Source organism: Pteropus medius, unplaced genomic scaffold, assembly GCF_902729225.1.
Source record: "Pteropus medius unplaced genomic scaffold, Ma_sr-lr_union100, whole genome shotgun sequence".
NCBI lineage: Eukaryota > Metazoa > Chordata > Mammalia > Chiroptera > Pteropodidae > Pteropus > Pteropus medius.
The window spans coordinates 24111313-24183401 of record NW_024346667.1 but is presented as its reverse complement, the minus strand read 5'-3'; positions in this window follow the sequence as shown (position 1 = coordinate 24183401).

Below are 72089 nucleotides of genomic sequence, written 5' to 3'. Positions count from 1 at the left end.
ATAATACAAAATATTTATGTCTAAGTACAGGAATCATAGTCCATTACACAGTTCCTTATAGTCTGGTTTAGCTTTGTAGGCAATGCATATTACATTATTTTAATCTTTCTAATGGGAATGCTATAAATTAATTGTGTGAGCCTTAATTTATTTCCATTTTATTTTAATCACTGGGCTATAAGATCCTTAATATAGCAACACACACATTTTAGACAGAAACTTTCTCTTCTTTCTGGTGTAATACTACATTTTTCTTTGCCATTACAAGTAAAATTTGAAGCTTTAATATATGAGTTTCTAGGTTCAATGAAACTATGTTTAAAGAAGGAGGAAGAGAAAGATCTGTAAATCTGATTCAGACATGGATTTAAAACACTCATTTTTAAGTTGGTTGATTCAGAAAGATTTTCTCTTAAACTATGCTTGAAATAAAACTATAATCCATAAAATCAATATAACGTATAATAGGGTCTGTATACTCTACCTCTTCAGTGGACTCAAAGAAAAATACTGTTAATAATTTTAAAATATAGGTAGTTTAATAAAACAGAAATGTTTGCATCGATTAGCAAAATATTTTATATTTTATTTTGAATATTGTTTTCTTGAGAAAAAGCAGATCAGAATAAATAGGTGTAAGTTAATTGATAATTGTCATAAAAATATTTGGATCAATCAAGAGTTTTAGAGACTGATTATTCCTATTTGATGTTATACTTAATTTTATTTAAGAATTTTCATTTAATTAAAAAAGATTTCATTGTTTCCATTGTAGATTATGATTTAATATTTGCTGAGTTACTAGGGAAATAAAGGTGTAATTAAAACATTTTTTTCTTAAGTAATTGGAGAACTAGGAAAAGTTTGGGTGATGAAGTAAAAAAAAGAAAGAAATACAATATTTGTACACGTGAAAAAATAATGTGAAATCAATTAGCTAACTCAAGGATAAAAATCAAAAGAGAAAACCTTTTTCTCAATTACTTATAACTCTCATTACATTCTGCTTTATTTATGAGTGACAATAATGAGAACCCTCTTGGGGGCAGGACGAAGTTCAGGGGACCCCTGGTAATGGAGGCTGGGCAGCTCAGGGACTAGGACGCCAGAAGACCAGAGGAGACTGGGCTGGACAGGGCCATGTTCCCATCTCAAGTCCACAGGCTTTCATCTACATTTCAAAAGCTAAAGAAACTGTGCTTCCAGTCTCGAAAAACCCACACAAGGCCACTAGAAAGTTTAGTAAATCAACTTTTGGCTAAAATTATATGCAATGTGTGTGGGAACATTAGCTTGAGTGCAGGTACTGATCTTTCATTTTACCAAGACAAAGAAAAGCATTAACACCTTGCTACAACATTGTGAGACATGAAGTCTGCAGTCAGACAATAAGAGAGTTCCTGGTGGAAAGGTGGGGCTACGAGGGGATGGAGGGGACTGGGGTGGCTGTAACACTGCAGGCCCAGAGAGACCAGGCTGGGCGGGGTGTGGAAGCCGCTGGGTTGGCAGTCTTCTGTGTGCCGTGCTCATTAGAGCTGTGCAAAAGTTCCACGCAGGGAGTTCAGTCCTTCAAGCTGAGGACTTGGCAGCCAGTAGGACCCATGTCTCTGATCCCAGAAAAGGCCTCAAACCACTATACTCAGCTGAACTTCCACATTCAGCACTGCCCAGAAGCTGTTTGCTCTCCCCCAACTGGAATAAGAAAGGGCCCTGGGTGGGCTGGTGGCCCACCTGCCTGGCAGAGACACAACTGCTTATTATTCAGGGAAAGTAAAGGTTTCGGTGTCTATTCGGCATAATCGTAACTGACAACTGCCACTTGTGGAAATGTGTTTTGCCAAGTCACCTGGCTGACGGTCATCATGGATGCTTTCCAAAGCAAGGTAGAGAGGACACTCCAGCCCTGTCTTGTGGAGTGACCGTGAGCTGTGCCCCTGTGTCAGGCTACCATGGAAATCTGAGCACAGAGCTTCAGAAGAGGGTGGTCTAGAGGGACCTGGTGCCCACTCAGCTTCCCTGGTGAGTCCTGGGCCTGTCCTCATGTACAGTGGACACTTGGAAGAGCTGCCACAAGGGTAACTATATCCTTGCACACTCAGAAAGTGTGGGACAAATACCAGTTCCGTGGCCTCCTTTCTCTTCCTTCCCTGACTCCCTGGAGGTCCTTGGGTCTCTGGGTCCCTGAGTCCTGGAAGCCAGCCCAGTTTAGGAAGGATCCCACCTCAGCTTCAGGAAGAGCTTGGGGGATGCCAGTGGGTAGGGGACGAAGAGTTGCAAGAGCAAGGCCGAGACCCGAGGTGGGTGCAGCCCAGGATGACTTGGGGTCTTGGGGCCCTGGGTTCCCATTCAGCAGCCCAGGGAGAGAGGGAGAGCTGTCTGAGAACAAAGAGACTTTTCCTAGGAACCAAAGCATTTTCCAGTAGTGCACAGGCGGCCCCCTTCCCCACAGCCACATTCCCTCCTGAAGCCCTCTGAGGGGCCAGAGCTGTGTCCCCTACCGGGGAGGGACCAAAGTGGGGACTGGACGGACACTTTAGAGTGTGGGTGACCTAGGAGTGAGGGCAGTGTAACCCTCCCGTGTGAGGCAAAATTATGGCCTTTCAGGTTCCCTGGGGCAGCAATTTCGCCCTTTCTGCTATGGTGGCCTTGTCCCCGAGTCACTGGTCTGAGGCTACATGGCTGGTAGAAATACAGGAGGTGACCCACCTTCTCAAACAGCCTAAGAGACAGCCGTGCTGAGCACTGAGTCATTTGGGGGTCCTTCTTCCTTTTTCTTGAAGGATAACACAAGTTTATAGTAGACTAGTGCCAATGTGCCATCCTATAGAATTCCAGAAGTCTAAGGGTCTGACTCTATTGTTTCTCTTTCTTTCCTTTTACTCCAAGCTGCAGTGTTTCCACTTGTACAATCCCATCTCTTTATCCAGTGCTAGTCCATAGGTGTTCTCTCCAGAACAATATCATTTTTTGTAATATGGATGGGCTGAGAGTTTCTCAAATTTTCAAGTTCCGGTTTCTTTTTGCTTAACAATTCCTACTTCAATCCATCTCTCTCCACTTGCATTTTACTGGAAGCACGGAGGAGAAACTAGGCCCCATTTCATCACTTTGCTTACAAATCTCAACTAAATATCCAGTTTCATCACTGCACGTTCTACCTTCCACTTAACACTAGAATTCAGTTCATTTAAGTTCTGTGCCACTTTGCATCAAAGATTTCCTTTTCTCCTGTTTCCAATAATCTGTTTCTCATTTCCTTCTCATACCTCATCAAAATGGCCTTTAATATTCATATTTCCACCAACATTCTGTTCTGGATTATCTATGTATTTTCTAAGAAGATGGAGGATTTCTCTACAGCTTTCTTCTTTCTGATAACAGAAACACCTTTTACACCCATATTCTACCAATAGTCCCTTTGCAGCAGTCCAGGCTTTTTTCCCCATGTATATCAAATCTCTGCCAGCCTCTACCCATCGCCCAGGTCCAAAGCTGCTTCCACATTTTTAGGAATTTGTTACAGCACAGTCCCACTTCTCTGTATCAAAATCTATGTTAGTCTAATCAGGCTGCAGTAACAAATCCCACAGACTGGGTGGCTTAAACTACAAATGTGTATTTTTCACAGTTCTGGAGGCTTGAAGTCCAAGATCGAGGTGCCATCAGGGTTGATTTCTAGCTTATAGATGCCCAGGACACCTCCCCATGTCCTTGTGTGGTGTTTCCTCTGTCCAAAAATGGTTATTTTAACACTGCTTTGAATGTGTTGATTTACCCTTTCAATATTCCAGTGTTGTTGATGCGAATGATGATGTTAGTCTAATTTTCTTTACTTTCTGGTTCAGGTGTTTTTGGGGTCCCAATATCTGTGAAGATTCACTTTTGATTTTTGGGTCTCTGTTATTTTACAACAATCTGTCTGTGTGCCTTTTTTTCATTGGTCCTATTCAGCAGTCAGTGGATCTCATTAATGTAAATATCTGTGCTCTTTCCAGTTTTTAGAAAATCTTATTAAAGTGCTTCATCAAATCTAAGGTGCTCCTGATTATAAGTCACAGTGTATTTTCTGTACTATTAAGAAAAACCGCTAAATCAACTAATACATACCCGTGATTGTAAAATGCATCCTAATCACAGAGATGATAAAATGTAAAAACAAATGTGAGTTCTAAAATCAATAAAAATTGTGTTACTTCACCACTGTTCTCTCTGTTCTCCCTTTCTGTGCCTTCAGTTACATGGACAACCAGCCTTTACTCTATCTCACATGTCCTAATTTTTCCCTGCCCCACCTTCTTTTCTTATGCTTATTGCTGTGAGAAGAACTTTGTATTATACTGTTAACAATATAGATTGTTGTGCTTTTTGTGCATTGACACTTTATTAGTGCTTTATATCTTATACTCACAACATTCCCATTGTTCCTCATGTGCAGTGTAAATTGTAGAAGAACTTAAATCTTAATTATGAAGAACAAAATTTAAAAATATTAGAAAAAGCATATAAAAGACTTTACTAATTCATCCTAGGTAAATGTCTTTAAAAGGTACTCAGCAGCAGAAATAATAAAGAAAAAGTGACAAGAGACATACAAATGCCCAACACATATATGAAAAGATGCTCAACATCACTAATCACCAGGCAAATGCAAATCTAAACTACAACGAGATATCACCTCACATATATTAAAATAGTTATAATCAAAAAGAAAAAGCAAGCAGATATTGGTAAGGAAATGAAGAATTTGGAAAACTCGTACACTATTAATAGGAATGTAAATTGGTTCAACTGCTATGGAAAATAGTATGGAGATTCTTCAAAAAATTAAAAATAAAACTACCATATGATCCAACAATCCTTCTTCTGGGTATAGATTCAGAAGAACTGAAATCAGGATCTCAAAGAGATTTCTGCACTACCATGTTCATTGCAGCATTATTCACAATAACCAACAAACGATCCAAACGTCCACCAGTAGATGGTAAATACATACTATGAAATATAATTTGGACTTAAAAAAAGAAAGAAATACTGCCATATGTGATGACATGGATAAAACTGGAAGACATTTTGCTAAATGAAATAAGCCAGATAAAGGACAAATACAGTATGATTCTACTTTTAGGAGGTATCTAAAATAGTCAAACTCATTGGCATAGAGAGTAGAATGTTGCTCAACCTGAGGTTGGGGGCAGGGAGAAATGGAGAGTTGCTTTTCAACAAGTATAACATTTAAGTTTTGCAAATGAGAAAAGTTTAGAGATCTGCCATACCCCATTGTGACTAAAGTTAACAATTCTGTAATGTGCACTTAAAAATTTGTCGGGAGGGTAGAGCTCGTGTTAAATGTTCTTACTACAACAACAACAATAATAAATGAGAGTTAATTAGTGGGGTGGAGTTGGGGGGAAGCCGGCCTCTTGTTTCATCTCTGAGCAGCAAGGAAAAGTTCTTTAATGAGTAAGCCATTTGGGGAAATGAGTGAGGTGGGAGTGTCTCAGACAGTATTGTCACTCAGCAAAATGTCCACAGCTATTAAAAAGTGCATTTTGTTTACATCCACAACATTACACATTTTTATATGATAAAAAAAAAAACAAAACTCTCAGAACACCATTTCTATAGTTTGTAAAATTTGTGTTCTTCACCATTTATCCCTGTGATGCATCTTATTATTATTGATTTGTAGGATTTCTTTTCTTACTTGTCAGAAAGAAAGAAAGAAAGAAAGAAAGAAAGAAAGAAAGAAAGAAAGAAAGAAAGAAAGAAAGCGGAAGAAAGAAGGAAGGAAAGAGAGAAGAAAGGAAGGAAGGAAGGAAGGAAGGAAGGAAGGAAGGAGGAAAGAAAGGTGACAAATGAATTTTTCTTAAAATTAAATAAACAAGCAACAAACAAAATATGTATGGCCAAAAGTATGAAAAACAATTAAAATGCAAGATCCAGTATGAAAATGATATGTTTAGACCTGGCAAATACAACAAAGAATTGATATTCAAAATATAGAAAAGATGTTTTTAAGTTAAAAATACCCACAAACCAGTAGAAAAGTAGTCAAATCATATTACTAAAAATTCGTATTTGTGGGCATTAAATATTTATAAAACTGCTCATCTAACTTGGCCTTCTAAGACATTAAAGTAAAAGCAATGCTGATTTAATTTTCACACCATAATGAAGGCACACACGCTGAAAAAAGTCTAACAATACCAAGTGTTGGACAGAATGTGGGAAAATGGAATCTCTTTTTTATTATTGGTGGTAGGGTTAATTGGTCAGAGCGACTTGGAAAATAATTTCCAATATCCATAAAATTGAAAACTGAACTAATTTTTACCTGCTGTCAGTTCTACTTCTAGGGAAAGAAAACCTACATTTGCACCAGGAGTATGCATATTATATCCATTCCAATATTCTATCTGTTATCTACTAATTATTATTTTTCTGGTTTCTTTTTATTTTTGAGACTTGACAATATTTGTTGTTGATATCTCTCATACTTTCCTACATGATTGCCCATCAGACACTGCTATTTAAGATTATTTCATTTTCCCCACATTAATAAATCATTCACAAGCAAACTTTAACGAGCTTTTAAAATATTTTTTATATATCACCAAATAAAAAACAATCTCTGCATTCATAATTCAATTTTGATTCAGTATAGCATTCATTCTCAAATTATAACCTAGATGACATGTAGTATCTCCTCCTCACTGGGTTTAACAGACATACCACAGATTTCAAAATGCATTTGCACAGCTTTACGAAGTAAATCTGGTATGTTTCACTTAGACTTACTCGCTCTACTTGTTATAAATAATACCAGCAAACTTCACAGTTACCATTGGCCTCTGCTAGAAAGTGATATCAATTAGAGAAGTTGCAATCTTTAATAACCTGTAAATAAAAGAATAAAAAATTTCATAGCTAACTCATCTGTAAACAAATGTTTTCCTTTCAAACCTTTTTTTTTTTTTCAGCTTGAGAAAATAAGTTTGTAGCTCATAATATCTTAAAAAATAGGCTGAAACTTGTCTCTAAGTCCATTCGCACTTTTAGATTTAAACAAACTGCAATAAAGTCATGTTCAATTACATAAGAATGAATATTTTCACTTATGGTTGTGCCTAATATTTCCTCAAGCTATTTCTGAAAGTGAGAAGTATAACTATGTCTGACAATTCTCTAATTCTTTAAATTATCATATTCTGATCATGATGATATCTCAGAAGTGGTTAAATTCATTAAGTATTTACCTTGTCTGGTTGGACCAATGATCTTTTTTTTTTTTTAATATTGGGGAGCATTTTATATAACATTAAACTATCCATTTATGATACTTGGCAAATTGCTTCTATAAAATGATCAGGACTTCAAATGTAAAATCCTAGATTACTTTTTTAATTGTTTGTACAATCATTGCTTCACTCAGGTTTTCTATTTGGTACAATTTTGATACCTTATAATTTCTTAGAAAATTCTTCATTTCACTTGTAATGCTCATATAAGTATACTAGCATAAATTAAAAAGAATTATATGTTATAAATTTTATATTTTCAGACTGGTTATAATCTTATTGATCTAGCTGTTTATAATATCTTCTCTTTTTTTTGAAATTTCATTTTTTTATGAATCTCAAAAAAATACTTTTTAATATTGAATACCTTATATATTTTAACGTGTTTCTTAGGACTTTAGGGTAAATATTTAACAATCTTCAGAAAGGGGGAAAATACTCCACTTTATCAACAAATAAAAAGAAGGCAAAGAAAACCAGCTCAATTCCAATGTGATTTCTACCATTTGATAATTTCTTGTCCCAACCATGGCAGTGGCTGTTTTCAGTCATTTCACATTTTGTTTTTACCCATCTTCTAATTTGATATTTCCCTTCAGACCTCTTGACATGTCTTTTGGGGCACTGGCTAGAAAGGTAGTATATGTTTCTTTGTGTGTATTTTTTGTTCTGTTTTGTTTTGTTTTGTTTTTTTAAAGAACATAACATTGGGTAATGGCGTTTACTGTGTGGGGTACTCTGCTACCTAGTCACCTGGGTGGGAGTGCTCCCTTTATCCTCCATATATAACAAGCTATACCCTAACTCACATAGTCATTCCTCCTCTGTGTGGTGCACGTACATAACTGATGTCAGGATTGAGAAAGATGGGGATGGAGAATATGCAGGCTCCTATTCTCCAGGAATCATACCGCATATGCTTTAGTATTCTTGATCTTGTGACCTCTTCTCTTTCTTGTATCCACATCTACCTATGAAAAGGACTATTGATGCCTCTGGCACATTCTGCTACTTATCAATCCAATATCCATTTGAGCCTTCTTCATTACTAATAGAAACTATAAAAACTTCAATTTAGTTGGGAGAGGCAATGTGTAAAGCTAAGCAAAGAAAATGAAAACTATATTTCATAGACTTTCTTTTGAAAGAGATTGCCATAGGACAAACTTTTAGTGAAAGAGCTGTACTAAAATGGGAAAGCCTGTTTAAAATAGAGTCAGCTGGCACAGGCTTCTCCCTTTCATTATTTACTTTACTTATTTGAACTGCCTATGACATGCTCCCGATTCCTAAAGGCAGAGGTACCTCCTGAGCCTGTAAGGAAAAGACTTGATACTAATAACAGTTGAAAAGAAAAATTTCAGAAGCCTATCACATAATTTCATTAACAAAATCATGAAATTATGAAATTCTTACCTTGGAAAAAATCATTTAAAAGCCTCATTTGTTTAAGCCATTATTGGTTCAAGTTTTCCTGAGTCATAATCAAACTGAACTACAAATTTTATAGTTTTATATATAATTTTTATTTTTTAAAAATGGTTTTATAGAGGTTGAATTGACACAAATTAAACTGCACATGTTTAAAATTGGCAATTTGATATTTAATGCATATTAAACCTTTCCTACAATTGAAATAATGAACATGCTTGTCATCTGCAAAAGTTTGCTAACATTTGTTATTTTCACCTGCTCATTCGGGATCCGCACCCCAGGGTGACCACTGATCTTTATGCCACTATATTTTAGCGCAGAATTTTAGAGAAATGCTTTCCAAAGACAATGTATAATGTTACATCTTCTGTACAGCATATCAGAGGTTGAATTACTCTAAATCCTAGCCAATACTTGGTATGGTGAACTTTTTAAACTTTAGACATTCTAATTAGAAAGTAATGGTATCATTATGGCTTTAATTTGTATTGTTCCAATTTATAATTATATTGAACATCTTTCTGTGTTCTTATTTGCCATCCTTATGTTTTTGCTGAAGTGTCAGTCTTTTGACACTTTTTTGCTCATTTTTAATTGAATTGTAAGTTCTTTATATATTTTGGATAAAAATTCTTTATCAGGTATGAAATTTTAGGATATTTTTTCCCAGTCCATGGCACATTTTATCATTATTTTTAACAATGTCTTTTTGAACAGTAACAGCTTTTAAGTTAGATAAATTTCATATTAGCATTTTTTATTTTATTAATCAGGAATTTGGTGCTATATCAAAACATTTTGCTTAAATCATGGTCACAAAGATTTTTTCCTATGTTTTCTTCTAGTAGTTTTATAGTTTGGTTTTAAATTTTGGTCTAGGATCCATTTAGATTTAAATTTTTGATGAGGTATGAGGCATGGATCAAAGTCTATTTTTCGGTATATAGAAATCTAATTTTTCCTGAACTGTTTATTGATAAGACTATCCTTTCTCCACTGAATTTCCTTTGCTCCACTGTCAAAGATGAGTTGACTATATTTGTATGAGTTTATTTCTGTACTCTCTGTTCTGTTGAATAGATCTAAGAGTTTTATTGGGATTGTGCAGGTAGATAAATCAGTTTGGAAAGAAGTTCCCGACATACTGCTGCACTGTGAATTCTAGTTCCCATAGCCTGTTTGGACTTTCAGCTCCAAATATCCTTAATTTAGAGAGCCTACAAGCATCTGTTTGGATTTCTCCTTCCTGCTCCATGGGCTGGAAACTTTCTCCTGATTGTAAGACAGGGCAATTCTAGGATTTATCTTCTTATTTTTTATCTATTAGTGACTATCATTCTTTGTTATCTAATGCCCATTATCTGGACAACATTTGCTTTATATATTTTGTCTATTTTGTTATGGTTGTTTTAAATGAGAAGATAAATTTGGTCACTGATAATCTATATTGATCATACACACTTTTCTTTCAAGCATTTATTAACTTGATTTTATTCCTCAATAATATGCCATCTGTTTTTTCTACTTTTGAAATTTCTTATTCACTAAGATCCATTTCTAGCTTTTCAAAAAAGCTATAATTATTTAAAAATATTTATGTCTATCAATTCTACACATTTAAGTAGGCAAGAGGAAGCTGGGCTAGGTGTTCAGCCCATCTTCTTGAAATAATAGATTTTTATGCATGATAAATAAGTCAAAGACAGAACTCAAATCTAGTCTTATAAGATTTCAAACCCCAATGTGTGAAAATTAAAAATATATTTTATAATGTTTTGCTTTTGTGACTTCATTGTAATTTATTTTTGATTTTGGATTTTAAAAAGTTCAGCAAAGTGAACAACAGTTTTTGTACATTGCAAAATAAAATGTTAGCAAAGGATAAGAATGAGAATATTTTTACTTTAGTTCCATATTGCTACTAATTATCTCTATCATATTGAGTAGTTTACTCAAGCTCTGAGGATCTGTTTCTGCTTATGAAAATGAAATGGTCATGACATTTTTATTCTGTACTATCAGTGATTTTCCAGTAGGCAGTAACAGAAAATTATTTTATGGGTGAGTTCTACCAGCTTTTGTGATCTTTAATTCTAAGACATTTTCCTTTACAGAGCTATAGAGTTGGTCTTTTAAATGAGAGTTGGGATATATTCAGAGTGTCTTCACACCAGGTTTATGTTTTTGTTCATTTTTTTTCCCCAGCTTATCTGATCCATCATGTTTCCTTTCAAGCTCTTGTTATTTAATTTTAATTTAATATAATTTTGTCCTAGAAGAATGAAATTCAAGCTATTACTTTTCCAAGGAGACACCTGAAGTCTTATTCTCATTGTGGTGTTAAGACCAATCTTTTGTTAAGGAGATTTCAAATATTGGTTGGAAAAAAATTGCTTTTGAATTAGAGTATCTTCTCAGAGGTCAGTATGACACTTTCCCATTATGATATGAATGTAGAATTCAGAGTTTCCATTATAGTGATGCACTGTTACATGATTTTATAGTTTCATAAATATTAAGATAATTTGGGATTCTATAATTCAATAGATAATTAGAAAATCTAGAGAGGCTCTAGGCGATATCTAAATAATACTTCATAAAACAGATGTGTTAAAAACAAGATAATAAATAGGGAGAATGAGCAAAAATGGAATCAACAAGAGGTAACCTATAAAAAGAGAGATTAGTAGTCAACACTCAGATCCTCACCAGAAAAACCTGGGTAAACAGAGAAAATCAGTGATTTTTCTTGGACTCTTTAAATAAATGAACTTGCAGGAAAAATGCCTCCTGAAAATATAGTGAAAAAGGCACATCTCAAGAAAAATACTCCAGATTGGCTTACTTGGAACTGAAGCTACTGGAGCCCTGCACAGGTAGAAACACAAACTGGTCTTTCTGATGATGATTGGAGGTTGCATACAGATTAATATGAGAATGAGAAACTTCTGGGGGCCTGTTTTGAGGAAGCCCCACACATTTTTGTGTTTCATCTGTAGCAACCCCATCAGGTTCTCATAGTGAAGATTTAAAAATGCTCCCACCTTGGCTCTGGCAGGTGGAAGGGACGGTAATAATTATGAAATCTACCAAGAGTTTTCTCCATAACAAAAGCCTGAATTTTAGGTGAAAGGATTTTTCCAAAGCTTTATGACATTTGGGAAAAAGGATTCTTCCAATTCCAACCCCTTTTAGCCTTCTTGTTACAGCTAAAGAAAAAAAGGAATCAACAGGGGTCAGGGCTGCAAGGAAATGAATGGGAATACTGTGGCCAGGGAAAAGAGTAGAGGTCAGTGGAAAAAACAAAACTATTTCACTGAAGAAATACTTGTGAAAGTCGTAGCTTTGTTTCATAGGGCCACATAAGGTGATATTTAATCAGGAAATTATAGAATGATTTTCTTCTACATATCTTTCACTACACTAACAGGATATCAGTATAGTAACAGCGGGTTACAGCTGAAAAAGCTCTAAAACAGAGACTCTTTCCAAGGAGTACTTAGAAAAGAACAAAACCAAGAGAAATGTCAAAGACAAGGACACTAGAGGAAACTGAAGCCTCTGTACCTAAAGCTATGGCGAAATCAACACAGCCCAACTCCTACCCAGATTATCATAAAACTTCACAAGAAAGGCCTATTTAACTCAGTTTCTATTACCAGTGTCAAAGAAAACCAGATCTAGACAGTAGTTAAAATGATAAAACCAGATTTTATCAAGATTATTGTGATAATGGGAAAGAGAGGTGAATACAGAAGTGAGCTCAATTTTGAACACAACAAGGAAAAGTGGAAATGTATTAGCAGGGCTCTAGTTGGTGGATGGAAAACTACTAAAAGGAAATATCAAGAATATGGGAGGGGGCAAGGTTCTGGCTAAACCTAACAGGATTCCTGCTGAAGGCAGACCAAGGTAATCATATATCACCTGAAGGATGGAGAAGAATGAAGAAGAATACAGTCAAATATTGAAGGTGGAACATTTTAGCTAAACTAATTTAACAGAATTATTGCAAAAATGGGGCAATGCAAGTCCAAAAGTGTAGGCCTCGTTGGGAAAAGGATTAAGAGGAGCTTGACTAAAGTTTGGTTAAGGAAAGACTTTTTATCACTAGATACATCATGCCCGGTTTTCAACAAATAATTACATGACATGCTAAAATACAAAACAAACAAACAACAAAAACAATAAAAATCATGGTTTGAGGAAACAAAAAAGGTGTAAGAACCAGACTCAGATATGGCAGAGATTTGGAATTACCAGACAGAATTTAAATTAACTAAGATTAATTTGATAAATGCTGTAATGAAAGAAACATAGACAACATGTAACAACAAATGGGAAAAAAAATAGGTACTCTAAGAAAGAATCAAAAGGAAATGTTCTAAATAAATAAATAAATAAATAAATAAATAAATAAACAGAATGCACTGTCAAACGAATGTTTTTCATGGGCTAAGCAACAGATTGCATGTAGAGAAATAAATTTCTCACTGAAGGAAGAATCAATGAACTTAAAAATAGGTCAATAGAAACTTTTCAACTGAAATTCAGAGATAAACAAATAAAAAAAGAACAGAATATTTAAGAACTGTGAGAAAATAGCAAAAGGTGTAACATATTGGAATTATAATGCCAGAAGGAGAAGAAATGTTTGAAATAATGACACACATCAAACCACAGATGTAGGAAGCTCAGAGAATATTAAGCAGAATAAATATGAAAACAAAACAGTAAAAAAAAAACATACCTAGGTATATACAAGCAACAAAAAAACAAATACAATGATCAAAAAACAAACAAAAAAAAATCCAGACAAAAAAGTAAATCATCTTAAATACAGAGGAATGAGGATAAGAATTACAATAGACTCATCAAAAGAAACTATGAAAACAGATTGGAGTATTTCATATGTTGAAAGAAGAAACCCATCAATCTAGAATGTTCTATCCAGCAAAAAATTATTCTACAATGTGAGGAGAAATAGTCTGTCTTTAACAGACAAAAACTGAGGTAATTCACCTCCAGCAGACCTGGCCCACAAGAAACGTTAATAGAAATTCTTCAGGCAGAAGAAAAATGATGTAAGTCAGAAAGTTGAGAAATAATAAGAAGAGCATTGGAAAAGAAATAAAGATTAAAATATTTTATTTTTCTTATTCTTATTTTATCTAAAATATAACTCTTTCGTTTAAAGCAATAATAGTACCACTACACTGAGTGATAGATAATATATAGATCAGTAAAACAAATAGCAGTAATGTCACATGAGATAGAAGGAAGGAATTGAGAATAATCTGGTAAAAAGAACTTGCACTACTCATGAGATATAGATGAAGATACATGTAGATTAGTTTAAAATGTTTATTGTTGACTCTGGAACATCAATGAAACAATTTCAAAGAAGTACATCTGAGATGCTAAGAGAGGACATAAAATGAAATCATAAAATATCAATTCAAATCAGAGCAGGGAGAAGAGACGGCAAATCACAGAAAACACAAACATGGCAGATGTTAGTCTATGTCAATGACTATTTTAAAATAAGTGTTCTAAATACACCAAATAAAAGAAGTTAAAGTAAATAAAAAACAAGATCCAGTTATATATTTTCTACAAGAAACACACTTTAAATATAAAGAACTAAGTTAAGTGTAATGGTGAAATATACACCATGCTAACAATAAAACAAAACTGAGTATCGCTATTAATTTCAGACAAATCATACTTCAGAAGACAAAAGATGATCAGGGATAAAAGGGGCATACATAATTATTAAGAGGTCAATTATTAAAAACAAAAACAAAAAAACAAAGCAACCCAGACATCTATGCATCACAACATAGCTTCAAAACATAGGAGGCAAACTTGATAAGAAAAATAGATAAATATACTGTCATAGTTGGGTACTTTCACATTTTGCTGTCATTAACAGATAAGATAGGCAGAAAATCACTAAATATAAGCATGACCATAATCAGCATTATTTAATTTATACTTATAAAAACTGTCAATACAATTAATAAAACTTTAATCAAACTAACAAGGAAAATGAATGAGAAGATACACATTTGCAAAATCAGAAGTAACAAACAAGTCATTAATGCTGATCTCATGAACATTAAAGGGGTAATAAAGAAGACTATGAAAGTCTATGGTGAAAGACAGCACTTTTCACTAAGATTGAAAAAAAAGACATAGATGTCCTTTCTCATCATTCTTATTAAACATAGTACTGAAAGTTCTACCTAATACAATCAGACAAAAATAAGTAAATGAAAGATATACAGGTTGTATAAAAAAAAAGATAGATTTCTTCTGGGTGCCATATTGTCTATGTGGAAAATCTCAAGGAATCTATAAGGAAAGCCCTGTCATTAATAAGTGAGTATAGCAAGGTTGCAAGATATAAGATCAATATGTAAAAGTCGACTGCCTTCCTATATACCACTGATAAAAATCTGGAATTTGAAATTACAAAAACAATACAATTTGCATAAAAAATTTAAGTATTTAGGTATAAACCTAACAAAACCTATGTAGGGTTGATATGTGGAAAACTATAAAAATCTGCTAAGAAAAATCAAATAAATAGATATCCCATAGTCATAAATTGGAATACTTAATATTGCTAAGATGCCAGTTGTTCTCATCTTGATTTCTAGATTAAACACAATTTCGACCACGTCTTAGCAAGCTATTTCGCAGATATGAACAAAATGATTAAAAAATGTACATGGAAAGATAGAGATCTAGGATAGTCAACACAATGCTGAAGGAGGACACATATCGCCAAATTTCAAGATTAAACCTAAAGCTACCATAACCAATACGGCATGGCATTGGCAAAATAACAGAAACATAGATCAAAGAAACATAATAGAAAACCCAGAAATAAACCACACAACTATAGTTAACTAATTTTTTAAAAATGTTCAGTGACAATTCAATAGAGAAAAAATAGCCTTTCAACATATGGTGCTTAAAAATTGGATATACATGTGCAAAAGAAATTAAATAGCATAGAGAAAACATTACAGTTTGCACAGAAATTAATCAAAAATAGATTATAGCTCCAAATGCAAAATACAAAACTATAAAATTTCTAGAATAAAAACAGAGGAGAAAAATTTATGTGACCTTGGTTTTGGTGACAAGTTTTCAGACACAACACTAACAGCACAGTCCATGAAAGAAATAATTTTAAGTCAGACTTTATTAAAAGTAAAAGTGTCTGCTCTGTAAAATATTTTGTTATGAAATGAAAAGACAAGCAATAGTCTGAGAGAAAATATTTGCAAAATTCAGATTGTAACAGACTCAGTTTGAAATGGGCAAATGATCTAAACATTCATCAAATGATATATACAGATGTCAAAGTATATAAAAAAAAATGCCCAACATCATTTGTCATTTGAGAAATGCATACTAAAACAACTATGAAAACTACCTACTAGAATGCTAAAATCAAACAAGTGGTAATATAAATTGATGGAGAGGATTTGAGCAACAAAAATTTCATTCATCCACTTGCATAGTGGGAATGCAAAATGGCATGACCACTTTTGAAGACAGATTGGTGATTTCTTATAAATTTATTCTTACCATATGTTGGAGCAATGACACTCTTAGATAAATACCCAACTACTTTGAAATCTTATATCTGCATAAGAAAGATGCCCACAAAAGTTTATAGCAGCTCTGCACATAATCACCAAAAACTGAAAGCAAGCACAATGCTCTTCCAATAAGTGAGTGGGTAAACAAAATATTACAATGGAATACTATTCAGTTAACAAAAGGATATTTTAGCAGAAGTTCATATGCAGTACTTACAGGGAGTTCCCCTAAATAGGAGATTCAGAGACTAGGAGATACAGGGAAAACTTGGAAAACTTGGTGTGTTGTGTATGGGAATTCTCTGTATTGTCTGCTCAGCTTGTCTGTAAATCTAAAACTATTGCAAAATTAAAAAGATTATAAAAAGAAACTGACACTATTATATATTTTACTTTCTGCTTTTATTTGTAACAGTTTAAACATATTCTAAGGTTATTACATATATTTGAAAGCTATTATTGTACAGAAGTATAATATTCTATTTGAAAACTATGATACAATTTCTTAAATTCATTTTCACACTTTAAAATATTTGTTCTAACTTTGATGGGAATATATGTAACAATCTAATGAATATTTGTAATCATACATTTTTGACCATAAGTTATACTATTTTATTTAACTAAATTTCTGGAGGTAGAAATGATCGAGTAAAATATTTAAATATATATATATATATATATATAAATATATATATATATTTAAATATATATATAAATATATATATATATAAAATAGTATATATTTGAATAGTATATATATGTACATGTTATTTTTAAAGAAAGTTTGGGCTTATTCTAATTTTTTCTAAGGTGAATATGAATTTCTGTCTAATCTGTACTGCAAAACACTATCATCTTTAAATGTTTACACACTTTATAGTTTATGTTATTAATTTTCAAACATTTGTATTGATAAATTATTTTCTATATTCATTAGCCATTTCTAGTCATATTACTACTTATTACATCTTTTAAATCTTTATCAGTTTCCCACTCTATTATTGCTATAAAAACTGCTATATTGCTTCTTTATAAGTTTTTCCAGTTTTTATTTTATTAATGTCGTTTTAATTTTCTTGAAGAGCTTTAATTTAAGTACAGTTTTTACAATGATTAATAGAATTAACCATAATCTCAACCAAAAAAAGGAAAAGCAAAAGTAATCTAATAAAAATTGATGTTAAATGATTGCAGTTTATTTAATTACATTCTATTCGGAAGCATTCTATTTGCCAAATTTACACCCTTTAATGAGTTTTCGAATCCATTATTATTTACAGAATAGCATAATGTTTTAAGTCAGATCTCATTCCCAGACTAAATTTTGTCAATAACTAACACATTCTATAATTTCGTTAGTCTTCTCTTTTCTCTTTTTAAAAAGGCCGTGTATTTCCAGTACCTGCCCCATAGGTTTATTGAAAGAATCAAATTAAAAAAAAAAAAAATTATCTCATATGGAAAGCACTCAATAAATGTTATTTGTGATACTGCTGCTGCTGTCAACAATGCAGAATTCTTAGTTTGGGGATAGGATAATTCCTATCCTATTTAATATTTTAGGCAGTTAGATCAGCAATAACATGGCAAGTTCTTTTCATATCCACAGACGAGTCTCAGCTTAGAGCAATAGCTAGCAATTTGGTGAGTGACAGAATACGAAATACATTTTTTTAAAGGCAGAACTTTAAATATTAATTGCTACAGAACAATAAAAACAATCTAACAATATAAATATCCTGCAAAATAATAAATTATAATTGTAAATAAATGAGAGTAGAGTGAAGAAGATTAGTAGTAAGAATTAGATGTGGTGTGCAAAAAACTTGAATATTGACTGTATCATGATTTCAAAATAATACAACAATATAAGGTGCTACTAAAACATGAAGCCAAAGCAATACTACTGACTAGATTTTTTTTTTAATTGTGTAAAATCTGTTTCAAAGAAGGTGGCATAGCTAAGGTGAGCATAGCACTTGTAAGATAGGTTATTGATTGTTAGGCTTCATAACAGCGAGAAACTGATAAAATGGAAGAAATTTGAGATACTCTGTGATCTCAGAAGCTTGTTGTATAAACTTTATAAAATTAACTATGTATTTTTGATATAAAAATAATAGGCCTGTAATATACACTAAATATTTTAAGGTACACAATATGGAGTTGCAATCATTGCTCTTTAAAGTGATTATAGTTGGGAAAGTTAAAATGAAAAAAAGAAAAAACAAACAAGAGGCAGTGTAGTTTTGTAACCAGTGTTAGGTAGCTAGTCAGATATGAATGAAAGGGGAGCAAAGGAATAGGAGGGGCCCAGCTCTGTAACCATAGAAACTTCCCTTGAAGACAGACCTTCCTTAAGCACCTCCCAGAAATATCTCTCTGTTAGGGTTATAAATTACCACAAATCCTAGATAACAAAGTCCATAAAAGCTGCTGACCTAAACCAACTACAAAGACATGCACAGAAAGTACTACCCAGAACTTCAACCTCATAATACCATCATTATAATCTCATGACTATGCCTAGAAGTTCATGAATCTAATTACAATGGACTGAAAGCTGGGTAAGCACATGAGTACTAGGTAAAGTTATATAGTAGCCAGGTGTCAATCAAGGTGACCTCATTTGCCAATCACCTAGGAATGTCTTTGGGACCACTCCATCACTGTCCTCAAATATAATGCACATCTCTTCCTCCCCCAACATTACAGCTCTCCATCTTGCCTGGAACCTGTACCCTCTCCTTAGGGGTATGTAACCTCATTTCCACTTGGCCAGCCGGTTTCAGGGTTGACCTGTGTTCTACTTCATAATGTACTCTTAATAAACAAATATTTCTCATATTCGCTGAGCTGAAATTCATTTCTTCAGCAGTGAAAAGAACCTAGAGGTGTGTGTTACGAGAACTCCGATCACTTCAACGGTAACACCAGGTCCCTGGGCCCCACAGTTTGGGTATAAATCTGGCTCATCTGTTTACTAACTATGCCATCAGTCTCATTAGGCTTTTAGCACTTGGAATTAAATAAACAAAATTAAATAAACAAAAAGCTCATTATAATTTTGAGAGGACTATATTTTCTAAATATCTGAAAGAAAATATAACTAACTATTTAAGACTTAAAACAAAACTTGTTCCCCAGACATTTATGTGCATGATGTGAGTTAAAAAAGTTACTCAGAACCTCCAAAATAGGTATTTCTCAAAGTCCATTCAGATAAAGCAAAAGCGGAAAATGAAAAAAGAATAACCTACAGGAGGGCAGTCTTGTTCTTTGGAGAACAAAAGAGCTTTTCCCAGGAGGGAGGCCTCAGTACTCACTCAATTATCTGCCCAAAGGCATCTCAGAACTGCTGTAGACTAGATGCTTTGTTTCCTCTTCTTCACTTATCTGAATAAAGGTATTTATTGTAATTATATTATCATCGTTCCACTTATGCCAGTTGAATACAGTATTCCCCCTTTATCCACAGGGGATAGGTTCTAAAAAGCCCAGTGAATGCCTGAAACTGTGGATAGTACCAGACCGTATATACACTATGTTTTCTTCCTATACTTACAAACCTATGGTAAAGTTTAATTTATAAATTAAGCATGGTAACATTAACAACGATAACTAAAAATAAGACAATTAGAACAATACTCTCCAGTAGTTTTTACACTTTTCAGTCTAAACCTATTTTAACTCTGTGTAACCACCCCTCACTTGCAGTAAATTATTCGGTGTCACTTGTGTCAGGGGATCCCGTGCTGAAGTCTTCACATAAGCTCAGTGCTTTCTGGTGCCTCATGGTGCCATCAATAGAACACATTTTGTTTATGTCTTCCACTAACAAATGAAATGCCTTTTCCAACTTAACATTTATCATGCACGGTGGCCTTAATTTTTGCAGTTTGAGGTGTGACAGTATTAGCACAAATTTCTTTTTCCTTCTTCACAATTTCATGGACAGAAGATTCACTCTTACCATAGATCTTAGCAACATCAGCATATATTATTTTTCCTTTTCTTATTAAGGGGAGAACTTTCACATTTTCACTTCAAAGAAGGACGATATGGCGTTTCTTTGGCATATCTGAATTTTCAGCATCACTACTCCTGTCTTTGGGGCCATTGTTAAGTAAATAAGACTGCTAAAGACTGCTAAACCAGGACAGTAATGTGATAACCTCAAGGACTATTAAGTGACTAAGGGGTGAGTAGTACATGCAGTATGGATATGGTGGGTGATTCATGTCCCCAGTGGGTAGAGTGGGACAAAGCAAGAGTTCATTATACTACTCAGAACAGCACACGGTTAAAACATATGAATGTTTTATTTCTGGAATTTTCCATTTAATATTTTCAATTACCCACAGTTGACTGGAAAAGTATATATGAGGAGGAAGGAAACCTATGATTTGACTTCAGAGGTTTCTAGATTAAGGGGAAACGATCTAGATCTGATGAAGAGATAACCGCATATCTCAGAGTTCCTGAACTTTAAATTTGATGCAATGATGCTGCTATTGTACTGACATTTTGGGGTTTTCCTTTAGAGATGAGGTGGCTATGTTTTGCCTATGCAGAGAACTAAATAGTGATAAAAGGTAGATTGTCATTTTAACTAGTGCATTCATCAAATATTTTCAACTCTGTTTTCTAGATACATAGATGTACTTCCTAGCTTCCTTAACCATAAGTGGTGCCCAAGATACAATACGTTGGTCAGAATGTTTAATTGCTGGTTTGAGATCATTCAGAGATCTCTGTTTCTCTGTCACCAGCAGCAAGCAATATTCAAAATGGAAGCTGCTTCATCACCCTAAAAGAATTCAGTGAGCAGACTCTCTTCAAATTGTGGCAGACACACGTTGTGTGCAAAAAGTTTTTGTTGTTTTAAGCTACTCTTTGAGATTTTGATATTCCTTTATACCACATCATAGCCTAGCCTAAGCTGACTGATACAGGCAAGATATAGATAGGTAGGTAACTAGATAGATTTAATATCTCTGTCTATATATGTGTATATTCACATATACATATATATATATCACATGCATAGCTATATATAGTTTGAAATAAATTGATCTATATGCCTATGCATATATATGTGTATATATATTTAAGATGGAGAAATTCTAGCATATTTTAGTTGGTCAGTATTATTTATTAGAGAAAAAAATAGAATTCTGTAGGCGAACACCAAAAAATGGGTAGAATTATGCTTTGGAGAGATGAAAAGGAAAGTGTAGACACTGGCTTTTATAGAATCTGGGCAGTTTATAATTAGCAGTATAAAACTGAAAGGAAAGAGAAAAGTGGCTTATTAGCAAGTAGGCAGCAATTATAGAGAACACATAATGGCCTTGATAAGAACAGTAAATATAGTGTTAAAAAAAGTTCAAAATCAAATTTGCTGGGTTTAAATTTTAGAGTTTGTAAAAACTGATTCTGTTTATAGATGTTGAAGTACTTGAAAGTGTCTCTCAAGTATTAGTATAGGTGACTGAAATTTGTAGCACTACGAATTTGGGTTAAAAACAAAGGGAAGGCAGGTCTGGAGTGGGTAAGATAAAGGATAAACAATGTGTATGTAAAACAATCAGCAGTATAAAGTACTGAGTCAAACAAAATAATCAAGGTTTTCTGAAGGTGAATTAAAATCATTAACACTATTTATTATTATCAAACACATAAATTTTCATAATACTCTCAATAGAATAAATAAATTTTCTTTTTATGTTTTACATTTTTAAAATTTATAATCATTGAACAAATAAACAAATGAGTAGGGAAATCTAAATATGTTAACTCTTTCACAGTCTAATTTTAATTAATTCACCTTTTATTCTAATCCTCAGGAAAATCACATAAGAAAAGAATTATATTTCTCATTTTAATGAAAAATAAAATAATACAGAGTTAGATACTTTGCCCAGTTCACTCAGTTAATAAAAAGCAGAAGTTAATTTCAAGCCCAAGTCTGAATAATTTTAGGTTCCATGGTTATTAGCAGGAACCTATGCTACCAAATGTCTTACAACTTTTTATTAAGCAAAGTCTCCACCAGCATTTAGCCCTCTATACCATGTTGATCATCGGTCACAGTATCAGCAAAATTCTGTATTGCTCTGAAAAGTGGCACATGCCTTACAGATTAAGATACTTCTCATCCAACCAGTCCAAGAGTAATGCTTCAAATCATGTTGACAACAGAGCTATTTTCTCCATAATATCTACAGTCTAAATCCAACTGTCCTTTTGGGAGCAGCTGCCTGTATTGATATTAAAGCCAATACTGTGTCGCAGACAGATTTGATAATGTTCATGAAGCTATCTTGACAACTGTCATAATGAATAACAACTGTATTAACATTTGGATAATAGGTTTTTAAGACATAATAGCACTGACCATTTGTGGTCTAGATGTTTATGCCTTCTTAATATATTCGTAATTGGCTGTTTAAAATAGGATTCTTATCTCATCTTATCACTACTAACGCACATGGCGTTTTAAATTGTAAAGTGTGAAGAAGCTTCTTACAATAAATCTCATTTGAGAATATGAAACCCACAACAAAACTCTGAGAAGATTTATGTAGATAAGCCGCGTTCCTATTTCCAGGGGACCAAACTGTTCATTGTACCATGCAGAATGTCTGCCTTTAAATCACCACTGTATGTGAACTACTAGACATACTAATTCTATAAGAAGAGTTTCCTTTTTGAGCTAAAATTACAACAAATGTATTTGTTGAAGTAAATCAAATCAATAATAAATTTAAAAGGAAACAAACAAACACACAAAAAAACAAAATAGCTATTTGAAGGAGCAGGTTAACTATGGGAACTTTCCAAACATTATTCTGTGACTACAGCTGCACTTTGCCAGTTTTAAAAGTAATGATCATATAATTATCTTCTTCATTCCTATATTAAACATGGCAAGTAAAACAGGTGAACATCCATATCTCAATTTATATTAACACTTAAGCTGACAGAAAATCCACAGGAGAAAATGAGTAAACTATGTGCAATTATCTCAATATTAAATAAAAACATATTTTTAAACATAAATGACAGGTTGCCCAAAGACTTATGTGCCTCTACTCTGTTAGTCTCGAGTACAAACATTAAATTATAAAAAGATAAGATTATATTTGTTGGTAAATACTGGTAAGCCTTGTTTCATTTGATGTTCACAAATTTAGAGAATAAGAAATGATTGGAATATTCTAAAGTATTTCTTTTGTACAGAAAAAGTCTTGAAATGTTCTCACAAAATGAAGCTATGTTATGATGCACAGCAAAAGACACTGGATCATATAAGCTTATATTTATTTAATATTATAATCATTATTGTTAAAATACTCTCCAGATTGTTATTCACTAAAGCCCTCAAATCTAGAATTAGCCTAACTGATTTTGAAAAGTGTGTCATTGTTATTGTTGTGGGTTTTGGGTTTTGGGTTTTGGGTGTAATACTTAATTTGATATATATTTTGAAATATAAAACACAACCAGTTAAGTACAAAAAAAAAAAAAAAAACACCCATAAGCATGCAGCTCAGTGAATTATCACAAAGGATATAGCTAGGTGAGCACCAACCAGATAAGAAATAAAATAGTACAGCCAACTAGAAGACTTTCAGTTTGTCATTCCCTTATAATGTCCTCATCCTTCGCTAAATATTAACACTACTTGATCTCCCAAAATATGGTTTTGTTTTTCATGGTTTTATATAAATCGAATTGTGCATTAATATGATTATATATACATTTAATTATACATAACTATATTCAGGTCTAGTTTCTTTGACATGTCACTACAATTTGTGACCCGTCCATTTTTATGCATGGAGCTATAGAGAATTCATTTTTGTTCCTGTATAATGCACAATGTCATGAAATATTGCATTTGTTTAACGATTTTTCGTTTGCTAGAAATGTTTTTTTTAGTTTTATTTTTTTTAAATAATGCTTTCAACAGTCTTATTTATTTTTGATGTACATTTGAATATAATTATTTTGATATAATCTTAGAATTGGAATTGCTAAATCAAGGATACACATTGCTTCAACTCTACTAGATACTGCCAACCAGAATTTAAAGATATGATACTATTTTATATTCCCAGTATCGGTGTAGGAAAGTTTACTTATTCCACCTGCTCTCCACTACTTGCTATTTTTAGAATGTTTAATCTTCACCCTTCCAATGGGTATAGAGTAGTATTTCATTATAATTTTAAATTGAAATTTCTGGATTAGAAATAGAGTTGCTCAGCTTTTTATATTTTTAGTGAAGTTATATATTATTCTCAGTGAAGCTCCTATTCAAATATTTTGCTCATCGTTTTCTAATGGCATGATTTTTGTTAAAAATTGTAGAGGTTCTATCAATAACCCGGATACTGGTTTAGTTTGTTTGTCTACTCTGTTATGCCTGTTGCAAATGTCTACTCCAGTTTGTTGCTTGTAGTTTGATTTTTCACTCTCTTAACTATTTCTCTTGATAAACCAAAGTTCCCAATTTCAGTTTAGCCTATTTTTCAATCATTTCTCTATATGTTTTTAATTTTTTTTTGCCAGGTGAAGAACATTCCTTATCTCAAGATCATGTATATATTCTCTCATGTTATCTTCTAGAAGCCTATGATTTTGTATTTTATACTTAGATCTACATTAATCTAGAATTTATTTTTATATATAGTATGAGAGAGCGGTCAAGTATAATTTTTAAAATATTGTTATGCAATTAGTGTTGGAAACATTTATTTAAGAAAACTATTTCCATGTAGCTATCCAACGCCACAAATTGATTTTCCATATGTGGGTAGGACAGTTTCTACCTTTTGTTCTATTAATCACTTTGTAAGGCAGGACACAGCTTTACAATGAGAAAGCACTGATTTAATAAATCAATCTTTTATAGGTCTTAATAAACAGTAGTGTAAATCTTTCTACATTATTTTTCTCTGCAAAAATGTCTTAGTTATAGTCGGCCCTCTGTCCATTTATGTTTTAGATCTGGCTTGTAAAAACACAATTAAGAATAAATAAATAAAAACTATTAGGATTTTAACTGTGATTACATTGCATCTACAGGTTTGTTATACAAGTATCGATATCTTTACAACATTGAGGTTCCAATGTATAAGCATGGTATTTTCCCCTATTTATTTAGATGTATAAAAATTCCTTGAACTATTTTGTAGTTTTATATAGAGATTTCTTAAAAATATTTTGTTAAATTTATTTCTAAGCATATTTTTAAATGTTATCTTTTAGTACATCATTTAATATCTGAATGTATACAAAAACATAATGGCAAACTCAATTCTTGATTATTCTAATTTATTAATATAAATTCTGAATTTTATATTTATATAGTTATAATATCTGATAACATAATTCTGTTCTTCCTTTCTAATCTTTGTATAATTTCTTTTTCTTTCTTTAAGGGAATGTCTAATACACTCAATAAAATTTTTGATAGTTGAACATCTTTGTTTTATTCATGATCTCTGAGAGAAAGCTTTCAAAACTTCACTATTGAGTATGATGTTTGCTGAAGGATTTCTTTAAATAGAAACCCTTTATTAAGATTAAGAAAGATTAAGGAAGTTCCTATCTCTTTATTAAATGGCTTTCTGCATATATTGAAAAGTTTGACTTTTGTTTGTTTTATTAATGTGATAGATTACATAAATACATTTTCAAATATTATAAGAACTGAGCAGTCCATGGATGAACTCAATTTGTGTATGATATGATATAAATTCATCCCTCTATTTAAAAGTATTGCTTTCCTCATATTCTGTTCAAGGTTATTGCATCTTTGTTCATGAAGAATTTGGTCTCAGATTGTATCTTCCTGTAATATGCTTGTCAGAGTTTAGTAGCAAGGATATAAGGACTGCTGAAACACCTTGGAAGAAATTGTTCTTTTTTCTATTCTTTGAAATAGTTTCATAAGATTGGCATTAGTTTTCCCTTAAAAGTTCACAAAGAACTGACCAGTGAACAAACTGAACTTGTAATCTTCTTAGTGAAAAGAAGATAATTAAGATTTAATTAAGATTTGTTTCATTTAGAAGTTATAGAACTATTTATATTTTTTATGTCTTGATTTTAGTAGCTGTGTATACTAGGAATCAACTTCATTCAATATTCTAATTCACTCACAATATTTTTTATAATATCTTCATCTTTGACACTTTTAGGATATATTGTGATGCCTCCTTTGCCATTGCTGATATCAGATGTTTATATCTTTTCTTTTTATTCTTAATCAATTACCCCAATTATTTACTGAGTTTTATTTTCTTTTTAACAAAATTATTTGAATTTCCTTTATATATTGTGACTGTATATTTTAATTAACTTCAGCTTTTCAAATATATTTTCTCCTTTCTACTCTCTATTTGTTCATTCATGATCTTTTTTTATCTTATTGAGAATTATGCTTAAAATATTCATGTACTTAAGTATTTAAAGTTCCCTAATCTCTAATATACAGATGAGGACTTCTTACAAATACATACATCTACATAAACATAACTCAGATCAAAATATACAGTGTTTCTAGAAGTTCCAAATGTTCCTTTGTACCACTTTCTAAGCAAAAGGGCTCTATTATTATTGAAATCAATAATCTGATTTTTATCTCTATCCCTATGTTTTCTTGTGCTGGAACTTTAAATGAATAAAATACATTCTTTTGATTTTATCACAATATAATATCTATAACATTTATCCATGTTGTATGTGTTAGTGTTTTCTTTGTTTTATTATTTTGTAATATTCTATTATGTAAACATAAATCATTAGTCTATTCCCCATTGATATTTTGTTATTATGAATAAAATTGTGAACATTCCTGTATATGTCCTTTTGGTATACATAGTACTTGTTTCTCTTGTTACTGGTTATGTAAAAGTAGAATTTTCTTTGTTATAGGTTGAGTATATATTTATATTTAGTAGATATTATGAAACAGTTTGCACAGCTGTTGTACCAATTTGCATTCCATCCTGCAACGATGATTGTTATGAGTTATCAATATTTAAAATTTTAGCCATTCTAATGAGTATGTAATGCATTGCCTTACGATTTTAATTTATATTTTCCTGATGAGTAATGATGTTGTACACCTTTTCATATGATTGGCTATGTGTATATTTCCCTTGTGTATAATTATATGTGTATAATTTTCCTGATGAGTAATGATGTTGTACACCTTTTCATATGATTGGCTATGTATATATTTCCCTTGTGAAAAGCAAGTTCAAGTTCTCTACCTAATTTTTAAACTAATTGTCTCTCATTGACATGTAGGAGTTTCTAAAAATCTCTAAATATGATTCAATATTTTTATATAGGAGAATCTCCTTTCTATCTATTATTTCACTTTTTATTTTCTCAATTCTCTCTTGAATAGAAATTTTTTAATATTAATAAAGGCAAATTTACCAACTTTTCCCTTGAAAGGTTAATGTTTTATGTGTCTTTAAAAAATATGACTATCTGAATGTCATGAATTTGTTTTATTTTTCATTTTGTTCATCACAAATTAATGTTGGTATTAATATGAGGTGAAGGTCAATATTTATTCACTTTCTCTATAGACTGACTTAACATAATGACTAAACAAACTATCATTTCTCCTCTGAAATCTATTTCTGGGTCTATTTATGCACTCGTATTCTATTAAACTCTTTGTTTATTCTTATACTAACAACATTCTGTTGTGATATAGTAGCTTCATAACAAATCTTGAATTATAGTTGTATAATACTTCAACTTTGTTGTTCTTCAAGATTGTCTTGGATAACCCAGGTCCTTTGTGTTTTCATATTATTTTTACATAAGCTTATCAATTTTTTGCAAAATCTCAAAGTATAAAACTTTCATCTACACTTTTTTGTACCCTCAGATAAACCTTTTCCCTACTAGATAATTGATTATATATATTAAATAAAATAGACTATTTGACATTATTTAAAGGAAATCTGAAATCATTCTGTAAATTTTCTATTTGGGCTATAAAATCTACATGGATATTGTGGCCATGTAACAAAGCTAATATTCCTAACCATCTTAACTCTTTTCAGCTTCCAGACCTATAATACTGCTCAAAATGTGTTTAGAATCTCCCAAGAATATATTTTAACAAACATTATTTTTTAAATATCAAAGAGAATAAAATCACTAAAATTCCTTTAAGATTTTTAAGTCTCCTTTGAGGTTTTCTTCCTTCCTCCCTCCCTTCTCCCTCCTCCCTCCTTCCCTTCCTTTTTTCCTCCTCCTCCTCCTCCTCTCCTCCTCCTTCCCTCTCCTTCCTCCTCTTCTCCTTCCTTTTTCCTTTCCTTCCTTCCTGCTGCCTTCCTTCTTTCCTTCCATTCTCTCTCTCCTTTCTCTCTTTCTTTCCTTCAAAATATATTTATATATTCATTTACAGAAGGTATTTGAGATTTGTCAGGCATAAGAAGCACTTATTCGAAACACTATACAGAGCATACATAGCCTCATGTTAAATTCATGAAAACACTGAGAAGTTCCTATTCAATTATAAGTCAGTTTTCTTAATCAAACATTAGTCAAATTGCCATTCTTATATATTTTTATATATGCTAGGTTATTTAAGCATTAAGCAAAGTCTTAGGTGGGAGCTATCTCCCTTATGTAACTGGATATTTTAGTAGTTACAACATTATCTCTTTGATAAGCTGTTAAATCTTCAAAGGCAAAAGTAAGTACCATCCCTTTAAAAACAGAACCATTATTTGGTGATGCTATTGTCAGGATGAAAACAAATCTGTCAAAATTGAAGAAATCATACTTGTCACAAACCAAATTGAGGGCCTTATTTGAAATAAGTTGTAAAATAGGCAGTGGGGAGGGGTTTGATTTCCCCATCAAGAAGGTAACACAGTTTAAATCACATTTCATTCTTAGACAAAAGTCAAAATGCCATTCTAAGCAACACTAAAACCTTTTCTGCTATTTTGATGGAGAGCCCTATGCAGCTTATAAATCAGATATAAACTTAGTGCACTAAGGCAGGCCGTATACTCTTTTCAAGTATCAATGTGCTGTACAAGAAGAAAAAAAGGCCATCAATCTTCAAAACCTATAATACAGTAAGGTGAATTGCTAGTGCCTCATTCTCTCGCTCAGAGTTTTCAACTCAGATGCCAAGGCAGTAAAGTCCATTAAAAAGCCTTATTCAGAGTTTTGTGTTTCTATTCTTTGTCAATTCTTGATAACTCTTATTCAGAACTCACTACTATTCTCCTTCTTATCTCTGTGAACGTATTCATTACCTCTGCTTCCAACTAGTAAGTGAGGGACCAAAAATCTGTGGCTAAGGCAGAGCAAACAGTGCTCTCAGTCATGTATCTGAGATAGGACAGCAGATATATAACTACAGTGACCCCAAATCCTGGCTTGCTGGAGACAGCTCTGGTTTATGCCTGTTGTTCCAGTGTCCCACCTGTGTACTCTTGGCCCCACCACGTTTAAGTATGAAAAGTGCTGGGTTTGGATGGGGGATTTGTCTCCCTTGCCATAACTTGAAATCTCTACTCTTACCAAAGGAGTAGGTATCATACAGTATATGACAATTTCTGAGCATGATATAAAATTTATTAATTAGTGTAATAAATCAAAATAGGGACAACAGATTTCATATAAAATATAATTAAGAAATTTCCACTGAATCTCTGTTTCAGTTGGAAAAAAAAAAGACAGGAAGTAAGATTTTTCTTATGCTTCATTATAGATAGAAAAAGCCATATAAATTTAAGAGGGATTTATTCCTATTGTTTAGTTTTTTTTTCTTCAAATTTTTATATCATTAGTCATGCTTAAAAAGAGATTAAAGTCATGAAAAAAATTAAATAACAGTAAATTTGAATTTTAGTTTTGCAACATTGTTATAGATAGTCACAGAAAAAGGCCCTTATTTTTGTAAATTTATGATGATTCTTATTTCATATTCAAAAGTTCATTAGTAGCAGTATTATATTTCAAATGTATATAATGCAATATACATAATTAATTTTATATATGGTATAGTGTCAAATAAAAATTAAACTATAGCCAGCTATCTTTATATCAAAATATATTTTTTAAATAGCACAAAATTAAACACTATAATTTGAAAAATTGAATAGTTTTCCTATAGGTGTTTAATGAAATGTGCTATTGCAACCCGTAAGAAAGCTAAGATTACTTTTAAAACATTTTAAATAAAATTTTTTAAATAAAAAACTATACCATCAATATTTAATATATTATCGAGGTATTTCTAAAACACATTTTAAATAGTTTTAAGTCTTGTTGAATAATATATTTTCTGGTCCACTACAAAGTTTTGTTTTGATTGCTTATATCCATTGCCCAAATCTGAGAAACCAGGGTGGCCTGAAGGCATGAGAGTAAGAAGGGAATATATGCTACATCACAGTCAGAGAAAGGTTGAGATAGCCAAGCAGGGAGATAAACTTGGCCAAATCCATCCTAATTCAAATTGCTTGTAACTTAGGTCAACATTAAATGCTGTGTATATTGATGCTTTCGTTGGGTAGCTAGTCAGGTATGAGTGACAGGAGCCAAGGCCCAGCTCTGTAACCATAGAAACATCCCTTGAAGACCTTCCTTAAGCATCTCCCAGAAATATCTCCCTTTTAGGGTTATAAATTACCCCAAATCCTAGAGCACATAAAAGGCCATAAAAGATGCTTGCCTAAACCAGCTACACATGCATGCGCAGAAAGTCCATAACTTCAGCTTCATTATACTATCATTATATGATCATGACTGTGCCTAGAAGTTCATTAATCTAATTATAACGGACTAAATTCTAGATGGGCACATGTGCAGTTAGGCAAAGTGTTATGTAGCAGCCAATTGTCAGTCAAGGTGACCTCACATAGGGATCATCTAGGACCTCCCATCATGGCCCAAATATAAACAGACCTCCCCATCTCTGCATTGTTACAGCGTTCCTGGCTGGAAACCCATCCTCCCCTTTGGGGTGAACTATCTTATCTCTCCACCTCCTAAATTCCACAGGGCTGCAGCGTTCCTTAGCACAGCCCGTCTCTTTCTAAAATGTACTTTCAATAAATCTTACTTTTTCTCAACCTCGCCGATCTGTAATTCTTTGCTGTGTCGGTGGGAAAGAACGGAGGGACAACAACACACAACGCCACTGTTCACTGTACTCCACCTCCTCCTCCTCCCCCATGCCACTGCCGCAACGCCAGATTTCACCTCACCCCAGGGGGACACTATCTCTTCATTTATAGTAGCTCAAACTTTAGTTCTTGGAAATACACAGAAGCATTTTTCATTTGAGGAAAATTATTATTATATTATTATAATTATTTTCCCCAGAGGAAAAAAATATTATGCTCAATTTTCTATCTGTATCTGTAGGTACAGCTCACCTGTGTATGTGTGTGTGTGCAGCATGGTCAGTTTTTACTTATCACACACGCTATTATTTTTCATTAGTGTCCTTGAAGTTATGTCTCTTTTATATCCATTCTTTACTTCCTGTCACATTTTTTCTATTTTTGGTAGTGGCGTCTTCAGCTTTAGGTTTTTAATTCTTGTGGTGTTTCAGGGGTCTTTATGACATCCTTATCCTCCTCTTGTTCCTTTCCCAGCAATATTCTAATCTCACGTGTTACTCAATGTTTTCGATAGAGGGTGATAGAAGAGGAATTCTTTTTTTTTCTGAATGAACCAGCCTTAGGCAGCTATTGTGTCCCTAGTCTCAGGTAGGGTGGTCCACTAAGTGTTCCAGCCTCTCCCAGGCTGTATTTCTGACACATTCCCGCCTCTCTCCTAAAAGTACATTGTTTTACAATTTAGTTCCCTAGCCTCAGTTGCAGTGGTTTTTTTCCAGCTCCTTAAGGACAACAATGTTTGTTGACCTTCTATCAACAACAATAAGGCTTTTGTCTAACAAGATAAATAAAAAAAGAAAGGTTCTGGCTAACTTTCCTGAAACTAATTAGCTGTTCTTCTCTTCTCCTAGGTCTAAAATACAAAGAACATTTTCTTTTAAAAATGATCAATTGGGTTTAAAAATTGTAGAAATTAACATTAGCTTTGTATTCCAAATTAGAAATATTGTTGAAATATTGTATTCCAAATTAGAAATATTGTTGAACTTCCAAATTAGAAATATTGTTGAACATAGAAATATTGTTAGCTCTCCATCAAAGACAATGATCATATAAAGAATAGCATGGATATCAGTGCTGCATAAAGAAGACCAAAAAAAAACAAAAAACAACAAAAAAAAACTTAATTGAAATAAAATGGATTTATATTTCCAAATGACTCAATATTGTTATATTTTTTGAGGAATTAGCAAATAGGAATTATAGACTACACTAGGCTGTGTGTTTTGATCATTTATTACATGAAAAAAATTAAAAGTATGATAACCATGCTATGGCGTCTGTCCTTTATTGAAAACATAACAGTGTATAAAAATTTTCTTATATTATTCCAACACAATGTAATAAGTAGTGTATCAGTTATGTGTTGCTATGTAACATATCACTGCAAAAACTTAGTAGTTTAAAACAATAAACATTTATTTAGCTCATGAATCCCTGGTCAGGATGGACCTGGTGGGTCCAGGGTGGCCTTGGTTATACATCTACTACCATCAGCCAGAGGGTTAGTTGGAAGGCCTGATGAGGTTTGGCTCTATGTTTATATGAGCTCTTTCACATGTTGTGGGCCTTGACTTAGATGAATCAAATGACTGACTCTGCTCCATTTGGCCTCTCATCTTCCAGAAAGCTAGTCTGGTCTTATTTACATGGTGGTTACAGGAGTCCAAGAAAGCAAGCAGAGACAAGCAAGATCTCTTGAATCTGAAGCAAGAAAGAAATATAACATCACTATGCCTCTCCACCAAAGCAAGTTGCCATACCAGCTTGAATTCAAAGAAGTAAGGAAAGAGTCTTCCTCTCTTAAAGAAAGACCTGTAAATTCACTCTGTAGGTTTGAGGATGAACATAAGAAACCGTGAATAATTGTGTCCACTTTTCCAATCTATCGTAAGTGGTCTTACATATTTGTAGAGAAACTTACAAGCAACTTTCCTTAGAAAATTGCTGCTCTGAGATTTTCCTTAAAGAATCATGGGGTTTTGTCTATGTTACCATAATCTTAAATACAATTTATTACATGAAGTTTCCAGTTGCTTACACATAATTTTACTCTTCTTCAGCTATCTTTATCAACTTGCACCCTTGGGCTTTTTCTCCTCTGGATGTTACTAACCTACAATAAAGTGTGTTCATTACTACCTAATGCAGCAGGTAATTGAATTTCTGTATTAGTCAACTTCAACCAAGGTCATCTAAGTCAGCTTCTATTTTGACAGGAATATATTAGTATCAGGAAATATCAAGCAATTAATGGCTATAGTTCAAGTTTGGTTATTTTCATTTTTTTCTCTCTTTACCTTTTAATAAATGAAAACACATATCAAACCTTACAGTTATGAATTAGAATGGCTCTCCTAGTAAATGACTTATTGATGCCACAGTGATTAACCTTTCATTAAAACTTGATATAAAATTCTTCCCTCCATATATCTATGTTTATTATTCAACCCCCAAAGGAAAATATATCAAACTTAGGACAGCTCAGTTTTTTAAAACACTTTTGCAATTCAGAGACTCATAAAATTTGGGATTTTCTAATTTCTCCACCACTGTTTATTCCACAATAAAAAGAAATCGTTTCCATAAATGAATACATGTTTTTTTTGAAATATATTCTATTATCTACATTCAGAATTGATATATGGAATTAACTAATGTGATGTTTTCTAACATCTAAATAGAAACGTGTAAATAAATATTTTATTTTGGTAGAATATTTTATGTTTTGAATCAACATAGCATATAACTTTATCTCTTCACAACTCTGTGACATAGTTGACACATATTGTATAAGGGACCTAGTTTTTTTAGGAGCTGAATGTAAATGTAGTGTCACAATTTCTGTAACTAAGAGAAGTTATGTGCCTCTATCTGAAGAGCCTTTCAAAGCCTCTGTCCTATTTATTCCTTCAGATCCATAGGGGTTGTGGTTCTATGATCACAACACAGCTGTCAACTAACACAGAACCATCACCTTTTACCTTGTCTTCTGCTTTAACTCTGCTTCTCTTTGATAAAATTCACCTTCCCAGGCCTTTAAAGGCCAGCAAACTCCCCAGCTAATATTTCAGTGGGCTAAAGATGTCCAGAACTGTCTGTGGGGCCTGCTATGCTGCTAATGTTCCTGGAGCCAGAGCAGGGCTGGCGATATCTGAAAATGTCCACTGAAGTGCTGTTAGGTCAATACCAGGCTTCTTTGAACTTACTTCACTGATATGAACAGAATCCCTTTCTCTGTGCTATAATCTGTTACATAAGCAAAACAAAACAGTCTTCTTTAACAGACTTCAGAGGGTTTTCAAGTAATATTAATCCTTAAAACACACACACACACACACACACACACACACACACACACACACATGCACACACGTGGGAGAAACGATCTCAACTCTAGTCATCTCTTCCCTTCCCACCCTTTGCTCTACCTCCCCCCACCCCCAGCTAAGTACTTTATAGGAATGAGGCTGGGCCTGGGAACAATCTAAGTTTAGGAAACTGCTGTTTTTGAATCTGATGACTAACAAGCACTGCTGAATGAAGAAACTTACAGGTGTATATTTTTCTTTCCTGGATGATTTCCTAGACTTTGTCAGTTATAAAACCTAGATGACTTAAGACAATCCAAATAAGCTTTGGGAATATATTAACCTTTTACTTAAGATTCTTGATGATGAAAATTTATTTAAACATTATAGCAACTCTTGAAATAGAATTCCATTAGTAATTTTTCCAGTTTTACTGAGATATAATTGGCATAAAACATTGTGTAAGTTTAAGGTATACAATGTGATGATTTGATGTATGTACATACTATGAAATGATTACCAAAATAAGATTAGTTAGTACAGTTATCACTGTACCTGGTTACTTATTTTCCTGGTGAGAACATTTAAGGTTTACTCTCTTAGCAACTTTTAAGTAGACAATACAATATTGTTACCTGTAGTCACCAGGCTATACATTAAAGCCCCAGAGTTTATTCCTTTTATAACTGGAAGTTTGTACCCTTTGACCACCATCACCAATTTTCCCACCTCCTAAATTCTGGCAACTACAAATCTACTCTATTTTTATGAATTTTCCATCAGTAATTTTTTTAAGCTGCTGTCACATGTAGCAGGAGATTCCCTCTCTCCTTCACAGCGAAGAGTGAGGCTGAAATTGCTCATTTCTCACTGCTGTGAAAAGAGCAGAAACAGTAGAGAAGTACTTGAGCGTTATTAGGCCAAGTTGCAATTTCCAGCTATGGAATTCATTCAGCAATACATAATATCACTCGGATTTTTTTTTGAAAAGAAGGAGAAAAGACAATTAATTTTTTTGTATGAAAAGAAGGAGAAAAGACAATTAATTCATTCTTAATAGTTGGATACCAATTACTAGCCTGGCAATGGGGACACGGTAAGGAGCAAAATAAATAGTGCTTATCCTTTGTGTATATACATAGTAATAATAAAGACAGATATTAAGGAAAATATCTTGACTATTCTTACCATAAATGGAAAGAGAGGCACAATAGAAATGTGTAATTGTATAGTAAAGATTAAATATATTCATTAGAGTTGGAGAGGGTGTACTGGAAATCTATTAACATGTTTGTCCATTTTGCTTTCTCCTATATGGTAACATGTCTTATCCCTAAACACAGTGAATGGTCAAATGTTTGGCCATGCGACTTGAAGGAGACTAGTGAGAAATTCTCTGAGATGTTTCAAATAGAATTACAGTGTGATTCAGATAGTGAATCTGTGAGTATATAAACCCAGAAAGTCAGTATTGTGGTACCTTGGAACACGAAGGATAATATATCCTAGAAGGGAATAAAATTGATATTGAGACATGAGACTGATTATGCAAAAGTTGGAAAAACCACAAACTGAATTTAACTACTATTAATAGAATGGAATGCCAGCGTCATGGTGAATGGGGAGCTTGAATGCTGCTGATTGAATAGAGAGAGCTATCCAGAGGCCCGCAGGATGTAAAGGAGGCATCAAGCCCCTCCTTTGTCTTCCTGTCTTCCTCTAGTGCCCACTCTTAGTGAGGACTCATAGATAGCACACTCTTGAAGCAAAAAATGTGGCTGTGCAATCTCAGTCCCAGCATTATAAATCTGAGTATATGAGGCAGAGAAACAAAACAACTAATTTACTGCTATAACTATTTCTAGTATTTGGATAAATAGTGTAAAATCTTCTTCATATCAGGCCCAGAAAGTTTTACAAGATGTTCTAACAATCAAAAAATTAAATTCTGCTAAAGAATAAATTTTAAAAAAGGAATATTCCATTATTCGTATTAAGTTAGAATAATCGTAATAGTAAAACCAGACAATACTGGTATAAGAAAAGAAAAAGCACAAACCTAAATCTCACTTAAAAAAATTTGACATTGAGAGAGATATCAGGATGGGAGGCCAGCATAATGAGTCTTGCTGACCTTGAGCTCAAATCGGAAGCCAGTAATTTCATTAATCGATATTTTCTCACATTAAAGTTCAAATTGATTTTCTGTGACTGACAAAAAGAGAAGTCTTACTTAATACAAAAATTGGGATCTATAAGCATTGCAAGTGACATCATAAAAAATGAGAGTATTGTATAAAGTGGACTAGGGTCCTAAATGCTTCTCTAACAAAACAATGAGGAGCTGTTGATATTTGCTATGCTATAAATAAGAAGCTGTATGCAAATACACACACACACACACACACACACACACACACACACACATGTATACACACATATATATAATCTTAAAATAAAATAGCTTGGCTTCAAATTATTTGCCTTTTGATGAGGATTTGTGAGTTATTGATAGAAATATGTAAAAGTATCATTTTGCTAGTTGATTCTTCAAATTTAACTAAGGTAAAATGAAAAAAAAAGTAATTTAACCAAATCAACTGAAATAAATGATGATTTGGAAGAGCGAGACAGAGAGCATTCTTTTTATAAATTCTAGCAATGTCTGACAACTTTGTCAGACAATTGTCCCTTCCCAATTTTCCCAGATTAGCCCATTTGTCAGTAATTTCCACTATCTCCTACATTTTCATCTGCCCTTTCCTTTTATCACTCATCTTAGAGAAGAAAGGAGTTATTTATCTCTTCAATGAAATTGAAAAAAGAAACACCACAAAATGAAAAATTCAATCACCTTCACTATATTTCTGTTTTTGAATCTATTACCTATTTATGCGGCACAGACATTGTCCTCCCTCCATCTAATGAACCCAAAGTTTACTACTATACTGACATAGAGATAATGATAGCAGTCTTTTATGGAATTGAGTTTCAATACTTGGATAATGTAATTAAAAGTATGGTTTAATGCATATAGAACACTTTAAACCCCAAACGCTATTTTAAGATTTTTACTTACATTGGCATATTAAATACAGACAAAAAAATCTCTACGGTAAATATTATTATTCCTATTTTTCAGATAAGCATTCTGAGGTCAAACAGGTCAAATGAGTTGCATAAAAACAACGTGAATATATAGTGGGGCCAAGATTTACACACAGGCAGTCTGAATCAATAGACCATGAATATGACCACTATTTTACATAATAATCCCAAATATAAATCCATGTTATAGGGTCAAATTTTTCCAATTTATTACACCTCTACCTTTAAAATTTTGAATCAGTTGAGACATAAACATAGGAATTGAGTAGAAAACAAAATACTTATTTTGTTCTTGGAAAAACTGCATTTCAATTTGATGCAAAATACAGATGGTCCATGTATTATTTCCTTCCTTGAAATGAGCCAACCTACCCAGTTACAAAAAACAGAAGGGCATCTAAATACTTCCTGTGCAGAGAGAGGGCTTAGAAAACCACTTGTTTTTGTTGCTATTGTTATTGTATTATTGCTATTCTTCACTTTCAGAAGTTTTGTTGAATATTGTCTTTTTCTTCATTGTCATAAAATTCATAAAGATATTAACTATGCTTCTCTTTCATTGAATATTCTGGGCAATTCAGGACTTTTTAATCTAAACACTGGTATTCTCTTTTCCTATTATTATCATTATATTGTTATTATTATTATTATTATTATTACTACTACTATTATATTTGGGGTAACTTTTGACATCTATTTTCTCAGGTCTAGCATTCTGGGACCCTTAATTATATACTTAAAATTTATGATCTATCTCCTATGTCTATAATATTTTCTTCCCTATTTTTAATTCTCTTTTTCTTGAAATTATGCTCTGTAAAATTTCTTAGACAATATAATACATTATTTTCTTCTGATGTTTCTTCCCCTTTATTATGATTACTTTAATTTCAACAAGACTGTTTTTAATCTTGGGTATTTAAAAACCTTCTTTGCTATATAAGCTTAGCATTTAGACTAACCAAAATAAAAACTGGTTAAGAAGAGGATGATATTTTCATATCAGAAACCTAAAATATATGATACTGATTTAGTGGTCAGCCCATGAGAGGTGAGGAAAAGAAGATTGAAATTAAGAATTCTCTTACCCCTTGTTATTATGTAGCTTAATTTTCGTAAATTGTCATGTATGATAACCAAATATCTTCATACCCATGAGGCCTGTACATTTCTACGAAGCAGTTGGGATGATCCCATCTATTAATGTGTATTGGTTATTCCCTAGATGCTTTTAACAAATATTGCAATAAAAAGATCTCAACCAAAATTTGGAAATTTGCTGGGAATGAAAGACATAAAGACTAGAGACTGAAAGATAAGTTATTTGTTCCTACCACATCGAATATAAAATCATGGGCCCAGAAGAAGATAATAAAAACGAACAAGAAAAATGGCAAAAGTTGTAATTGAAATCCCATGACAGAGTCCACAGCAATGATAAAATCAGCGGGCAGTGTCTGAGAGCCTCTTTGACCTGGCAGCAGAGCAAGTGCTCAATGTATTTGCTTCCTATTTCTGCTGTAACAAGTTTCCACAAATTTGGCTTAAAGGAATAAAATGTATCCATTTACAGTTCAGAAGTAATTTATCAAACATTAATACGGACTTTGAGATAGAGTAACACTGTTCCTTGTGGCATTCTCAAAGGCTCCATACCAACAGCCTTCATTTAAAATGAGTCCCGATCCTGCAGCAAAGGTCATATTAAATAAATGTATTACCTTCTAACTTAAGCCTGTTATTTCAGAGAGTTTTGTTGTAACTAGTAATAAAATAAGGGAAACATTATAGATTTAAGGCAGTTATTAAGGCAAGCTTAAGAACTCTGTCCAAAAAAAGAACACTGTGCTTGGTTACCAACCTATGCTACCAGATGCCTATTATTTTTATTATTTTTTATTTTTTTAAATAATTTTATGGTCAGGGACCACAAGCTGGGCTTAAGTAAAAGGATTCAGGTTCTTAAGCATGCATCACAAGTAACAGGCTATGAAAAGCTCATTGTAAAGGAGAGTTCTCCAACACTTACTATGGCCAAAGAAAATGGCAAGAAATATCTCTAAGAGGTTGTGGATGGCATTGGATAACGGCTCCTCCCAGTGAACAGAAAAGGAGTCTTAGTAAGAGAAGTAAGCTGAATATTGGCAAAGATGTTCACATCCTAAAAACTCCAAGACCAATGAGTTAGTTAACTACATGGTAAAAAGGACTTAGCAGATGGATCATGAGAAGAGGAAAATTATCCTAGATTTAAAAGGACAAAGTGGCTTTACAAGAGGCAGGCAGAAGGATCAGAATCAATAGTAGAATATATGATGATGGGAGCAACAAGGAAAAAGCCTATGTGTTGTTGACCAGGAGCCAAAACTTTAGAAACCTCTAGAAGTCTCTAGAAACTGGAAAAGTCAAGGAAACAAATTCTTCCCCAGCTCCTCCAGAAGGAACCAGACTTGTCGACACCTTGATTTTAGCCCCAAATAACTCTGACATCCAAAATTGTAAGAAAATACAATTTGTATTTTTTTAAGCCACTGGATTTGTGGACTTGTTACAATAGCAATGGGAAACCAATACATTAAGGCACTTACCCCACTCTGTATGTAGTCAAGGAGGCTTTTCAAACCTTGCCCTTGCCCAATTTTATTATTGCTGTGAACCAGGCACTGCTGTGTGATTTCTGTTCTTCTTTTACCAGATTTTGATTGGTTTGCCTTTGTTATCCTTTCTGACTCCACAATTTTGTATTTTATGTGGTCAGAGCAAATACCTTATCTTTTAGTTTGTTGTCCAAAGTCAACAGGTAGCCAAATCTGGACCTGGTGTAAAGGGTAACACATCACACAGGAATCACAGACTTTTGCTAAATAAAGTAACTTGACAGACCTCACAGAAAAGACGAGCTGTGTTTGAAGTATAAAAAGATTATTTCCATGAAGTTCTTCATATTCAGCAAACTGTATACAGATGTCTCCCAAATCTACTATTTCCTTTTTCCAGGATGCATAAATTCTCAGCTGAGGAATATATCTCGCCCCACCACCTTTGAAGAGGCATGGACATCTAATTAAATTTTCACCAGTAAAACATGGATGAAAAGCAAATTCTATTTTACTTCATAAAATAAAATTGCTGCTTGTGATGGTTAATTCTATGTGTCAACTCAGAGGGTGTTTTTGGATAAAATTAACATTTAAATCAGTAAACGTTGTATAAGCAGTTGGGTCTCATCCAATAAGTTAAAGGCTTCAATAGAACAGCAACAACAAAAAAGGCCTCCCCAAGGAAGAGAGGATTCTCCAGCAGATTACCTCCAGCAGAATTCCTATACACTATTGGCTCTCTTTTGTCTCCAGAATGCCAGCCTTTTGAACTGCATCATTGGTTCTCCTGGGTCTCTAGCCTCTTGCCTACATTGCTGATTTAAATTTCCCAGTAGCCATGATCATGGGGTGCAATTCTATATAATAAATATATCTCTCTACACACACATATATATGTATGTATATATACATACACACACACACACACACACATACACACACACACACACACACATCCTATTGGTCTCTTTTTCTGGAAAACCCTAATACACTACATTAAACTTTCTCTTCATCTTTATTCCAGTTGGACCATAGACATTTTCATGATCCAGTAGAGAACATGAAATTAAGGATAAAGGTCGAGTTTTAAGGTTGGAAGAAGCTCAGTATAGCATTATTTCTTGCAGAGCTCTTTCAGGATAGAGCAATAACTTATTTCTTTTCCTTGCTGTTTGCATTTGTAATGAAAAGCATAGCACTACCTTTTTATTTTAATTATATCTCCCTATTTGCCTGGATTGTGTGTACAAATAATTATTCAAGAATGACATATGGGTAGTATTTTTTCCTGAGTCTCTTAATATATGAGTGTCTTTCTACTGAATTCCCTTATAAGAAAAACAAAGACTGGCTGAAAATATTCTTAGGTCACAATTTCATTTCCTTAAAAATTGAATTCTGTAAAATAGAAGAGCCGGCGATACATGTAAACTGTTCTTCCATATCCAAAGTAAGTGAAAAATTGGCTGGTGGTAGGGGAGCCAAGGGCCAGTCAGTCCTTCAAGTGAACATAGATTTGTCGGTTCAATAATTGCCATTCTTTATTCACATCAACAATTTTTGAGTTGGCAGGCAATGTTCACATGTTAGTGGTGTTTTGAATGTCCTCCTTGATATCTTTATAGGTATTTTTATCAGAATTTGAGACCTATTTTAATTGGAAATACAGATCATGAAAATAGGATCCCAGGAGACCCACAAGGCTCATTTGCTTTTCTTGGGCTACAGGGATTACTTTTTGACGAAAACATAACATGTTTCTAAAATTTCTAAAATGAGTAGAGTGCTCCTGAGGGGCTGAAGTGCTACTTTAAAAGGGTGTCAGGATTTTAAAGGTATATAAAAGAGACACAGGTCTAACAGCAAACGATTAACTCAGGTTCTGCACTGAATGAGCTGTTGTACATTGCACTAAGTGGTGTAAGAAATATGAGTTATATTTTTTGTCCGAGTCTGTGCATAATTAAATTTATTTTGTTTTATGTAGGCATTTTTATAAGATACCTTAGGAATTATTTAGAATGAATAAAGGTAAAAATAACCAAATATATTAATTAGATATTAACATAATTTTAATTCTAGATCAGAACCTGCCACATTGCGGACAAAACATGAATTTGGTGCAATACTTATTTTCCAGTATAAACATTAAACAAACATTTGGAGAACCTGATTAAATATACGTCAGATATAGGAAATTTGTTAATAGAGATATTTTGCTTAAATTACATGAAATGAGGTCAATATCAAGTATTAAGAAGAACACAGTCCTTTATATTAGCAGAATTGAGCTTTACGTCAAGGAAAATAATCATCAAACCATAATATGAAAGTTCTAAGCATTTTATATAGTCCAAAACATCACAATATAAGACTCTGCAAAATTATTTAAATAGAAACAAATTGTCTTTAAATAGAAAATACTGATACCACTGCTCCACACATTTTTAAGAATGTATCAAAAACATATCACATATTTTTAAAGTTCTTATATTTAGATTCTTCATCTTATCAAGCATGATGATTTCTGAAGTAATATATTTTGAAATCACATCCATATTTAAAAGTATAACATGATATAAATAGATAAACAATTGCACTGATTTCTAATTATCTACACCATCAACTATTTTTGAAAAAAAATAAAAAGATTGGCTAATAAAATATTTGTAATTTAAATGCATCCTAAAATCACCTGGTAAGTATGATATAGCATGTTATGGAATAGTGTTTAATAATTATTTAAAAGTTTAAATAAGAGCCTTTAAAGATACAATGTTGAGATATCTTAAAATTGCTTTTTAAAAATGTCAGAGGAGAATTTATATATATAAATATGTTGTTGATATTAGAGGGAGTTAAAAAGAAAGAAAAATTTCTCTTTATTCACTTCCTTGCACTCTATATTTTTTGGTGTAAAAATCGTTCATTTTATGATAAAAAGGAAGAATTGTTGGTTTAATAATATCATGTAAAGGAAAAACAAAATTGAAGATTTTTAACTAAGTATTTAAAAAGAAATTGGAAATATTGCCAAGCCTTTTTGATTATAGGTTTCATATAATTTATTCCTTTTAGATTTCTGGTATCAGAAGTTGAAGATTTCAAATATTCAATGATGGCTGTAAAAATATTAGGCTTGGTTTTATTTATAATGAATATGAATCAAAATCTAAACTAGAATTTGAAAGATACACAACTTTATTTTTTATTGTTGTTGTTGTTGTTTCTGTTTTTAGCCACTCATTTATAATGAATATGAATCAAAATCTAGACTAGAATTTGAAAGATACACAACTTTATTTTTTATTGTTGTTGTTGTTGTTTCTGTTTTTAGCCACTCATTTAAGGATATAGTTTGATGAGTTCCAAAAAAAATATAGACTTATGTCACCACCACCACAGTCAAGATAAAGAACATTTTTATCACCCTAAAGAATTTGTGCTCCTTTGCAGCAACCCTGCACCTAACTCTCCCAGTCCCTAGCAAACGCTCACTTGATTTCTGTCTTTATAGTTGTACCTTTCTGTAAAATCATGTATATGGAATCATATAGTATATAGCTTTGATGACTGGCTTCTCTCACCTTGTATAATTCTTTTGAAATTCATTAATGTTGTAACATATATATATATATATATATATATATATATATATATATATATATATATATATATATCTTCTCTTTTTAATCATTGAGTAGTTCTATTGTATGAGTATATCTTATTTTTTTACTTTCAAGAGCCTATATACATTTGTGATGTTTTCATGTTGTAGTAATTAATTATAGGTAAAGCTTCTATAAATATTTGCATTTAGTTCTTTGTACAGATGGACATTTTCATTCTTTCTGGGAGAAATCTTGGTAATAGGATTCTTGTGTTTTATTGTAAGTACAAGTTTAAGTTTATTGGAAACGGAATATTGTTTTCCAAAGTGGTTGTAACATTTTGCATTTCCACAAACAATGGATGAGCGTTCCAGTTGTTCTGCATCCTTACCTGTACTTGGTATTAAATTTTAATACCAAGTCTTAAATTTTAATACTCCGAAGTCTTAAATTTTAATACTCCAAAGTTGCTAAGAGACTAGACGTTAAATGTTCTTGCCACAAAAAAGCAATGATAATTATGTGACTTGACGGAGGTTAATCTCTCCATCACAAGCAAAACTGTTTTACTTTGGTAACCATATTGCAATATATAATCATGTCAAATCTATGCATTGTGCCCCTTAAATTGACACAATGTTTTATGTTAATTATATCAAAAAATCCAGTTGTGTGAGTCTTGCAAATTTGTTTTATTGTTTTATTTATTTATTTATTTTTAAATTGATGTAGCTATTCCAAGTTTCTTTTTAAAAAGCCATCATAAACTCAGTTGTGAGCTTTGTGTTATCTTTTGGGGGTGACTTACCCTCCTCTCTAGCATGTTTCAGGAATTTTAAAAAGTGTATGTGTGGTCATCTAGTCGTTGAATTATGTATCTACCAAATTTGCCACTGATATTTCAATCTTTTTCATGGGTCAACATAGACATTCTGCTCTAAGGCCTTTCTCCTACTTTCCAGCTTTGCCTGGGTAAGGCAAGTACAGAGACCAATTAGACCAACTGACATGTTATAGACTGGCAAGGACACTATTTGTACCTATGTCAGGACAACAGGCATAAATTTGGACTTATCAAAGGAAACAATGACTACGTTGACCCTGTCAGTATGTGTAATTGTGATAGGTCGATGTGATTTTCTAGACCTCCAGACTTGGAAATACCATGGCATCCCTCTTGTATATGACCAGCTCCATTGGCTTGTTCCTGAGTAGTCAGGTCAACATGTCTTTCTCTTTCTGGGAAATATATATTTGTCTCTCTGTTTTCTCTTTTCTGCTTCCCAGGTAACTATTTTAAAATTTTATACTATATCTTCTTCTATATCTTCTCTGCCAAATGCTATCAAACAGAGCCCAACTACATTTCCACTTCTTTCATGATGACATCACTAATTTTTTACACTCTAGTATATTATTTTTTGTTTAAAATATTTCTGCATCAGTGAGCACATTTTTTAAATTATTTTTTAATATTTTCCTCTATATTTTAATTCTGTGCTAGAAGAGAACAGAAAATTTGTCATATTACTTTAGCAAACTTTGCTAAATTTAGCAAACTTTTCAGTTTTAATTGCAAATTAGTGATTTAATAAATGCTCATTTTTTTCTATTCTAATTGGTACAGGAATAGCATGTATAGAAATTATTTCTTGTCACCAAAAAAGTCTTTGGATACACAACTGGAAAAAGAGTTTGACAAATAATCAATTTTGTAATGTTGCTATCTACTTGCTATATGGAATAAATTGAGAAGAGAGGTAGCCTTTCCTGGTTATTTTACAGTTAGAAATTCACTTGCTTCTTGGCTATTCTACATTCCTGAGAAAAAATATTGACACCTTGTAGAATTCAGATATTGAGCAAAGTTGCCTCCCAATTATACAAGAGAAAAGGAATGTAATCTTTTATAGTTAATAAAAGGAATGTGGGTGTTTCTCATGTGTGTCTCATGTGTGTTTATTGATTATTCCAGGCTAATTGTCATTTCTTTCTTTTGAATTTTACTATCAATATGTATTCTTGGTAAGTAGAGAGTCTTGGACAGTGAGAAAGTATTTGTGATAAACCATTCATTCCCTATTCTGAAACACAAAAAATAAATTAATCTTTCTGTCACCCATATGTATCTTTATTAAGATGAAATTTTGCACTCAGAGTCAAAGAACTATCTCATGTATCTTCAGTATGGATCTATTCGATGAAAAAATAAAATGTTGCAAATCAATGAAGGAAGAAGAGCATTAATGACTAAACTGCTTATAACTGTTGTCCAATTTTATTACTAGCTTTTCTCAAAAGTTATTATTCATTTGGTGCTAGAGAAGCTTTCAAAACTCAGTTGTCTGGAATTACTCTCAGTGGATTATATTTCCACTTTTTTTTCCCTAACATTTATTTTGGAAAAAAAAAAAACGGCAAAGGTGACAATATTTTACAGTACCCACCCTCATATCTAGAATACTACCCAGAAACTACTTTAGCATTTTTCTTTACTTTTTTCATACATCTGTCCATCTACCCAATCATCTATAAATAAATATATTTTAGTTATGTTGTAGTTCAAAGCGAATTGTTGCTATAAGTTCAGTCCCCCTAAATTCAATATAGATACTTTTTAAATAGAGTTAAATACTTCTTGCCAGGATTTTAAGTATACTTTACATTAAATTAAATGCACAAATCTTAATTGTACATTACTTGATTTTTGACAAGTTCACATACTGTGTAATCCTAATCCCTGTCATGATACAGAATATGAACAAACGCCCTTTCCATTTCAATCTTCACTCTTCAGCCCACCTCCTAACACAGAAGCAAACACTATCATTACTTATTCTTAATAGATTTTATTTTTTAGAGAAGTTTTGGGTTCACAGAAATATTGAGCAGAGCAGAACTACAGAGATTTCCATGTATTAACATATGCATAGCCTCCCCCATCATCAACATCCTCCACCAGAGTGGTACATTTGTTACAACTGATGAACTTACACTGACACATTTGTCATTTAAAATCCACAGTTTACACTAAAGTTCTCCTTTGGTGTTGTACTTTCCATGGGTTTGGACAAACTTATTATGAACTATATCCACCATTATAGTATTAGAGCACTCCTCCCACTAAATCCTTTATGCTATGCTTATTCTTCTCCCTCCCCCACCCTATAACCCCTGGCAACCACTGATCTTTTGGTCTCCATGGCTTTGCCTTTTCCAGAATGTCATATAATTGGAATCATATAGCATGTCACCTTTTTAGATTGGCTTATTTCACTTAGTAATATGCATTTAAGTTTTCCTCATGTCTTTTTATGACTTGATAGATGATTTCTTTAGTGCTGAATAATATTCCATTGTCTGGATGTATCACAGTGCATACAGCCACCTGCTGAAGGACAACATGGTCGCTTCCAAGTTTTGGCAATTATGAATAAAGCTGCTATAAACATTTATGTGCAGGTTTTGTGTGGACATGTTTTCAACTCCTTTGGGTAAATACCAAGGAACTTGATTACTGTATCATATGGTAGGAGTATGTTTAGTTTCATAATAAACTGCCACACTGTCTTCTAAAGTGGCTGTGTTATTTTGCATTCCCACCAGCAACAATGAGAGCTCCTGTTGCTCCACATCCTCACCAGCATCTGGTGTTGTCAGTGCTCTGGATTGTGTCCATTCTACTTGGCATGTAGTTCATTACTCTTGCTCTGTAGATTAATATTTCCTGTTTTGGGATTTTATATAAATGAAATCATATATTATATACTCATTTGAGTTAGGCTTCTTTTACTCACCATAAAATATTTTAGATTTATTCACATTGTGTGTATCAGTAGTTTGTTCTATTTCATTTCTTAGTGGTATTCTATTGTATGAAAATGTCACAATTTGTTGCCAATTGATGAACACCTAAGCAGATCCCAGTTTCTGTGTATTGTAACTAAAGATGATATGAGCTTTTCTTTACAAGTCTTTTTTATTTTATTATTTATTTATTTATTTAGTTAGTTAGTTTTGTTTAAATTTATTGAGGTAACATTGGTTAATATGATTATATAATTTTCAGGTGTACATTATAATTTGACTTCTGTATATTCTACTGTGTGTTTACCACCCAAAGTCTAGTTTTCTTCAGCTGCTATGTATTTGATCCACTTTACCCACTTCATCCTCCCACTACCCCCTATATTTGACCCCCTTTACCCCATCTACCTCTCCGCTTCTTCCCTCACCCTCTACTCTCTGGCACTCACTAGTCTATAGTCCATGTCCATGAGTCTCTGTTTGTTTGTCCTGCTCATTTGTTGCTTTTAGGTTTACATCCCACATATAAGTGATATCATGTGATTTTCGAGTTTTTCTGCATGGCTAATTTCGCTTAGCACGATTATCTCGAGGTCCATCCATGTTGTCACAAATGACAGTATTTCATCTCTTCTTATGGCTGAGTAATATTCTATTGTATACATATACAATTCGTTTTTAAACAAGCGTTTTCATATCTCTTGGGCAAGCACCTATAAGTGCAATTGATGTGTTATATAATAGGGATATGTTTGACAAGAAGCATCTAGAGCTTTTCCCAATGGGATTGCACTATTTTACCAACAATGTATGAGAGAGAGACTTTTGGAGCAAGTCACCAATGTTTAGTGTGATCATTCTTCTAATTTTAGTTATTCTGGTGGCTATATGATGTGATTATGCTTTATTTTAAGCATATGTTTTTGAATTTATGTAAATATTAATTTAAATCGGTACATTATATTTACATCTAAACATGAAATGTCTTGATTTTATACATAGATAGTATATCTTATTAAATTCTCTGACAATTATATTCTACAACTTTATAATTACTCTCTCATTTACATTATTATTTTAAGTAAATATTCATGTATTTTACTCACATATTTACCACTTGCTTAGTTCTTTAAACTTTATAGTATCTCATAATTTTTGTCTAAAATAACTTTCCCCTTTCTCACATTAGACTATTGGAAATCTTTTAGAATTTCCTTTAGAAAGTCTAATATGAATGCTCTTTCTTCTCTACCCTTCTTCCTTTCTTTCTTCTCTTCCTTCCTCTCTCTCTCTCTCTCTCTCTCTCTCTCCCCTTCCCTCCCTCTCATATCTCTCTGTCTCTGAAATATTCTTTAATGATAAAAAAAGACAAGTATTCAATAGGTAATAACAATATTATATGTGAAAGAGCCAAAATAAAATCATAGTTGGAGAGTCTAACATTTTCTTAGCATTTGATAGAACAAATAGTCAAAAAAAAAAAAAAGGTAAGCCTAAAGAAGATCTTAACATTAACAACTAACTTCACTTATTGACTTTTATAAACAGTATATTGAACAGCTTCAAAATACATATTCTTTTAAGTGCACATTAATATTCATGAAAACAGACAATATACTCAGTCATAACATAGGCTTCAATAAATTCCAAATCTTGAAATCTAACTTAGTAGGTTTTTTCTGACCATGACGGCACTAAATTAAAAGGCAAGAATAAATAGATATTCTGAAAATCTCAAACATGTAGAAATAACTTATTTCTAAGTAACTCATAAGTAAAATAGAAATCACAAATGAGTTAGAATATAGTTAAAATAAATGATAGCTATAAAATGAACATGATAAAAATTTTGAGAAGCATCCAAAGCATAAAATAAATACTATTAATCTTACACAAGCACAGTTAGGAATTGGACCAAGGGACACTTTTCAAATAATTTCACCAGTCCGGTCCAGATGTCAAAGCCTGACAGAAATTGCAAGAAAAAAAAGTTCTAGAGTAACATTACTGATGAACTTAGATGTAAAAATTCTAAAAGAAAAATATAAATACATAGAATTTCTGCAATAAATTTTTAACAAATGGCAAACTGAATTATATCACAGGAAGGGAATATTGTTAACTTATTATTTAATACACCACATTAATACAACAAAGGAGACTATTCATATGTACTCTCAATAAATGTAGAAAAATAAATTTGACTATATTAAACACACTTTTATGATCAACATTCTCAGAAAATTTGAGATAGAAGCACTACCTTAAGTTCAAATAGAGCATCTATATAAAACCTCATCTAATAACATATATAGTGTTGAAATATTGAACTCAGGCCAGAACACTCCAATGATGTCCTCTCATACCACTTCTGTTTGATATTGTATTGGAACTACAAATCTTTCTGATAAAGCTACTAATAAAATTAATAACGATTGAAAAGAAAATAAAACCTTTCTCTAATTGAATTCAATATGAAAGGTAACAACATTGAAGTTGTTTGTAATCTAATGTAGCATATAATTAATGGTGTTTTCTCACATGATATAATAGTATCTAATTTTCTCATTTTGTTTACCCGTATAAAATTTAGTTGGAAAAATATTTAAAATGTATGATCCTTTGATTGTTGATATATTCGATCTTCTTGTTTCATGTTATATGGCAACTTGTTCATAATACCACTATGCATATAACGTAACTGCAAAGAACATATAATTCCTATGGCACAATTAATAAATGCAACACATGGTATTGGGGAGTAAATAGAGTAGCAGAGAATTCAATTAATGTCTTATCTGTTTCTGAGCTTTTCAGAGAAAGTATCTTTCTCTTTGTGTATATTCAGCTTTAAAAATTGAATCAAAGGAATATGATAAAACTTTTCTAATATTTGTATTTGACAAATGAGAGGGGGAAAAGAGACATATAATGCCTGTCATAATGAAAATTTGATTAGAAGAGACAATTATGTAAAGATATAAACCCTTTATCTAGTCGTATTCTTCATGGGTTTTAGGATGCAATAATGAGTGAATTCACAAATAAGAAGATATGAGAACAAATGTGTCAGAGGTATAAGAATAGTTAAAATTTTACAATCATGATTTACAATTGTAAAAACTTTAAATTTTCGTGACATATGTGTTTGTTTTTGTGTGTGTATTCACCAAAGTAAGTCACAAAAATGTCATAAAAAATAAAGAATACATGCACAACATTTTATACTTTCTCTATTAGCAACAACATGGAATCTTCAGGTGTCTATTTCCCAAGAGTTCATTGAAAATGCTTGATAATTAACTTTGCTTTTTTTTTTTTTTAGGAAGTTCTGTAAATCATAAACATTTTATATGTTGTCAATCCTCACTTGAAATATCTTTCTAAAAAAAGACTTAAATATATAGATTACCAGTCACATTTGAAAATGTCTTTAGTTGCTGAAATATGAGAAGTAAATCTGCATATAATTTAATTCTCATAAAAACTTGCTAAAAGTTGGAGAAGGATGCTGTGCTTCTAAATTTGCATGAATATGAAAATTGCATATTAGTGGTATTATTAAAAATGTGGCATATGGTTGATATCATGAAGATACTTAATTCTTTGTTGCCTGCTTTCACAAAAATAGGATCCTATTTCATGTGGATCTTCTGAAATAGGTTTATATCTATCTGAAATTACAAAGTGACCAAAGAGTTAAGCAGATTAGAGAAATAGGCTTGTGGATCAAAAGCACACAGTAGTACTTAGGAACTGAAACAATGGGTTTAATTATCTTAGATCTAGAAGCAAAACAAGTGAAGGGTTTTAATTCTAGTATATTAATGGATACTAAAGGCTCCCAGTTTTTTAGATGACCAGAGTGGGATTCAATCAATGAATCTATTGTATGTAATGATATATTTTCACTGATCGATTAATCCATTTCCTTATATTTAAAAAGCTGCATATTTTTTAATGGCACACACAAGCAAAATTATGCGCTAGAGATAGAATGTGGACAGAGTCTACCAACCGGCCACTGACTATTAGTACAATAAGCTGCATAGCATCAAGAAGAAACTCAGAGACACTTTTTTCAGATCTGGAAGGGATGAAAAATCAAACTTGCTAGAGATAGATAGTGAGTCCAGAAAGAAAGTGAAAAATATCTTTTAATAATGTACCTAAAAACTGAAGTACAAAGTATAGGAGAAAAATAATACTGAGTATGACAGCCAAAAATATTCAACAATCAAGAGATAAATTTAAATTTGATGAAAGCAAGTTACAGAGCCATGTAAGAATCAATTATTAATAGCAAAAATATGTTTGCAATAAGCTAATTTATCTTTGGAAAATTTTCTGCAAGAATATGAAAGACCTTTTTGCAGGAACTTGGAAGTAAATATCAGAAGAGAGTTAAATAGGAGCAAAGTGCAGAACAATACTTTGTTTTCAGCATTAGTTTTATATACATATATATAAAAAACACATATATTATATATATGAAATGTGTGTGTATACGTCAATAGATTAAGTGGTCCACATTCTTAAAGGCCTTTCATGATTCATAAATTCAATCACATATATTTAGTCTATAATATTTATGTAGCATCAACTAGATTCCCATTATCATTAAATTAAATTAAGTTACAGTAAATTGAGATATAATAGACATATAGTATTGTATTAATTTCAGGTGTACACCATAATGATTTGATATTTTCATACATTGTGAAATAATCACCAGAATAAGGTTAGTTACCTTGAAAGAAAAAAAAAATCACACTGAATTTATAGATATGGAGAAGAGATTGGTGGTTGCCAGAGGTGGGATGGGGAGGTGGGCAAAATGTATGAAGGTGGCTAAAAGGTACAAACTTCCTATGCTTTTTCACATGTATTCTTCTCAAATCCTTATGACCAACTCCAGAAATGTGCTATCTTATGCTTTAGAAGTCATTCTTGCATATTTTTCTAGAGAAGTTAAAACTTGCATTTAAGGAAGGAGTAAAAAATAGATTTAAAGATATTTAAAATATTGATCAGAAAGATATATTGTGTAGAATTCAAGGAGAGAAGGGAATTGTAAGTTGAAATCATCATTTTTTTTCCTTTTTTTTTTTTTAAGACTTAAATCAATCATCTGGGGTTTTCAATTTCTTTGTTGCTGAGAAAAATAGAAACGAAAGAGCTCCTTTCAGTTTGACCCATAGAAAGCAAAAACCCTCTCTAGCCCAAAGAACTTTTGGAATAGCTTCAAGAAGGTGTACAAATCAAAACTGCTTTGAGGTCTTTGCTACTTACATAAAGGGGAGGCAAGTTTACCTTTAATAGAAATGGATTTTATGAAGACGGAAAGGGCAAAGAGAGGACGTAGATGAGCATCGCTTACCTCTGTGGAACGCTGCACTAGTTTTGAGCTCTATTGTCCTTTTGATGGCTGTAATCAAAACCCATGGAGTTTTCTGGAATCCCTCATAAAACATCAAATATTTGGAATCAAAGTTTTATAATTTGCCCAAAGGTTAGAAAATATTTCTGATATTTGGCTTGTGCCGTTAAAATTTTTGCAGCTTTACCTAGAAAAAAAGGGTTTCTCATTGCTTTAGAATCTTTTCCTCTTTTTTTATTTGCTGTGGTCGATATATATGTTTCAGGTATGCATTTGGACATAGGGGAGTGGTCACGTCACTGTGGTATATTATAACAATGGATCTTTCAGAGCTCAAGAATGGAAAATAGTAGAACAGTCAATTGGGCGCAGGGAGACCTGAAGGGGACTTGCTAGACAGAGACGGGGCAGCAGTGTGTCCTGTCTGTTGTCAACAAGTCTCATTTGCTCCGCTTTACCACATCACAACATGTTGGGAAGAGGTGTACGTGAAATGCTGATACTTAAATCAGTATAAACCGAGGCCATTTTTTACTAAATAGAAATGTAATTGTCCAAAATATACAACTTTAAAATGCTGCTTTGTTAACCTCCCATGAGCCTTCTTTACTACTTGCAATAATAAAATCTCCTTATTTATTGGTAGAGAGCTATGCTGTTGCATCTTTCCAGTTTATTTCAGGAACCTCAAAGACCAACAAATGGTGAAAAAGGAGTATTAACATTGGAAAGAGATGATGACACACATTTTCATTGTTGTTGTTTCATTGTTTTCCATTAGACATTAAAATACTGCTCAGGGTGCAATCCACAAGATGAGAAAACAGTTAATGAGATAACTTTTAAGATGCAACCTGTGGTTTGGGTGGAAAAACATCAGAAATGGCATGAAGGTGTTTTCTCTGGATATGAACAGAAGAGAAAGCTCTTCTGACACCTAGGATTGATATTCTGGGAGTGGCACTTCTGTAGACCAGAGGTTCCCAAATATTCTCAGCTCATAGAGCACTTAGCATATCAAGATTTTTGCATGATGCCCCTTTGTCAAGAGAAATAACAATCAATTTCATTTAAATAGTTAACCCAAACTCAGTATAGTCATATGAAAAATAATACACATAAATTAAATTTAAAAAGAATACTTTTACTTCCTTCTTAAGTAACAAGTTCTTACAAGTGGACATGTACATCTTTTGTGCACTGCACAGCTTTTCAAATCTTGAAGTTAGACTGGACACCACCACCCTCAATTTGTTCCATGATGATTTTCACGTAGTACTTGGTTATCACAGCAATTGCTAAAAACCCAGATTCCCAAAGATGTATAATGAAAAGAAATGTAGTATGAATGATGTTTAACTGTGAATTGTCATGTGATGTCGAATGCTGAGTAATGCTCTTGAGGGTTACTTTATTTCCCTTGAAAATGTAAAATACTGTAAGGCACTTTTGGAGAGAGATCAAGCAATAATAATTACAGTAAGTGAAATTTCTTTAATGAATAGTCTGCCATATACTTAAGAGAATCCTTATATGCTTTATTCCATTTAATACTAATAACAGCTTTATGAGTAAGGTAATATTTACTTTTATTATTTTTATTTATGTAGGAGGAGACTAGGATACAGAAAGATAAATAGCTCAGGGTAACAGAGCTGGTAATGGCAGAGCTGAGATTTAATATAGTTTTACCTTTTCTAGTATCCAGCATACCAGCCACGACTAACATAATTTTAAAGCTACTTAGACACCTCATTGTAGTTGGTATGGTCTCTATCCACCGTGATCATAGCAGGGTCTATAACGCAGTTCCTAAATCGTATGCCGAAGTGCCCAGGTTACAACAGCAAACTCTCCCAATCTGCTTCTCAGATGATGGCCCTAGTGATCATAGTGACTTTTTCATGTTCACAAAACATAGATTTGAGAGTTGAATTCAAGGTTGACTCATATTTTGTCTTCAAACACAGGATCTGCTTCTCTTGACTAGCTGGCTCAAGTTAAGTAGAGAATCATGCCTCGATAGATAACTAGATAATCCAGGCATTGGTTATCTGTTTTCCTTAGAGTATGTGTGGTGGGGAGGGCAGAAGGAAGGGTTATGGAAAAGAAACAAAAGAATGAAACAGGTATTTACTTTCAAGTAATTTGAAATGTAATTTCTAAGTAATTTAAAATTTCAAATGCTATAAATGTAGAAAATATTGGGTAGATGTAGAATGGATTTTAGAAACCATTAAAACTCAACCCATTTTAAAAATAAGTAAACTAAGCCCCCAAGAAGTTTATGTAACTTGTTCATATATTAACAGGTATTTCTCAACAGTGCCAGAGAAAACATCAGAATATTTAACTTGTTTAATCATTTTAAAATATTTCATTTGCATACAAACAATGTTATAATTGCATGATTCATATTTATTTATTAGAGTAAGTCCATGATGAATTATAATAGGCAACATTTTGCCAAGCTAATCTCCAGGCTGACTTAAAAAAAGTTTCTACTTCAATTATTTAAATTAATGAGGTTTTACTCTATGTTTACAACTAATCTTCAAAAGAAATTTATGAATTGCCTTGCTTTAAAAATGGCTTTAGGTTTTTATGTCCTTTAGATAAAATTACACGGAATTATTCAAAGATGAAGAACTAAACAGCAGATGACTAATATTTACTGATTCAGAATGCTGATTTCTTGGAAAGTGAATACACTCAAGGTTTACTGTAAAGTTAAACTAAACCAGAGCTTCTGGGCCTTTTGACTAGGACCAAGTGTACTGGTATAATCTAAACACTGTTCAGCTCCATTGGTACTTAGCTATATTGTAGATGCTTATCAGCCACCTTCTATTTCATCTTCTTCTTCATATCTTCTAAAATGGTTGTACCATTTTGCATTCCCACTAGCAACAAATGTGAATTCCTGTAGCTCCACATTCTCATCATCATTTGCTGTTGTCAGTGTTCCAGATTTTGGCCCTTATAACAGGTATATTGTAGGCATCTCATTTTTGTCTTCATTTGCATTTCCCTGATGACATATGATGTGGAGCATCTTTTTATAAATTTACTTGCCATTCGTGTATCTTTTTTGGTGAGAAGTCTGTTAAGACCTTTGGCCCATTTTTATATCTTGTTGTTTTCTTATTATTGAGTTTTAGGAGTGTTTTGTACATTTCGAATAACAGTCCTTTATCATATGTGTATTTTGCAAATATTTTCTTCTGGTCTGTGGCTTGTCTTCTCATTCTCTTGACATTGTCTTTTGCAGAGCAGAAGTTTACTATTTTAATGAAGTCCAGCAAGATCACATATTTTTCTCAATAGCAATGATAGTAATGTTGGTACAGATGACATAATTTGCCTTTTTATAGTTTGGGGTCTCGTAGGAGACATAAACTTTAATAAACTTTTTGGACAACATTTATTCAACAAATACCAATGTTACTTATGATGTTCCAGCCACTGTTCAAAATGCTTTATAAGGCTAATTCATTTAACCTTCAAAACAACAACAACAACAACAACGACAACAACAAAACACATTGAATAGGTATTATCATAATCCCCATGTCACAAATGAAAGTACTATAGTGTGGAAGGTATGTAAGTGACTTGATCAGGTAGATGTGAGATTGGGATTACTACCCAAACTGGGAACAATCTCTGTATCTTAACTATTGTATTATACTGTCTCTTCTATGCAAAACACGATCTTTAGAGGCACTGCTTTTCAGTCATTGCTTCATAATCGGCTGGCATGTTCCTTTCTCCCCAATATTGGATTTATACTGAATGCCAGCTTCATAAGTGAGATGCTTCATATACAATTCTAAGTGATTTTTACATCTAACTTTTAGTACATTTTTACTTTCTCAGAAACTAAAATATTTTTAACTTTAGAAAAGCAAATTTTAATAAAAGAATCTAAATTGGAGGACATAGTATATATCTGACATTTCTTTTTGTGATGAGCATCTTTTGAAAAAATCTATTCTTATATAAATTAGCAATATTGAAGAAGCCTATGAACTCACTTTCTTTATTTAGAGTATGGAGGATTCTAAAAGTATTTCATTAGACATGTTTTAATATTCTCTAATTACGAAATTCTCTGGGAAATAACAAACTGCAGGGAACTTTAAATAAAATCACAGAAATTCCTTAAGAAAGCATAAGTGCTATTTTCTTCCTTTACTTTCTTTATCCACCAATAATCTATGCCAGGCATTTCCATAAACTCTTTATAAGCAGTTCATCTGAGATGATGGTTTTCCAATACTCTCCTATGTCGCAAGAAAAAGTTATGTGTCACTGACATTGTTGGGTATTACCTGCCTAAAGTGAAGCCAGAGTTTTATGTTTGTTTTATTACTTTAATTTAGAAACTCACTAGTAATTAACTTGCGTAAAACCTTTCAGCTGTTTCCTAGCAGCGATTTTAGGAATAGAACTAAGTGTATTTTTAAAAATTCTATTCTAGCCCCTCTTACTTTTTTATGCCTTATTCTACAGACCAGAAACTTATTCAAATGAGTTACTTTAATATGTTTCAACCAGATCTATTCATTCTATTAAAGTAACTTGCAATTTCGTGCTAGAAACAAACATATTGATTTGATTCTAGAAGGCTTTTATAATGGATTTCAAAATATTCTTATATCCCTTTTATAATTAAGCCTGCTTTAACTCCAGGTTCACCACCTTTTTAACAACCTAGGTTCATATGTGAACAGACTCATACTTTCAGCCATCACGAATTATGTATAGAATTTACAAGTCATTTTCATGATGAGTTTTTATTTATTTAGTCAACTCTGCTTGCCTCTGAGATGATTTTATTAAACAAGTAATAAAGAGATGTAGGTACAAAAGGGTATATGTATGAAAGCATGTAGAATACATCACATGCTGAATAGAAATGTGCTGTTGAGAATGTATAATATCACAAAATAATGAGATAATTTTGCTGGTAGCTATCCACAAACAAATATAATAGTCCAGGCTTGGACAGAATCAATAAACTTCATATGTGACCAGACAGCAAACAATCTTTATAGACGCAGAGATCTTTCTTTTTATTTGCCTTGTGGGTTTTTTTTTTATTTTACATTACATTTAATAGGAATAAATTTGTGTCCTTTGCATAAATAGGAACAGTTACATAGTAGACAATTAGAGCAGTGGGAAAGGTAGAATGGGGTGAAGGTTTACCTCTGGAGTCCTCATCTTTGTGAATAGACTTGATATTTGCTTTCAGGTACAAAAATGAATAACTTAATTTCATGCTAACATAAACTGACAGACTACATTAGCATAAACTTGTTATTAATATAAAATTGCTATGCTATTTTTATTTAGAGAGATAAGAATAAAAAAATAAATATCCTCATTCTATATTTTTGCTAAATAGTGTTGAACTGTCAAGAGAATATCTGGATTTACATGACTTTGAAGGAGAAGAATCATGTGCACTTATTTAGCCAACTATAAGCTGGAACTTCTATATTTCTTTTAAACAAAACAATAAGATGCTGGTGATGTTATATCCTATTGAGTGTATGTACTTGGTCTAGTGTGAATACACTCTGCTTCCCACAACTTGAAAGCAACAGTTAGCTCTAGGTCTCCTCTGAAGTAACTTGTAAGTCTGGTTGAAAGAACAAAGGAATATAGAGGTGTGTTCTCTCATATATGCCTTTAGTGCATTTAGATGTTTTAGACAAAAACTACTGTTTTTGTCTGATTTTGAAAAACCAGAAAAGTAGAGGCCAAGTTTTAATTACATTCACACATAATAATTCTTCCAACATATATTTCTCAAGACCTAAGTCTTTTTTCGTTTCCTTTAAGTCTGTAAAAATGCATGAATCATTCAATCAATCAATCAATCAATCAATCACTACAGGGTAAATGATTTCTAATTAGAAAAAAATGAGGTATTTATTTTGCTGGGATGATTTGAGAATAGTAAAAATGAAAAAGAATTCTCAGGAAATAATTCTGCATAATACAATTATGGGATAAATGACACACAACAAAGAAAAGGCAATATTTTGAGCACTGTAGTATTTTAGAAAATCTTAGGTTAACCATTTAAGAATTTTGTCTCCAAGATCATGACTTTAAAATTGAATAGTAGTACTTCTTGATTTATGACATTCTTTCCATCTGCTACATGAGAAATTGCTCTGTCCATTCTTCTTTGGCCAGCATATGCATCTATGATTATTGACAGACTTACCACATGTTCTGTGGACATTCTCTAATGGAAGACACTGAAACTGCATTTGGAGCTAAAATTTGTATAAAACATCAAGATTAAAATGTCCTAATGTAGTGTAAGGCTGGTTAAAGGAATCTAAACTTATTCCTCTATTTCAATTATCAAGTATATAGAACAGTGGTATTACATTACACATGATATTCTTTAGTTCATTCTTGAAAAGAAGATCTTTCATTTAAAAAGCACAGTAGCTAATTTGATTTTTTTTAATTCATTAACCATCCCCCTTTTAAGTTACAAAAGTCATTCAAGAACACAAAATACTTTCTGCTTATAGATATATCACAATTGATCACTGTTTAGTTTCAATAACCAGTGGTTAAGTCAATCATTGAAACATAAATTTATAAAAAAATGCATTTGACCAAGTAGTGAAAATATAGTTTAAAATATGGTGTCAATATTAGGAAAGAAACGTTTCCATAGTAATAATAGTTCAAAGTTTGGCAATGATCAATGCTGCCAAGAAAAAAATATATACCTGTCCTGATTATATATTGGGCTATATTATTTTTACATTAAAATTTTCAAGCCTTATAGTTTTTATAGTCAGTTTACTTATATAATGACTGATATATACCTATTTAAATTTTTAATGATATTTATGCTTTATAAATATTTCTATTTATAGACTTTATTGTCTATTAAGAGTGCCTTATTTGAAACATTTAATGTCTCAGTCAAGAAATTAAGGGTGAGATGGTCAAAGAAGATGAGAAGTTAAATATTTCATATTTAATTTACTTCACCATCAAATTGATAATAGACCCTTCTTCACAATGCAAATAAATTAGAAATTATAATTTTGAATTCTATAACAAAATATGAGCCAGAACATACATTTTGAATTAAAAATATCAAATCTGTGAATAAACTAATTTTAATGCTCTACATAATGCCAAAACAATTCTTTGAAATATGAAAACAGATTTTTTTCTAAATGCTATTTACAACTGACTTTTTCATGTGTCTGTGTGTGGGCCAAAAATCAGAATCATTTAAAGGAGCTTGTAAGTATATATGTCCCTTAGATGATTTACTTTAAAAAAATTGATGGACTGCTCTTAGAGTATATTTAGGTTTACAGAAAAATTGAGTGGAAAGCACAGAAAGTTCCCATATACTCCTTTTCTTCACACCACCCCCCCCAGTTTCCTCTATTATTATCACCCTGTATTTCTGTGTTATAACTGAAAAATCAATATTGATACATTATTATTAACTAAAGTCCATCATTTTCCTTAGTTCGCATCTTGTCTTGTACAGTTCTGTGGGTTTTGACAAATGTATAATAGCATGTATTAAGCATTACAGTATCAGAGTAGTTTTCCAGTATTTCAAAATCCCCCAAAATTTCCCTGTACTTCGTCTATTCGCCCCTACTTTCTCTCCACCAATATCTGTCAATATTGTTTTTTTTTTTAATTTTAATTATTATCTCTTAAGTTTCTCCTTTTCCAGTATGTCAGATAGTTGGAATGATGTGGACATGTACTTTTATTTATTTATTCATTCATTCATTCATTCATTCATTTATTTTTGTTTAGTTGAATATCCATTTTTAAATTTTTTTAAATTTTATTATGTTTCAAGTAAACAGTACATTGATTAGAAATTTATATAGTTTATAAAATGATCCCCCTAATTGCTCTTTCTCTCCTCTGGCTCTCCACCTAACCATTGCATTCTCTATGAGAACACGTACATTTAAAGAAACCCTAGCGATTCTGATGCACAAACAAGCACAGTAACCAATGGAGTAAAGATGCCAAACAGAAGAATCTTCAATTTCAAGAAGCTCACTGTTGTACTAACTAGTGGTGATGCTGCTGACAAATATTAGAGCTAGGAAGACCAAATGTTAATGGAATAAATAAAGTTAAAAGTCAATATGCATGATGAAATATTTTGTTAAAATCTTCAATAAATCTAAAGATTTAATTTGCATTGGGCTACAAAACTAAATAGACATCAAAAAGAGAAAGCAGATGACTGATCATGGCATATGAATGTAGAGTAAGTTTCTATAAAATGTAAACATAATAAATCTGCTAGAATATTTTTTTAAACATATCTCTACGCTCACAAATTAAGGAAGAAGGTGTGGGGAAGAGACTAGTATGTACGAATGGGATAATGAAATATTCAAATGTTCCTCTAGAAAAGTACCTAGTCCTATAGGCTCTAATCTGAGGTCTCTTTACCATAGAATATTTTTAAGTGAGGTTTATTAATTGTTTTTACCATAACAACAAAAAAAGCCTTAATATATACGTTACATTTGCCCCCATAAATCTGCACAATTTAAATATGGTTTATATTTTAGTTTTAAATAAAATTGAAATAGATGTTAAAAAGTATCTTGATTTATATTAATTCAATGTAATGAAAATTTAATCATTTAATATTCAGAAATTTTAGTTGACTATAATAACATTTATGGATTTACCTATATTCTCTCTTTTTGGTAATATGACTGTCAAGGCCAGACAAAGAATTTATCAATAATCTATGTTCTTAAATACCAAAAATTAAAAATTATTGTTGTAATACCAACAATTAATAATTACATAAATGAGTTGCTTCTCTGAGTACACATATAATTTCCATTATTTAATGACAAGAGTTATCATATTATAAATGAAAGCTTACTCTTATAACCTCCTGAAATGTGTTTTATGATTTAATGGAAGATATTAAACCCTCCCACTTTATTTCATTATTGTTCATATCTCCTTTGTCTTTTTACTACTTTATATACCCCAGAATTATTTATGATATTCCTTGTATCTTATCTATCCAGCTGGTTGTCCTGAAAGAATTTTCACATAATCATCTTATATTACAGTATAATTAAAATAAACATAAGAAAGTAAGTACAAAATTTATCAAATTAAAATAAATATCTTCGATGGCATAAAAATAAAGTTTTCTCCAAAAAGAAAACTTTTCTTTTTGGAGAAAGTGGTCAGAGATGTCACAGGCTTAATGATGAATGGCAGTTTGTTTGAAGTTTACAAAAAAGGACAACTGTTCCTTCTGGTATAGTGTAATACTAGAGAAAGCATTACCAAGGTTGAATTCTAAATGTGTACAGATAAAAATGATGGTTGATATAACATTATGGAAATTCTAAGCACCAGACAAACTAGATTTTATTTTATAATGTAAGCGATGGAAACTTGATTAATCAAAGTCTTCTTACCTGCCTCTCCTCCCACCCTAACAGATAATGCTAATTAAAATCCAAATATCACTTCAACTTTCTGTATTGTACATTGAAAACTAGAAAAGAGATGAAATAAAGAGATCTTCTCCCTTGAGGAAAGCAGCATGAGAAGCCACACAGTTAGAGATTGACCGCTACTCGAATCCCCCCTGACGAGGCAATTTGGAAAAGCCAAACTATACACTTCTAGTATTTATCATAACACTGCAAGTGACTTAATTTTACTACATATACAGACAAAACTGTAAGAAAGTAATATAATCATTAAAAGAGTAGGTTAGGAATGAAAACATGACTGTGTTATAACAAATTTTCCACTGTCAAAGAAGTTAGAACTCAGAGGGACTTTTTATGAGGGTACGAAATGTCAATCAATTAACTGCTACCCACAAAATTGAGACTCTGTACTATTGAATGACATCCATATAGAAAATAAATCTTTTTAATAGAATTAAACTAAGCAAATGACCCTATTTCAAAAAGTCATATTCATGAATATTTACATAGCACTACATTTAAATAAGTTATCCATGTTCTACTAACTCCACATAAATATGTAACATTGTTCCTTAATAATTAACTCAACTTTATAGTCAAGTCCCTGTTTTTCAGATTTTTACCATAAATTATTCAATTGTGTCATTATATATATTTTTAATATAATCACTTAAGACTACCTAGAGTGGAGTGGCCACATAAGAGCTTCTATTCACTAATTTATCCACAAAATATTTTAGATATAATATGTACTATCCTAGGAGCTAAGAATAGACGATATACAAGACAGGCTAACTACCTATCTACATGGGTTTTTATTCTATAAGCTCATGCTTTTATTTTAGTCAGTTTGGGCCGCTATAACAAAATGCTATAGCCTCTGTGTCTTAAACAATAAACATTTATTTCTCTCAGTTCTGGAGACTGAGGAATCTATGATCAATGTGCTGGCATATGTGATGTCTGGTGAGGGCCCATTTTCTGATTTGTGGATGGCCACCTACTTGCTATATCCTGAAATGATAGAGGAAGCTCTGGTTCCTCTTCTTCCTTATAGAAGGGCATTAATGCAACCATGGGACCTCCACCCTCATGACCTCCCCTAGACCTAACTGCCTCCCAAAGGGACCACAACCTCCTAATACCACCTGTGATATATAATAAGAAGTAAATATTTATCTTGGACGTATTTTCTGTCACAGAGTTTCCTAAAATCCTTGGAATTTCCTAATTGATGAAATAAAGATGTCTTTTATAGTATTAATAAAGTGACTTTGGGGAAGCACCTAATGATGAGGGCTAGTTTCTAGGAGAACTAAACATGTGATGAGAGAATTGAAACTTTCAGCACTCTCCCCCAACACCATCTTCAGGGAGTGGAGAGGGGCTGGAGGTTGAATCATCACCAATGGCCAATGATTTAATCAATAATGTCTATGTAATGAAGCTCCAATAAACACTCCAAAGGGCAGCTTTCAGGAAACTTCCAGGGAGGTGAACACGGGTGAGTGTTACAAGAGTGGGGCTTGGGGAGGGTATGGATCTCTGTACCTCTCCTCCATGCCTTGCCCTACTCGTCTCTTCCATCTGGATGTCCATCTCTATCCTTTGTCATATCTTTTTAACGTAAGTAAAATGTTCTCCGTACTCTGTGAACCTTTCAGACATTTAGCTTTATAGAAATCTCTTTTTAGCACTGACTAGCAACCAGAAGATTGAACAGTGGCGGCCAGACAGTGTCGATCTTTCCAAATAGATTTGTTTACTGGAGATTTTTATGTAGTTTAGGCAGTTCACATACTAGGGAGGAAGCCCATCTGTATTTGTGAAATGACATTATTTTCATCTTGCATTTAAATGAAAATTACTGTCTCCCAGTCTTGGCACATTGCTTTCACCCCTCTTTTCTTAGAGGCACAAGTGAACAAATAATCATTGCTTCTATTTTGCCTCGAAGTATTTTTTAATTAAATTTATTGGGGTGACATTGGTTAATAAAATTATATGTTTTAAGTGTACAATTTGATAATATAGCATGTGTATATTTCATTGTGTGTCCACCACCCAACATTAAATTTCTTCTGTCACCATGTATTTGACCCCCTTTACTCTTATTTACCTCCCACCTCCCCGCTTTTTTTCTGGTAACCACTGAACTGTTGTCTGTGTCTATGAGTTTTCGTTTGTCTTGTTCATTTCTTGGTTTAAGTTTTATATTCCACGCATGAGTGAAATCATATGGTTCTAAACTTTTTCTGTATGACTTATTTCACTTTGATTTGATTTTTTGTTTGTTTGTTTTTAAGTTTCAGAATTGGAATGAGGAAACTCTGTGACATTGCTGGAATAAATTATGTGGCTAGTGAACTGAACAGGAGCTCATGAACTAAGCTAAATTCCATTATAAAACTATAAATAAGGTAAATCATTTTTGTGGACATTTGAGAGATTTGATTGTAGATTATATACCTGCCTATACTTTGTTTTTCACAATTTTGTCTAGGATTAATTTTGTCCTTTAAATTCTCCTTCTGATTCCATTTCATTTGAACATGGGAATTCATGGCTCTCATACATTATGATGCATTGGCTATAACACTCTAATTCTGCCAGTTCTTCTAAAAAAATACCATGTTCTGGACCTTTCTCACCCCTCATCATAATTGCATTCACTCTATCAAAATTTACATGCTCTGTGTGCCACTATTTCTGGTTTAGAAAAAAATGCCATCATCAATCAATTTAAAACCTTGATCAATTTAAAACCTGTCATATAAAGAATTAAAGGTATCAGGGTTACTTAGGGTCATGGCCATTACGTATTTAGATAGAAGTTATTTTGAAGAATTTGTTGAGGGTGACTTCAATTGAAAATTATGACATTATATTTGCACTTATTAAATTGTAAAGGACTTTCATTAAATCCACTTTAGGTCTTAGCAGGAAACCTTCTATCCATGTGTTATTCAATACAGTTGCCACAGGGTCCATGTAGTTATAAGCATTTGATTCATGGCTAATACAAATGAAGATCTGAAATTTTAATTTATTTAATACATATCAATTTTCACTAAAATTTAAAAACTAATAAACTAATATCATTTTATAACTGCAAATTTATTGTTTCACTATATTTTACTTTTACTGTTTCATTATAAATATTATGGGTGTATTGGTAGTATGAGTCTCCAGTACATATGTCTTTATGGTATCATACATAAATACATCTAGTCAGTATCAATAATTAATTCACTTCAAATCTTTTTCTCTATACACTAATGCCTACATCATTACAAATAACATTATAATGTGTTTATGGTGATATTTTATTGCAGACAACATGAGTTACAGTAGCATATATACATTAGAATTTTAAATTAAATTGTAATAGATATAGTTACCTTAATTATAATATTTTTAAATGAAAAACTATATTTCTTGCCTAAAATAAAAGTACAGACATTAAAGTTGATGAAATTGAGATATATTCATGATACATACTTAATTTTAAAAGAAAATCTTTCTAAAGTAAAAAGTAGACAAAATTAGTGTCCTGAAATAAGAATTAAAACTTTAACAAAATTTAAAAATCATATTTAACAAGATCTGAGTGTGTAACTTTGGTCAGTTATCAAATGTCTTGATTCTGTTAACCTAAAAATAAAAAGCTCAAATTAGAGCAACAAGTATTTATTTTGATCAAAAAAAAAATCAATTTGGGGTCCATAGATTTAAGCAGAAACTCAAATAGAGTCCCAATTACAGGGTGAAGCCAAACGGTTTTTATGAGAAAAGGAAGGGAAATTATTATATGAATAGATGAAAGAAATTATACTGGTGCTACCAAGCTGTTACACTTTTGATGTGCTTGGCTGGTTAGTGATTCTGCCTATAGAAAGAGCGTTAATAATTATCAGACCTTACGATCAAGATGTTTGTTATTCTGTTATCCTTGCAAACAGTCATGTGTGAGACAATGTTACATTGTTCTAGTCTAAAGGCAAACATTCCAAAGACTCAAGGAGTAAGGTGTGCAAGGTAGTTCCTGAGAAGTGGCTGCTCTGTCTCCATTTTAAAATGGCTCCCCTTATGTCAACTTTTCATAGTTATTACATAAAATAAAAACCATGTTTTAGATGGGGGAATAATAAAATAAATAATTAATTATTTAAGTCATTTTGTTAGACAATTAGATATTAAAGAATAAATACACGTTTTTTAACAAAGAGAAAGATATTCACTTGTTACCAATTATCTATGCAATATAAAACCTTTCCAATAATATTTATAATCAATTGATTCAAAATATTAAAATTGTAAGTATCTTTCTTTAGTTCCAGTTAGTTTTGTGGTATGAGACATTGTTTACTTAACACAATGGGTATGTATTTTCTCAAAGTATTTGGAAAATAAAAATATATGCTGCCAATTTGCAGCCTAAAAATTGAGCTCATGGCATAGATATTTTTAAATGTTGTGTTTGAAAAAACATCTCAACTAGATATAAATAATTAGTTCTTATGACAAATACTGCTCAAGTTATTTCAAGTTAAAAAGTCTGGATTTATTAGAGTTTTAAAACAAACAAATGATAGTTTCCTTATTCCTTTACTACACTGTATGATATTAAGGGAGATCAGAGTTTGTTACTCCAAAATATGCCTTTTGCAATGTTATTTTAAGGTGATTATTTTTGATCAACTAAAGACTAAGGAAAAATCTTCCACCTTCCTCCTAACTGGCTAAACAAATTTAAATAGAGAATCAGCTCCCTGAAGGGAGCTATCATCATAAATAACTATAGTTTAATATGAACTAAGTGTGATAGGGAGGAAGCTAGCTAGGCTTTTTTAATCAAAGTATTCACTGTACCCCATTGTTAAAAATGGCCCAGCAAACATTTATTTATCAAATATTTGTTTTTCCATCTCCACTTAAATTTCCTTCCAACCTTTTGAAGTCCCAAACCATATCCCAGAATGGGATATAAACCTCAGCTGCCTGATCTGTACTCTGTGTCATATTCTTATGAAACCCCTGTATGTACATATGTAATAAATTTGGTCATTTACCCATTAATCTCTCTCATATTAATTTCATTATTAGTTCAGCCAGAAAATTTCAAAAGGTGAGAGGAAAATTACTTGTCCTCCCCTACAATACATATTGAAAAAAATATATTCTCAGTTTTTTGAAGCAGATGCTATAGAAAATGTATGGATATGGTTGTTAATAGTATTCTGTGCATATATATGCAGATGCTAAGAAACATACCCAGTTTATGTAGCTGTTTAAAGAACTAGAGGACATGAATTATATAATACTATGTTCTTTGCCAGAGCTCATTGGTTAACTTATATAAGAACATTACTGTGATGTTAACTCCAATTCTAGCTTTTCTTAAAAGAAGGAAATGCTTCCTTCAGTAATCAGAAACAAAAATTAGGTGTTATTTCAATTGTTCTATATCACACTGCAGAAGTACAAGCCAAATTTAAAGTTCGAAGGAAAAGTACATCTGTTTTTGTTATTTATCTAAACAACAAGACCAAGTACATAATTTATGATGCTCTGTACACATTTAAAATATGAGACTACTTGCTAAAATATTAAGAATTTTAAGAAATTGACAGCTGAACATTAAAGCTAGCAGGACCCTTTTAAGCATGAGGCCTTTGCTATTGCACTGGTTGCCCACTTAAAAAGCTGTATGTTTGCAGAATTTTCCACCCCAAAATATAACTCTTGGCAAAAGAATTATTTTAACCTAGTTATAGGTTAAACAGTAGACATAGGACTTCTGAAAACCAAGAAGAAGTTACCCTTTGTAACAGACATTTACATGTGTCAAAGAAATCTCCATTTGTAAAGGGGTCTCCCTTTCTGTACCTGGAAGAGGAGGATAACTTATCTCTAGAAATTATTATGAGTGCAGAAGATAATGATTTAAATCTGCATAACAACTCTAATTTTATTTATTGTGTTTTTCCTGGAAACTTCCCATAACTAACTCTCAGTACCTCCTACATCTTCTTTTGTCTTTAGCTGAGGATGATATTCAAGGTGATGGTTTTGGCCATTTCAGAGAGTTACTCTGTATTCCAGGGTCTCTCCTATGTATGCATGTTATTAAACTTTTGTTTGTTTTTCTCCTATTACTCTGTCTTAGATCAATTTAATTATTCTACTAGACAAAGAACCTAGAAGGGAAGGAAGGAAAATTTTTCTTCCCCTACAAAGCTAAACTTGTTGAACAAGTATTAGAATTTGCATTGCAATTGAACTTTCATAATATACATCGATAATAATTACTTTGTCCATTTTTCTAACATGAATCAATCCGCAGATGGTATTAATTATAATCTATTGCAGTATGTACAATAGCTGTAAAAACTACAAGAAACTTTAAATTACACTGTTAATATTGATAAATTTATAGTCCCTTTTCAATTTATTCAATATTGTTTAAATGTTATGCTAGTAATACTAAGTTGGCATAGTAGTTAATACGTTTTCTTAATTTGGGTAGAATTTTTGAAACTGATATGCTTGCATTTCAAAGTCAAACCAATTCTTGTAAAAAAAAGATGAACCAGTTTTTTGAACATGGATCATTAAAAAAAAAAAGATGTTTTGTTACTTGATTCAATTATTAGAAAATTTTTGAGTATGTTTGTAATTACATGGGACTATGTATATTCTTTTCCAATTTAAATTTTGTAAAAGCTAAACACAAATCAAGTATCTCTGGTGAATTTTTTTATTTTAATTGAAATAATATATAAAAGTAAAATGTACACTGAATTACAAAGAAATAAATGTAAAGTATCAATAATCTTATACTGATTTGAAATAATATTTAGAACTTATGAAGTTAAATAGACCCTGTTAAACTTATTTAACCTGTTTCTTTCTTACTTTTTTTGTATGAGTCCTCATGAAAATTTAAATCTACATATGTGGTCTACATTATATTTTTCCTGGACAACACTGCTTTGACATGCTACTTTTTATAGCAGTCACCTAATGATTATTGATGCTATCTTATAATTCACCATTTTATTATAGCAAGGCTTAGAAATATGATCTGTAGCACAAATTTATTCCACAGCCTCTTTTGCAAATAAAATTTTATTAGATCACAGTTACCCTCACTTTTTATGTATTGTCATTGGATGTTTTTATATTTTTTTTAATATGAATCATTGAGTCAATGGTATATTGAGCCACATAGCCCACAAAGACTGAAGTGTTTAGAGCCTGTGTCTTGACCCCTACTCTAGATGATATACAGTATTTGTCTTCGGGGCATTTGGCCAACTGATTATAGAACCTGGAGGATGGATGTGAGCACCAAAATGTTAAACAAGTATCACAAGATCCTGAAAAGCTCAACGGAAGAGATGGTTGGGGGAGACCTCTTAATAAGCATTCACCATTGTTAACATAGCAGTGACAAGAAGATAATACAACTTTTTTTCTGAAATTCTACAGAATTAGAGAATGCTAAAGTTGGGCAGAAACATAACTTCTGCAAAGAGAGGACAATGCAATTTTTCCCCCTCTCTTTAACAAAAGTTTTGTTCAGAATGTCTATTTCAGAACTAGGTTTGTGCTAATCATTGTCTTAGCCTCATAATTTATAGGCAAGTCTCATGATGATATATAACAATGTTTTCTACATTCTGAAAAAGTAAAATCTAAAATTAGGTTCCTAGGGCCCCAGAAGTCATGGCTACTGGAAAAGAGGCCTTGAAGTTATTTATAAAATTGATTTTCTGAGTGGCTCTAAAAGTCAGATAGAAGACAAATAGTTGAAAATTATATTCAGTTATGGATCAAATGTTATTGACCATTAAGAAAATTCATCTCAAAATCACAGTGAGATATCACTTCACACCCACAAACATGGGTATAATAATCTTTAAAAACAGAAAATGACAAATGTTGGCAAGGATGTAGAGAAAGTGGAAAATTGGAACTGTCATCATTGCTGGTGAGAACAGTGCACAGCTACTGTGAAAAACAATTTGGAGGGTCCCCAAAAGTTAAACATAGAATTACCATATGATAGCAATTTCACTCCTAAGTATATATCTAAAAGGTTTGAACACTGGTGTTCAAATAAAAACTAGTACATGAATGTTTACAGCAGCAGTAATTACAAAAGTCAAAAAGTGAACACTACCGAATACCTGTCAACAGGTAAATGGATAAATAAAATATGGTCTCTCTTTAAAATGGAATACTATTCAGTCATAAAAAGAATGAAGTATTGATATATGCTAAAACATAAATGAACCTTACAAGTATTATTTCAATGAGAAATGTCAGACATAAAAGGCCACATATGGTATGATTCCATTTATATGAAACATCCAGAATAGGCAAATCCAGAGAGCGATAGTGCAGATTAGTGACTGTCAGGGCTCTGGGGATGAGAGGATGGAGAATGACTGCTTAACGGCTACAGTTTCCTTTGGAGGAAATAAAAAGCTCTGGAACTAGATAGTGGTAATATTTGTACAACTTTGTGAATGTGCTAAATGCCACTGTACTGCACATGTTAGAATGGTTAAAATGAGAAATTTTATGTTAATATATATTTTACTACAATAAAAAATTATAACAATTGAGAAGATGAACCAATGTACCACTAAAAAGTTTCATGATTATCTTAAATGAAATAAGTTCTTTGAAGGATTAGTGAAGTCCTGGGAAACCAGTGGTCAGTTAGTTGTCAATGGTATCAAATATTTGCTAATGGTTAGATTCGATGACTACCAAAAATTCCATAACAATTAGGATTTTTAAAATAAAAAATCTGATCTATTACTCTAAAATAGCACAAAAATTTTTCATACATTTAAATTGCTCAACTAGTGGCTGTCAATTTTTGAAAATTTTAAATGATAAATGCAGGGATGTGTTTTTATTAAAATGGTCATTTCTACACAGTACAAACCATATTTTATTTTTATGGGTTGGCACATGCCAAATTCTATTGCTTAGAAATGTTAGGTTATTTCAAGAAATCTACTGGCTTTGGAGCAAGTAAATAGTGAGTTTATTTTCCCTGGGAGAAATCTTATGATTTAATTTATTACATGGTTCATGTTATATATGGAATTGGTACTTTTATTGTACAGTTTGTGATATAAACGAAATTATATTAAAACAACAATCGAAATTACTTGCATTGGCTGCTGTAAAGA